This window comes from Nuphar pumila, chromosome 1 (genome assembly GCF_984573655.1).
Source record: "Nuphar pumila chromosome 1, dmNupPumi1.hap1.1, whole genome shotgun sequence".
In the NCBI taxonomy this organism is placed as follows: domain Eukaryota; kingdom Viridiplantae; phylum Streptophyta; class Magnoliopsida; order Nymphaeales; family Nymphaeaceae; genus Nuphar; species Nuphar pumila.
In genome coordinates, this window is record NC_143249.1 from 6,530,112 (window position 1) to 6,602,200 (window position 72,089).

Genomic DNA, 72,089 nt, shown 5'->3' on the forward strand with positions numbered 1-72,089 from the left:
TCAACTATGAGCGACAACCAAGCTTCTCCTTGCGCTGCCCTCAACACCCAAGGCACCCTCGAACCCAAAGGCATGCCTACACTTTTGGCTTCAACCTGTAGTCGTCACAACTTTTGAACACACTAAGTCTCATACCTTAGTGTGTCTCTAGCAACTCCAACAATGGTCCACTGCATTCCATAGTGACCTTATGTCGTGCATAATGCCTGATTTTTAAGGTATTTTCTTGGTGGTTGACGAGCTCGTAATAAGCAAACACTGCCCTCTTTATTGTCGCCGTGACCCAAAAGATCCATCCTCTTTAAACACACCTTCTGTATGCTTCTCTGTCTCGCAAAGCTTTCGAGACATGAAGAAAAACAATCATCTTTTATGCCCACAATGGAACTACACATTACTATCCTGAGATGACTACATAGATGGCCTTCTACATAGCCAAACCCACTTCTAGCAAATTAGCCTTCATGCTAACTCCACTATGAAGCATCACACTTCAGCTTCGGTGCTTCGAGCATACCTTGGCAAAGCAAAGAGAAACCTAGACAAAGGCTCTCCAATACATCCACCACTTAGGCACTCGTATGCTTCTGATCAAAATAACTCATCATCCAACATGACATTGCTGCCAAATCTACTTTGATACCAGTTGTCACAGGCTAAAATTCCAAGGCCAACTTTTGCGCCTTTCAAGCTAAGGAACGCTCGTGTGACACTAAGCCTTGTGGCCTAGTCAGCCTCACAACACATGTTTTCCTCACGTAATCTTTTTACACAACGAAACTTTAACTTAGCGAATTGTCCTTTATTTTAAGAAATCCTTTCGACATGGCTGTCACGCATCCGATAGCCACTTATGTGCATAATCATCCCATACCGGTTAGCACCTCTAACCAAAATTCCCAAACGTATCTTGCCGCTCACACAGGCAGGTGTACGTTGTCATAAGCTAAAACGTACCTATACAGCACCACCAACTTAATCAATATCAAACGCGGGTCATAAGGAGCATGGCACATCCCCAAAGCCTTTACCGATGTATGCCAAGCCCTCCAAGTATCATTGTGAGCCACCTTTTCTTAATTCCAGTCGCCCAAGCCAACAATGCATGGATGCCTTAGCCTCGCGTGCCATGGAGCGTATCGCAACTCCATGCGCACAACACCGCAAAACCTCGCCACCAAAGAGATAAGGTCTTTCGACCCCCAGCCCGAAGACCAGTTGATGATTGAACACCAAAGCGAAGAGCACCACCAAAACTCATTCACCGACACCTAGGCATTCACTCGCCTAGCCCTAAATCACCATACTCAGTTGGAACTACCTAAGGTGATTCTTGGAGGAATTAGACCTAACTCACACGCACCCCCGTGTGTCCAACCGCTACATGTGGGAAATCTCTTGCAAGCCGAGAGGTCTTTAACCAATTTTTCAAAAACAACATCCTCTTATCCGCTGACACTGCTTAACCGAACAACGCTCCACGTCTGTGCCGCCACACAATGATGCACTAACGATAATACTGATGCTTATCGCATGCCATGCTACCACCGCACATCACCGATCAAGTGAACACATACCACACATTCCTACACTTGATGCATTTTCCACTCAGTAGAGCTTCAGACTGCACCTATCGTTATTCTGAAAGATCGGCCTAGGATATTCTCTCCCACCCAAACCATTATCGTCATCGACAATGTCAGTGTAGTTAAGAACATAGTCTTCATTAATATGTTAGTTTTCCTTTGTACTTATCTTTGGTTTACTCTTTTTCTTCACCCTTCTCAACTTGTTCTGGTTTTTATTCACCATCGTCGCAATCTTTAACATGCTAAGTCGCATTCCTTAACGTGCCTTCAATCACGTCGACATCGGTCTTTTGCTTTATTAACATCGAGCATTCTCTGCTCATGAGACCTCAGTGCAGTCTCATACTCAAGCAGGTCATCCTCGCATGCACGACTAACTTGTCATCTTTATGCACATAGTTGGGGGTGCCTTCTCACCCACACAAGAGTACTTCGACCGTACATCACACACATCCATGCATTCGTTGTCGCACCTGCGCTACACTACGCTTGTGCACATGCCACACCCCTTGCATAGTCTAGTGCTGAACCTAGGCATAGGATACCCTCCGTGGCATGCACACACCTCTTCCGCACCAGGCACCACACCAAGTCTCATACCAATGGCACATTGCAAGGCTTTTCGAGACTTCTTATGCAATACCCTCCTCCACTCAAGCTATCACCATCCTCGATGATCATGCACACGCCTCTTCCGCACCAAGCACTGCACCAAGTCCTATACTAATGGCATGCTGCAAGGCTCTCTGAGACTTCGTGTGCAACACCCTTCACCACTCACATCATCGTCATGCTCGACGATCTCTTTGCTAACGATCAAGGAGTTTCCTTCAACAATGCAACCCATCTAGATGTTGTGTCGTTCCTCCCATTCAATCCCTTTTCTATTCTCGCAATCATGGGACCTCAGCATAGTCCTAATTTTCAAGCGGGTCTCCCGTGCCCACATGACTTCTTGCTGTCGCAGCTCGATTTTCACGTGTGCCCTCTTTTCACACTGTCACTTTACCCACTTGGGCACCCCCTTCGCCCCGACTTCACCACTCGACCATGTGGCCCATGCACAAACCACCAAAACAAGATGAAGCCCATTCTAGGGGTTCTCCTCACTTGACTCTCCTGGAAGCCCTCATTGCCTATTCGCTGGCTCGGTCACTTCAAGTTTTATCACTTCAGCCATACTCGACTGCACACCACCTATCCCGTTGATCATGGTCTGTGAAGAGTATGCCAGTACACACGAGCGACAACTGAGTCACTTCTTCTCGTGTTTCCCTCAACTTAGAGTGACAACCGAGGCAATCCTTCTCGCATTGTTCTCAATCATGAGTGACAACTGAGCTTCTTCTCGCGCTGCCCCCAACACAGAGCGATAACTGAGACAATCATCTTTGTGTTGTCCTCAACTACGAGCGACAATTGAGCTTCTCCTAGTGCTGCCCTCAACACCCAAGGCACCCTCGAACCCAAAGGCATGCCTACACTTTTGGCTTCAACCCGCAATCGTCGCAACTTTTGAACACACTAAGTCCCATACCTTAGCATGTCTCCAGCAACTCCAACAATGGTTCACTGCATTCCATAGCGACATTCTGTCGTGCACAAGGCCTGATTCTTAAGGTATTTTCTTGGTGGTTGGCGAGCTCGTAACAAGCAAACATTGTCCTCTTTATTACCGTCGTGACCCAAAGGATCCATCCTCTTTAAACATACTTTCTGTATGCTACTGTGTCTCGCAAAGCTTTTGAGATATGAATAAAAACAATCATCTTTTATGCCCATAATGAAACTACACATTACTGTCCTGAGCTGACTATATAGATGGCCTTCTACATAGCCAAACCCACTTTCAGTAGACCAACCTTCATGCTAACTCCACCATGAAGCATCGCACTTCAGCTTCGGTGCTTTGAGCATGCCTTGGCAACATGAAGAGAAACTCAGCCAAAGGCTCTCCAACACATCCACCACTTAGGCACTGTATGCTTCTGCTCAAAATAACTCATCATCCAATGTGGCATTGCCGCCAAATCTGCTTTGATACCAGTTGTCACTGGCTAAAATTTTAAGGCCAACTTTTGCTCCTTTCAAGCCAAGGAATGTTCATGTGGCACTAGGCCTTGCGGCCTAGTCGGCCTCACAACATGTGTTTTCCCCACGTAATCTTCTTACACAACAAAACTTTAGCTTAGCAAACATTTCTTTCTTTCAAGAAATCCTTTCGACATGGTTGTCACACATCCGATAGCCACTTACGTGCATAATTGTCCCATACTGGTTAGCACCTTCAACCCAAATGTCCAAACGTATCTTGTCACTCACACAGATAGGTGTATACTGTCATAGGCTAAAATGTACCTATACAGTACCACTGACTTAACCAACATCAAACGCGGGTTATAAGAAGCATGACACATTCCCAAAGCCTTTACTGATGCATGTCAAGCCCTCCAAGTATCATTGCGAGCCATCCTTCCTTATTTTCAGTCAGCCAAGCTAACAACGCATGGATGCCTTAGCCTTGCATGCCATGGAAACACATCACGACTCTATGCGCACAACACCGCAAAACCTCTTCACTAAAGAGATATGGTCTTTCGACTTCGAGCCCGAAGACCAATTGATGATTGAACACCATACCTCAGAGCACCACCCAAACACATTCGTCGGCGCTTAGGCGTTCACTCGCCTAGCCCCAAGTCACCATACTCGGTTGGAACCACCTAAGGTGATTCCTGTGAGAATTAGCCCTAATCCACATGCACTCTCGTGTATCCAACTACTACGTATGAAAAATCTCTTGCAAGCCGAGAGGTCCTTAACCAAATCCCCAAAGGCAACATCCTCTGATCCACTGGCACTGCTTAACCCAACAACACTCTACGTATGTGTCGCCACACAATGATGCACTAACGATGATACTGATGTCTATCGCGTGTCGTGTTACTACCGTACGTCATCGATCAAACGAACACATACCACATGTTTCTACACTCAATTCATTTTCTACTCAGTAGAGCTCCACACTTCACCTGTCTTTGTTCCGAAAGATCGGCCTGGCGAACTTGGAAGATAAAAAGGAGTACTTGTGCAGGTTGGTCCATGCCTTCACTCAAGGGCAGTTTGGTCACTCTCAAAAGCCAACTTTGAGATTTGCATACACACAAATTGCTTTTGCAGTCTATTTAAGCTCACTAGTCTTCCGGGACCATGTGCTAATTTAATACACGATCCCAAAGCCTTGGTCAAACAATGCCATGTGCAAAGCTATGGCCATTGATGTCTCGTTCACATGCGTCCATGATTTGATTAATACAACTAAGTGTCTCCCTCACTTAGAAGTCATTGGTGCCGCTTGTCTCGCACGAGTAGTTAGTGCATGTCACCATGTGTTGGGCAGTTGCAAGTTTGAATCCCAATGGTATGGTTATATAACTGGTAGGAGTCGGATTAACCTCAGTTTTCTGTAAAAAGAAAAAAGTCATTGGTTTTAAAAACCGCAAGTCGTGCACACTCATTGATTTCGAGAGCTTGTTATATTCTTTTAGAATGGTGACAATCGTGACTTGGCCCTACAAAATGAGCGGAGCCCTACTAGGTCATCTAGTTGGCAATAATTAATCTAAGTGATTAAATGAATCACTAAATGGAAGAAGCATATGAAATGACTGTGTTGAAGGAAACATGTATTTAGCTTAGTGGGAATGGGCTTTGGCTATCATACGGGCAGTCGGGGTTCGATTCCTGCAGGCGAAGGTGGTGGCTCCCTGGGCTCGAGCAGTGCACCCAGGTTTACACCCTTACAAGGTGGTTTCTCTGTCCGCATGAAAAAAAAAAAAAAACTCCAATGGGCATGAAGAAACAAATTAGAATGAGATGTAAGCAAACAATATGTGCAAGGTAAAATGTGTGCGCATTTGGCCAAGCAAACATAGACCTAGAGGAAGGTCCTTGGCAATTCAAGTCATGAAGCCCCCCTCTCTCTCTCTCTCACATGCACATATAATGCCAAGCTCAATCAGTGAACCCCACCTTGGGTGAAATGGATCTGGACCCCAAAGGCCTCTCCATTGCTTCACGAAGTTACTTGTGGGACCCACGAGACAAGCGCTAGCACTGAGAGAGCATTGAAGACACCGACAAGGCTGGCTTTTGACGTCTCAAAAAAAAAAAAGAGAGGATATTCATGAGATCCATTTGTCACCATTGCAGAGCAGGATTGTCGTTTACGCAAGCATCAGTTTCTTCCACCTTCTTTCACCCTCATACTGTTAAAGACCCTTGTTATTGTCTTCTGGACTTATGTCTTCTGCACATTTCCATAACCATAGCCACACATTCCCCATGCGCACTCAATGCTAAAGCTAAACAAAAGAAATTCCAAACCAAAATGAAAAAGCACTTTTGATGAGATTACCCACTCTGGCAAAGAAGGCTTCTGCAACAACATGCAAAGAAGCCTTCAACCATGTGCTCTCTCTCTCTCTCTCTCTCTCTCTCTCTCTCTACTTCATGAGCTTTTGCTTTAACCCCTTTTGCAATTTCTATTGAACATTGTCCTGTAGAAAACACTGGGCCAGACGACAAATGTTATCCATGTAAAAAACAGATGGTGCTCACAGCTGACGGTTATCAATAACTCCTTTATCACTCTTCTATAGAACAATGAGAGACCGGAAAAAACTCTGCGTTTTTTTCTTTGTTTTTCCTCTCTATCTCTCCTCCTAATTGGCAAAAGCATGTTCACATTTTGAAGAAAACAAAAAAATGCCAAGCGTACAAGAATGAGTTAGCAAGATGACAAGCTGCTAGGGAAGCCCCACTCAAGAAGGAATACCATGAGAACAAATAAACAAGACATGTGAGCACATATTCCCAGCCATGTCCTAGCCTTTCTCCATCAAGTTGTCAGCAACCCCCACAAAACTTAAGCCCATTTCCCATTCTTCACTCAAGTGCGTGTTTTCAGATGGTATATACCATTCTGCATTTGTTTCAGTAATTAAAGTTAAACTTGCCAATATTCATGTGGATATATAATACTGTGCACTATATGCTCACAAGGGCTCCCCGCATCTGGTAGGAGCAACTTGTTAATGTCACCAACCTAACAGATGTCACGGATTCGAAACCCACGGGGTGCGCATCCGTTACTGCAAAGCAGGAAAGATCATCAAAGGTTTTACCAGTTGAGAAGGCCTGCCAAATAGGGCTGCAAATGGATCGGATATGGTGGGATATCCAATCCTAGTCTGATTGTTATTTTTGGATTTAAATCTCTTTAAGTAAAATCCAAATGTGAATTCGGGTCTGTCCAATTGGATTATTTTTGGATTTGGGTCAGATTGGGATTAATATTTTATTTTAGATATGAAATTGATCCGATTCAAAATCCAACCTGCTTGTATTTTTTACCTGTAAATATCTTGTTTTTCTTCTTTTTTTTTTATATATATAGCATTATCACTTGTATTTTAGATTCGGATTCAACCTTATTTTATCAGATCTAATTCGGATCCAGATTTAGATTCAGATTTATTTTTACATTTTTTATTTGAATTTGGATCTATCAGGATCTGGCCCGAATTTGACCAGTTTGCACCCTACCTGCCAAGATGCAGTCAATAATATTGGGGGGTTTTCCTTTAACTTGCTTTTTTTTTTGATAATCCTAGACAACCCCTCCCCCCTTCTCACCAACCACACATTGGCTGGCCACCCGTTGATTAAACCCTTAGAGGTTCTCCCTAGCTACTTTCTTGAGTGTACACCTAGCCTCGACCTTGTGTGGCAAGGGATACCACCTTGGGTTTTGAACTTGTGACGTCCCGACACAAGTTGTCCAGTGAAGCCCTTGTAGGCAACTTGGCCAAAAAAATTACAATACAGTTAGGGGGTGGAAATCGGGTTGGGGCCGATAATGGGCCCGAATGTCTCAACTGGCTGCTGAAAGCCCCATCAGGTCGGGCTCGGCCCAGCACTATTCGGGTCAGTCCGCGACCCGTCTATTAATTAGCCCGATTGTGACCCGGAGAGAGAGAGAGAGAGAGAGAGAGAGGCAAAACCGTGACAGGGTAAGGGATGGGTGGAGGCTTGAGAGGACGAACAGATGGACTGAGGCAGCACCAAAACGACGTGGGATAGGGTAAGGGGGAAAGATGGGGTTTTGGTTAGGATAGGGTAAGCGTATTTGATTTTCCTTTTTTTCTTTCTTTTAGACCAAAAGGGCCCGACTCAGGCCAGGACTTGTGCTTGAGCCCGACCCAATTAGTTACCAGGTTGGGCCCAGCCCAACATTATTCGGGCTGGACCTTCAATGTTCTACCCGAGCCGTGCCAGGTACCGATTAGCCACCGGCAGCCTAACCAGATGTCCGCCCCTAAATACAGTGCAGTATACGTGCAATGTATTACCCATGTATGGATGTAAGGATAGCCAATCAACCAACGACTCAGCACAACAGAAAATACCTGATTTTCTTGCAGAACAAAAATTAGACCACCATAAATGACATCTATATTTTTTTCTTTGCGGTGTATGTAAATCGAGAGGGCTTAATTTACTAGAAAAACCTATGTTACGCTATTCTTACACACGAAAATAAAAAAAAAGTAGGAAAATACGATAAAAGAACAAGAAAGCAAAGCAGGAAACAAAGAGAAAAACAAGAGATTAAAGAAAAAGAGTAATTGATTTATCTCATTCAACAGTTCATCTACAAAGATCCCTCGTCTATAAATAAATGAGATTTTACATAACTCTAATTAAAGCAAATTACCCAATATGATAAACTTTTAAAAAGAAAAGATTTATCCTAAAAATGTGGATCTAATATAGTAATCCAAACACAAAAACCAAAATAGAAATCTAAAATAAAAATAGATCAAAATAATTCCTTATGGACCCAGGTCTCCTGCTTCGCTTCTGCATCATTCTTCCCATGTTGAAAAAGACTTACCCTCAAGTCTGAATCTCGCTTGTGCTTTTTTCAAATTTGTTTCACCTTATGTGTTATAGGCTCACAATTTGACACTGAATCCTTATATTGCACCACAAATTGAGTAGACCAAGCAGGATATGCTTTCAGATGATGAAAACCGGTCGATGACAGCTTGGTTGCCAGTGACTCCCTCTTATTGTGGTATGTTCGTTGATGCATCGTTGAGGTAACTCCTAATGTTAGGGTTTTCACTGCTTACCGTCATCTCATTAAGCACGATTTCATCAGATAGAACGAGAACAACATACTTGCTGCTTAATGGAGAACCCAAGATCCTTACTATAGCGTTTGGCCAGAGGACTCCAAATTGAGCTTTAAACATCTCTACAAATGATGTGATGTCTTACTTCATCTCGTCGATTTGTTATTTTACATCATGTACATCGATCTTAGCACGATCCATATGTGCTTCAATGATTCCCTTCATTTTCTTTTTGAGTTGCGCAACATCACGAACAATCGATTAGGGTGTTTCTCTGATACCAATTGATGTAAATAGAGAAGGCTCGATTTACAAGAAAAAAACTTATGTTATGCTACTCTTACGCACAAAAATCAAGAAAAGCAAAAAAATACGAGAAAAGAATAAAAAAACAAGAAACAAAGAGAAAAACAAGGGATTAAAGAAAAAAAATAATTGATTTATCTCAGTTCATGTACAAAGATCTCTCATCTATAAATAGATGAGATTTTACCAAATTTTAATTAAAGCAAATTACTCAATATGATAAACTTTTAAAAAGATAAGACTTATCCTAAAAATATGAATTTGATATAGTGATCCAAATACAAAAACCAAAATAGAAATCTAAAATGAAAATGAATTAAAATGAATCCCTATGAACCCAGGTATTCTGATTGCATGAGTGTTTGAATGCACATTGCACGAAAATTGGTTCCAGTCATCCCCTTATGTCATCCCTATTTTCATACCCCTTATTGGGATTTCATTGATGCAAGTTGTTCGGATCAAATCAGTCTCCATAGATGTGATCTACATCATTCATTTAGTGAAGATCGGCATTCAAGTCGTCGAGATCCAACCTGTGTTCAATATTTTTTGGCTATTCAAAAATCAACAGTTGACAAAACACAAAATTTTGTGATTTAAAAATCTTATTTTTCGTCCAATGGTTGACTCTTATTGAATTGACTATGCTGGATCCATCTATGAGGTCAGATTTTATCAAAACAACTTGCATCATAAGATGTAAGAGGGCCATGAAGATGGAGGGTGACATAGGGGATGAGTGAAATTAAACTCCATTGGTGTTTTCACCCCCTTGTCTGGCAGGAGCAATTAGTGCACGTCACCTTGTGTTGGAACGTTGCAAGTTTGAATCCCAATGGTATTAGTTTCTCTGACAAAAAAAAAAACTCCATTAGTGTTTTCCCACATCATAGGGAGTGTTTATCCCTAAAATCAAGGTAGAAAATGTTGGCCCAAGTGACTTTTTTTGGGTGGTGTCATGTGCACCCTTTTATTGTCCTTCCCTTTATATTTCAACCTATAAAAAGATACAGTTTTTTTTCGACAGATATTTTTTTTTATAAAAAGATACAGCTGAAATTACTAAATTTAACAACAGTTCCAAAGGTAGCAGTTGGTGTCATGAGACTGCAAATCAAATGAAATATTACTTTTCCTATCAAGATTTAAGTACTGTCATACACAAGAACATGGTGGAAGTGAGGATAATGAAAGAATGAGAATTACCGAAAACGTAAAAAGTTTTTTCCTGTAATTATAAATCTTTTATGAATAACACCCCAAAACATCCCCTACCATATTTAATTTTCCAAAATCTTCTTAACATTTCAAAATGTTAAGACAAAATGCACTTTTCCGTTATGTGACATAGATGGTTTTGCCATGGTTGGCAAAAAAAGAAGGGAGTCAGTCATAAATGCCTTTCTCGGGGTTTTCTCGGCAAAAGAAATGGTATTATAGTCATAGTCATCAATTAAAAATAATTATTTTATCAGAAAATATCGGTATATTTAAAATTTTAAAATATATAAAAATATAAGAAAAAATGAAAATATAATTAATAAAACTAAAAATATATATAAATATCTGCATCAATAATATGATAATATCACAACAAAAACATGATACTTGCAAAAGAGGTGATATTTTGAAAATATCATGCTGATCTTAGGAATATATTGGTTTTTTAAAATCTTACAATAAAATCATTTTAGGAAACGGTTGATATTTGTGACTATAATCATAGTTATAGACTTATAGATGGTTATACTCGAGATGCGTGCCAGTGCTACAGTAGTTTAAAGAAGAAATTAATGCACATCTCTTCCTGCAGTTATCGTTTGTGTCACTAATTTAAATCAGGAAATACTACTGCAGTTTCAGAGCTTGATAATAGATATTGCTATCTTTCGAGAAAATAAATAAAACAAAAAAAAGTATAGACATGATTTTTTTAAAGAAACACAAACAGAAAATAAATACCCCCCCCCCCCCCCCCCACCCCCCCCCCCCCCCCCCCCCTTTTCATATCTTTCATGTTCATGGTTTCCATTTAGGGTATCAATGGGTCAGGTTTTACCCAGATCCGATCCGTACCAATCCTTATAGGGTCCGGGTACCGTGATAAATAAGAAGACCCAATTAAGACCCGTGTCCAGACCCAAAGGTCCGATTAATACATGGACCCGGGTATAGTTTGTGAAATTTTATACCAGACCCGGGCCCAACCAGAGTTCTGATTAAGACCCACACATTTTTAATGTAAAAATGATAAAAAATATTGTTTTATCGGGTCTGGTTTGACCCAACCATAAAGTAGGATCCAAGATAGCCAGGAAAGTGTTTGAATTGGGTTGAGTTGAGCACAAATCAGAATAGACATGAACCCGATTTCAACTAGGATCCTATATAACAGGTCAGATCCATATTAGATTTATGGTGTCAAGATGTCAATTTGAATCCATATCACTCATTTGACCCCTCACCGGGTCCAACTTAATTAGATGCAATTCTTTCACATTTAAACAAATTTACCTCAAGCGGAATACTGAGAAATAGAATTTCATTTACCTGCTATCTCAGATTCTCTTGTTTGGTAATTATAGTTCCAAATCTCTTGTTTTCCCACCTACTCAAATGGGAACTGTAATTCTCAGAACAGACAGGAATAAGGTATCCGTCGTTTGAGGTAGGGGGTGTCAACGGGTCAGACCCCCGACAGAAATAGGTGCATCTAAAACGGAATGTGACTAAAGGTGTTGGTACCAGTCCACACCTGGGTCCAACTGGACCTATCATAAGAAAAATATACCTGGGTCTGATCAGGATTACATAAACCAGACCCAGCTCATACCCAGTAAAATAGTATTTTCTTGTACTTTTCACGTTGAAAAATTGCAATTCCTAGTCAGAACTCGGGTTAGATCTGGGTCTGGTATGAAATTTCAGAAACCATACCTGGTCTATATATTAATGACTATATATAGGTCTGATCCAAATTCTTAATCCAATCTCATTATTTTATACCAAACCTGGATCCTCCTGAACCTGGTACAGGTATGGATTGGGTCAACCTGACCCATTGACACTAATGAAGGTAAGGAAATAATGAGCTAAAAATCATAGGTGCAAGTTGTATTGCATAGATGTGTTTAACATGGTTTCTTTGCTAAGGATCAAGCCTTGATCGTGCTTTTCTCATGTAAAAATGTGATCTTTTGAGTTATGAAATTTTGACATAATGTGGGTTATTGATGTTTTGGACTCCTTTAAAAAATTAATTACTTGTCATAATCTCATGACTCAAAACAAGTTTCTTATTAAAATTAGAAAATTTTGAAGAAAAAAGTCATTTCTACTAATTCGTTCCTTACCTTCATTAGTGGCCAATATATATATATATATATATATGGGTAGGTGACAAAAGAAATATGCTAAAATGATATATGCTAAATATGTTTTTATGCTCTTTCGTTGTTGTTTTTGCAATTCAGACCCTATAAATGTGTTGGGCATGGTCGATTGACAAGGAATACACACCTGGATCACGTGTTTTTGATGAAAAAAATGATATTTTGAGCCTTGAAAATTTATAATGGTTTTGGAGAACCTTCTAAACCCCACCTCAGAATCGAACACTCAAAGAGCTCATCCCTTTAAAATCAAGTACATAGATCACATATGTACGGTCATAATTTAAAAATAAAATAAAAACAACCTAAAATACCCATGATACTTGCTAAACATGTTTTTATGCTCTTTTTTTATTTTTTTTTACAATTCTGACCCCATAAATGTGTTGGGCATGGTCGATTTACAAGGAATACACACCTAAATCATGTGTTTTTTATGAAAAAAATGATATTTGTAGACTTGAAAATTTACAAAAAATTTGGACGGTTGATTTTTCAAACCTTAAAAACCCACCCCTTATCATAATCGAACACTTAAAGAGCTGATCCCTATAAAATCAAGTACATAGATTGCATATGTACAATCAAAATTTAAAAATAAAATAAAAAAACCTGAAAAACACATTTAGCACCTACCCATTAGAGTAAGTGTTGATAATAAATGAAATATGCTAATTTATATGTGCTAAATGTGATTTTCTGCTCTTTCAATGTTTTTTTTTGCAGTTTCGACCTCATAAATGTGTTGGGCATAGTCGATTTATAGGGAATCCACACCTGGATCATATGTTTTCAATGAAAAAATTGATATTTGGAGCCTTGAAAATTTATAAAGATTTTAGACCGTTTATTTTTTGAACCTTGTAAAAACCCACCCATGTGTCAGAATCGAACACCTAAAGAGCTGATCCCAATAAAATCAAGTACATAGATCACATCTATACAATGAGAAAATTAAAATAAAATGAAAAAAAACTAAAATGCCTATTTAGCATGTATAATTTAACATATTTCATTTAGCACCTGCTCATTACTCTCTCTCTCTCTCTCTCTCTATATATATATATATATATATATATATAGAGAGAGAGAGAGAGAGAGAAATGGCTTGATACGTGCTAAATGGGTTTTTCTGCCCATCAGGTATATTTTTTTGCAGTTTCAACCCCATAAATGTGTTGGGCATGGTTGAGTTACGAGGAGTTCACACCTGGATCATGTGTTTTCAATGAAAAAAATGGTATTTAGAGCCTAAAAAATTTACAAAGATTTTGACTCGTTGACTTTTCGAACTTTATAAAAACTCACCCATGTGTTGGATTCAAACACTTCGTGAGTTGATCCCTATAAATTCAAGTACATAGATCACATTTATACCGTTAGAATTTAAAAATAAAATGAAAAACCTTGAAAAACTCATTTACTCGTATCATTTAGCACCTATCATTTCCCACATACCCATTACTATATATATATATATAGAGAGAGAGAGAGAGAGAGAGAGAGAGAGAGAAATGCGTCTATGAGAAATAAAATATGCTAAATAGGTTTTTCTGTTCTTCTGGTGTTTTTTTCGCAATTCCAACCCCATAAATGTGTTGGTCATAGTCGATTTATGTAGAATCTACACCTAACTCATGTGTTTTCGATGAAATATACGATACATAGAGCCTGAAAAACTTATAAAAAATTTGGACCGTTGATTTTTTGAAAGTTATAAAAACCCACCCATGTGTCAGAATTGAACACTTCAAGAACTGATTCATATAAAATCAAGTACATAAATCACGTTCGTAGGGTCAAAATTTAAAAATAAATCAAAAAAACCTGAAAAACTCATTTAGCACGTTTCATTTGGCATATTTCATTTAGCACCTACCATTACAATATATAGTAATGGGTAAGTGCTAAATGAAATATGCTAAATGAGTTTTCGAAGTTTCTTTTCATTTTATTTTTGAATTTTGGATTTTATAGGGACCAGCTCTTTAAGTGTTTGATTTGGATACATGGGTGGGTTTTTATAAAGCTCAAAAATCAATGGTCCAAAATCTTTGTAAATTTTCAAGGCAATATCATTTTTTCATCAAAAACACATGATCTAGGTGTAGATTCCTCGTAAATCGACCATGCCCAACACATTTATGGGATCGAAACTGCAAAAAAAACATGAAAAGAGCAGAAAAACCTATTTAGCATGTATCATTTAGTATATTTTATTTAATGAGTAATGAAATATGCTAAATGGGGTTTTCAACTCTTTAGATTTTTTTCGCAGTTTCAACCCCATAAATTTGTTGGGCATGGTCGATTTATAAGGAATCCAAACCTTGATCGTGTCTTTTAGATGAAAAAAATGATATTTGGAGCCTTGAAAATTTATGAAGATTTTGGACAGTTGATTTTTTGAACCTTATAAAAACTCACCCATGTGTTTGGAATCTAACACTTAAAGAGCTGATCTATATAAAATCAAGTACATAGATCATCTGTACTGTCAAAATTTAAAAATAAAACAAAAAATGCCTGAAAACCCCATTTAGCACGCATCATTTATTATATTTCACTTAGCACGTACTCATTACTATATATGAGTAATGGGTAGGTGCTAAATGAAATATGCTAAATGGTATGTACTAAATAGTTTTTTCTACAAGGAATCTACAACTAGATCATGTGATGAAAAATGATATTTGGAGTATTGAAAATTAGACCCTTGATTTTTTTTAACCTTATAAAAACCCACCCATGTGTCGGAATGGAACACTTAAAGATTTGATCCCTATAAAATCATGTTAATAGATCACATTTATACTGTCAGAATTAAAATAGAATAATAAAAAAACTTGAAAAACTCACTTAGCATGTATCATTTAGCAGTAAATGATACACCCTATATATATATATATATATATATATATATATATATATATATATATATATATATATATATATATATATATATATATATATATATATATATATATATATATATATATATATATATGGGTAGGGGCTAAATGGGTTTTCTGCTCTTTTGGTATTTTTTTCACAATTTTGACCCCATAAATGTGTTGGGCATGATCGATTAATGAGTTTTTTGGCCCTTTTTCATTTAATTTTTAAATTTTGTCTGTACAAATGTGATCTATATACTTGATTTTATAGGGATCATCTCTTGAAACGTTTGATTCCAACACATAGGTAGGTTTCTATAAAGTTCAAAAAATCAACTGTCTAAAATCTTTATAAATTTTTGAGGCTCCAAACATTATTTTTTTCATCAAAAACACATGATCCAGGTGTGGATTCTTAGTAAATCGACTATGCCCAACACATTTATGGGGCCGGAACCGCATAAAAAGCTAGCAGGTAGTTTAGCACTAAATTGGTTTAGCACAGACCCATTTTCCTATATATATATATATCATACTGACATGCTAGAGGCGTGTCATGGGTCACAAAAGTCAGCCATGTTATGACACGCCGGCATGATCATGACACATACCAAACTAATTTAATATCTTTAACTATTATTTTGTAACTTTTTAATAATATTTGAGTAAAACTATATTTTAATATATTAAAACACAAAAACTTTTGTTTTTATTGATTAAAATATTCAAAAAATGTGTTTCCAGATCTTTTTTTTGAAGAAAAAAATGGAACATAACTCGAGTCACATATCGGATCATACATAACTCTCTCTCTCTGTTGGTGTTTTGAAGAAAATTTGGGACATGCGTCTCTCTCTCTCTCTCTTTTGATAAACCAACTGCTTTGCTCCTCCTTTTCTGGCGGTAGTGATTTATAAGACTCTACTGTCTTGTCGTATTGGCCTCGTAATGCCTCTCAAATCGTATTGAGCTTTTGGATCCCATGCATTGGAATCTGATCAAGCACTAATTCAAAAGCTTAAACTTGTGCAAATGGAGTGAGCATGGACCATGAGAAGAATGTCGCCATCTATTGGAGAACAGCAACAACTTGGCTTTCATCATCGCAAGCCAGTGGCCCTTCTTCTCGATCGATCGATGATAATCTTAAAACAAATGGAGCTCTGGCTTTACTCGTGTCGTGACTAGTGATCGTCATCCATTGAGAAAACATGACCTTTGTTAGTACGTGAACGCAGGGAAGGAAAACCAATCCATCCATCTAGACGCAACGAAGCGTCTGACCAAAAGCCAACAAAAGATGGTACTGACGTGGGCTTTGATTTATCGTTTTGCATGGCTGCAACCTCCAACCTCACATAATGAGAGAGATCAGGTCATGCTGAACATGAGCGTTTTTGCTCATGTCGACATCGTGGCCGTCTGTTTGCATTTTGGATGAATGCCACGTGGTTTAATTTGTTGACTTTTTAGCTTTTTAAAATGCAAATCTGATGGCCGGCAGCTTCCTTTTACGTGGGTGATTCTTGTCCAAGTTTTTTGTTTTTAATTTCTCTTAAGATTCTCATCCGAAACTTTAAATTATTTTTCCAGTGGAGAGGAAAATTTCATTCAAAATTCTCATCCAAGGTTTTCAATTATTGCACAAGGAGGTACCACTGGAAGCAGATCAGGTCATGCTGACCAGCATGACCTGATCTGCTTCTCTCTTATTAGGGACGACCTTGGCTCTGCCACTGTAATGATGACACTGGTGTTGGGTGAGTTCTTAAATCTCTAGAACAAATCATAATCATTATCAAGCCTTCCCCGAACTATATGGGGACGATTTTTGTGAGTCTTATTTTTTTCATTTTGCCAATAGTGAGCTTTGGGTCCTATTAGTGCCAGTCCACCCCTGAACAACAAGACACTGAAAACATCATGATCTTCTTGTTTAGAAGAACAGAACCTGTTTTTTTATCTCACCACCATGTATGTCTTTATCAGAAAAATCCACAAAAGAGTTTATTTCTCCCACTTTTACTAATATATAAGCGTAAAACAAGCAAGCTTGAGCCAAACCCGGGACTCTTGCTAGAGGGATCAGCTGCATGTATCCCTTCTAAGGCGTCCACTCATGCATGTGTGTGAGAAAGAGAGCAGATAATGCCATGTTCGGATGAAATAGCAGATGATGCGATGTGATGTTGTATGTAACCAACCATCGGTTTATTCAATCCCTACTGCACATCTCGCTTGGGAACAGTGCATCCACTTGAAAACTGTGAAAGGGAAACCCCATGCACATCTCCATCGAGATGTGTGGTGAAGACTGAATATAACTAACGAATCGATTATATACAATATGACCCGAATGCTGGCTGAGCGTATGTAAATAAAATAGTTGATAGGTACCATCCTTTTTCGTAGATGTTGGGAGCTTATCTTTTCTCACTTTTATCAAACTATACTAATTGAACCGTTTGGATGACATCTAAGACTGGTAAACAAGTCGGCACCTTCCCAGAAAAACGCCAATTCCATTTCATTTCCATCTAACACCTGTCTCGAAAAGCAAAGAGATATATGCATTACAGAGCAAGTTTCCAAAACAGACAAAAGTTTGGAAAAAAGTTACTCTAAGGTTACCCACGTCCTTCACCGAAAACGGAAACCACATATCGGTAATTCCCGGGTTTACGAAAATCTGTTGCGCGCGCCAAACGAGATCTTCGGCCGTTGGGCCAAACGAATTCCTGTCTTCTTTCTCACATCGCCTTCCCACCAATCTCCTATTTCTACTCGATCTCGTCCTTCGTCTTGATTCCCCTCGACAATTGCGGAAATATCCTGAAATTCTGCACGGTTCCTGCAAAATCCGATTCGACGACTGTAAATTCCGGTTCGTTCTATGGAGAACGCGACGGATCACGAGATTTTCATGGAGAGCGAGGAGGAAGAGAACACCGAGAAGAACGGCTTGCAGGATTCCGACGACGTCGAGGCGCTGGAGGTAAGAGATGATGATGGTGAAGATGAGGGAGATGATTCGGGAAAGAAGGCTAAACCCTCGTCTCCCTTCGTGTTCTCCTCGAGACAGTGGCCGCAGAGTTACCGGTGCAGCTTCTTAGCTCCTTCTCATTCTCTTTTCCTCTTCCTCTTCCTCTTCCTCTTCCTCTTCGTGGTATTTTTGATTCGCACTTCTTCTGTTCTTCTTTTGAATCGAAAACAAGGGAAAGTTGGGCGCGGTTTTGCTTTCTAATACCTTGCTGGAAGAGATCTGGTGGGAAAATTGAATTCTGGGTAGGACAGGTCGATCGTGTTGGTTCAATCGATGCTTTCGTTCATCTTTTCTATGTATTATTATGTCACTTGCCCATTGCAGTATGCAGGACCAGTATCTTTTTTTTTTGTTGTTCCATTTTTGAAATTTTTCTGTTGGATTAGTTGATAGGCTAGATGATGGTCATGGCTATGTACAATAGTAAGATGTTGGGTTGTCAGTGTGTAGTCGCGAGTTCGAATCCTGAAGGCGACCACTTCTTGTAGAAAAGCAGGAGGTTAGGACTGAACCCAATGTGGCCCACCGAGGAGTACAGGACCGCATTCGGTATTGTTGCCCCTTTTTGTTGAGTAGCAATCATCTACTTGGGTGTAGCGGGATCGAAACCACCCTCTATCTCTAAATTAAGATGAAGTTATGCTGGAGGGGAGTTGTGGTTTCTACTTCATGTCCTGCCATTCCATATAGTCTCGACCCTCGGAAAAGAGGGTTGATTATGGCCTAAATTGTTCAATTTAGGTTCATGGCAAGCAGAAAGTAGTTTGATTGAGGTGTATGGATGATATGTCATGCACATGCAGTGGGACTGGGATAACATCAGTGTTTGGTTGGAGAGATGAATGTGGGTATGGCTAAAACGTGACAATCTCTGTGAAATTTTACGGTTTAGGATAACATTGCAGTTCTCAGACGAAGCGAGCTAATTTTGTATTACAGGAACCTTTCCGTAGTTTCTTGATAATCCCTCTAAGAGAAAGAGAGTGTTAGCATTTGTGTCCTCATGAAATTGTCCTGATGAGGTGGTATTCGTTGATTTTTCCTAAGTGGATTCACTGCACTTTTTTTTGCTTTTTTTTTTTGTTAAGCATCTGCTTGGTAGTTGGTTGCTTCAGCTGTAAGCATGTCCATATACTCCATTCACGACAGCAACGATGTAATGACTGTCGTCGTTCATACATGTTTCGGCATATAAGCAGCTTCCTGGAGTCTGTGATGTGGCACAGGAGTAGTTACATGTAGGGGTGGCAATCGGGTCGGGTTGGCGGGTTGGCGTATCAGCATACCTCAACCCGAACCCGACCCGTTTATTAAATGGGTTGGCTGTGGCAAACACGAACCCGACCCGTTTAATAAACGGGTAACCCGACACGACCGGCCAACCCATTTAATAAATGGGTTGGGTCGGGTAAACGGGTTTTCAGGTTCGCGGGTCAGGTTGGCGGGTCAGGTAGGCAGGTTGGCGGGTCGGGTTGGCAGGTAGGCAGGTTGGCGGGTCGGGTTGACGGGTCGGGTTGACGGGTCAGGTTGGTGGCTTGGCGGGTTGGCAGACGAGTTGGCGGGTCGACCCACCCGCCTAACCTGTTTATTAAACGGGTCAGGCAGGTTGGCGGGTTGGCATACCCCTAACACGAACCCGACCCATTTAATAAACGGGTTAGGCGGGTCGACCCGTTTATTAAACGGGTTCATTTTTTCCAAACCCGAACCCGCCTAAGAGGCGGGTTGGCGGGTCGTGTCAGGTTTTGCCACCCCTAGTTACATGTGAGTTAGTAGATAATGTATACAAGAAAAGGCCGCTAGAGTTTGATGGGTGCATATGAAAGTAGTTGATGCTTTTATGGTTGGAACTGCTGGAAGCCCCTCTTGGGTAGGAGTGATCTTAAGAAGACAAGTGTTTGTACCCCTATCATGAACCATGATTGAAAAAATAAAAGTTGACGGTTTTTGGATGTTTCACATTCCCTCTATTTTGTAGCAGATGAACTTGTGGAACTTCTCTTTTTTTTTTCTTGAAAGAACTTGTGGAACTTCTCAATGTGAAACTTCTCACTATTGAATACAATCAATTGAATTCTAGTTATCTGTAGAACAAAATCAAACTATTGAAATGGAACTGCATGCTAAGAATTCAGAAATATTTTGCAGCAAAAGTAGAATAACTTAAAGTGACCGAGATTGTGACGTGTACAGACATCTTTAAAATCGATACATGCTCCAAACCTAGCCCAAGCTCATGCAGAAAAGAAGCTATCATTCAAGCAGTTCTGATTTGTCTCAGTGGTGCTATCATGTACAGTTCTGTTATGTGGCATACACCATTGTGTCTCACTAATGATGTCTTATTATGTTTCTCTTAATTATTAAATGGCTGAAATGTTTGTGTCTACACTGCTCGTTTTTCAGACTTAATGAGATACTGCATCAGTTTGATCCAGACACGACAAACTTTGTTGTGTCCTGATGCCATGACAATGAATGCAAAAGCAGAACAAGAGGTCAAACTGATTCTCATGGATTTTCTTGGTGAAACAGGTATACAAAGAAATCCACAGTAAGAAAAGGGAAAATTAATAAAAAGTGCCTATAATACTAAAAAATATGGCCGATCTATGAAGGTTATGGCAGGGGGGACGAAATTTCCCTTGCACATAGAATAAACAAATTAAACAGATGCATTGTTGAATGTGATGTTTTGTAATTAACCTCCATGCTGATTCTTTAGTAATGAGTTTGAATGGAAAACCTTTTAGCTACATTTGTCTGTAGGATGCATTCGCTTAAACTATATAAAATTTCATGTTATTTGAACATCACACAATCTGCTATGTGGAGTTTATTGGTTCAATCTGTTTATGTGTTGTGGCTCTTTCAATCAGGGAATCAACTGATTCTTATACGATTGCTGCATCACCAACATTTGGCCTTCTTCAACATGCTGCTAGTCTTGGATATCCAAATTTTCATCAAAGTACGTTGAGTAGCAATGACTTGGAAGTCAAATTGCCTTTGCTATCTGAAAGCATCATTAAGAAGAAAGACTCAGAGAAAACTCTGAGTAAGTCTAGACTATTCCAGGAGTCACAACACTCTAATTTGCAGTCTTGTGGAGTAGGGCATGGTGTTCATGGATGTAGCTTCACCCAGACTATTTTTAATGGTAAATAATCTAATCTGCATTCACGCACTATTATCTTCTGCATCATGTAATACATTCAGGTGCATTAAGAAATGTAGTCATATCTGGAGCTGTATATTCAGCTAATAAAGTTTTTGGATTGCTGGCATGCTGTTGTCATTTGAAACACACTTTATGATCATGTAAAAATGTCTCTTTTTTTTTAACATTTAGTCATACTTGTGATCCAATTGATTGCTGATAAGCAGGTGTTAACGGATTGGCGGGTGTTGGACTTCTTTCTACACCATTCACAATAAAAGAAGCTGGATGGGCAAGTTTGCTGGTCTTAGTTCTTTTTGCAATTGTCTGCTGCTACACAGGCATCCTCATGAGACAGTGTTTTGAAAGCAGAGATGGCATTATAAGCTATCCAGATATTGGAGAAGCAGCATATGGAAGATGTGGGCGCATTTTCATATCTGTGAGTAATTTAAGTTCTAGTTTTCTTGGTATTGGATTTCCTTCCTTTTTTCGCCTTTTTAAGGATTTCTTAAACAATGGGTAAAGTTTGATGATTATATTCTGCTATTTTTGCTTTCGTCTTTCTTTGAGGAAGCTGAGCAACTATATGCATGGCTTTAACTACAGAATAAATTATCATGCCATGCATTCTGGGAACTTCTATCATGAAAGTTTTTGTTTCCTCTTACCCCTAGATATTCTATCATGAAAGTTTTTGTTTCCTCTTACCCCTAGATATTTGTCTATGTGAAATTAGCAAAATTTAAAAGAATAATCATGCAAATAAATTCAAAATGAACAGTCAAGTTCACAAAACAAAATAGATGAATTTGGGAGAAGGTGTTGACCTTGTTTGATACAGGCTTGACTATGTCTATGGATTGTTGTAGTGTGTCCAATGCCATGTTGTGTCTTGTCAACATGGGTCACACATGCTAAGTAAAGCATCTGTTTGGCAAAGGTTGAACATTCTGTCTCAATTACACTCCCAAATTATGCATATAATTCAAATAATAGGGACGTCCTTTTTTGTTTAGTATGCTTATCTCATGATGCGTTTACTTGTATACAAGATCCAATATTTTCTTGTATCAGGAGAATGGATCTTCGTCTCTTGGATTGTATGAATTTTGTTGAGAAACTTAGGCCATGTTTTGTTAAAAAAATATATCGATCTTCTTACTAATGTATGTTGCTTTCCATACAGATTGCGTTGTACATGGAGCTTTATGTAAGTACGCTATAGGTTGTTATATGCCTTTTCTGGTTGGCTACTTTTACAATATTTATGTTTTGTTGATGACAATCACATGTATGGTCCATACTTGTAATTCTTTCTCTTTTCCTTTTTTTGTAATTTCATAATGCAGTCATGCTGTGTAGAGTTTATTATTTTGGAAGGTGACAATCTGACAAGGCTATTTCCTGGTACTTCGCTTGATTGGGCTGGGATTCATGCTGACTCCGTGCACTTTTTTGGAATTTTAACTGGTCTAATCGTTCTTCCAACAGTTTGGTTTAGAGATCTTAGAATTATATCTTACCTTTCAGGTGCTGTACTGACTTTTCTTGATGGTCCCACTATTTTTATTCTTATCAACATTGAAAAGGTTCAAAGTTTTAACAGCTTTCTAAATCTTTTCTGGGCAATCCACATGCATGATGCAGCTGGAGGTATTCTTGCAACCATTTTAATATTCCTTTCAGTGTTTGTCGTGGGTGCAACTGATGGTATAGGATTTCATCAGACCAGTCCATTTATTAATTGGAGTGGTCTCCCTTTAGCAATTGGTGTATATGGGTTTTGCTATTCTGGGCATGCAGTTTTCCCAAATATCTATCAATCAATGGCTGATAAAACAAAATTCAACAAGGCATTGATCATTTGGTAGGTAACATATGTTTTGTTACCAGCACACACTTATAGTGCTTTGCACACAAACTTCTCTTGAAATGGCTTATTATTCTACAGCTTCCTCTTGTGCACTGCAATATATGGTGCTGTTGCAACAATTGGATATCTCATGTTTGGCCAAAGAACACTATCTCAAATAACTTTGAACTTGCCAAAGCATTCTTCTGCTTCAAAAGTTGCATTGTGGACAACGGTAAGCACATTGCTTGATTGCTTTACCATGCTTTTTCCAGAAGTGCCATATGTAGATCTTAGCAACTGATCATGTAAAACTGATTTATTTTTATGCTCTATTATTTCTTGTTTCCTTTTTTCTCTTAGGTGATCAATCCTTTTACCAAGTATCCTTTTAGTGGAAAGTGTATATTGTGAAGATGAAATGGAATTCTTTCTTCTTCTTGCCTTTGGTGCAAAATTTTAGAATTTGGATCTTTTTTTTTGTAAGTCACTTGACACCAAACAGATATGCATTGCTTCTTAATCCATTGGCGAGGAGCTTAGAGGATTTGCTTCCAGTGGGGACTCGGGATGAGTTGCTGTTTCCCATTGCCATACGGACAGGGCTAGTTGTTTCAACTATTTGTGTTGCATTTCTTCTACCCTTCTTTGGTATGTATGACAGGTGATGTTCCATGTGCTAATACTGCTCTAGTAAAGTCAAAACATAGCACTGGCAATTTATGCCTAATAGTACTCAAAAGTTGACTTGTAGCTTGCATTTTCTAAACATGTGTGAATGGGAGATCAATCCGGATCAAACCCCTTAGATATATTTCCTCCGGTGAAAGAAGGAAATTACATTAACCTTACTTATTTCAGGGGGTCTGACGGGAAAAAGATTCTATGACTAGAAATTCATTGATTTTCAAACCGATCCATGATTTATGTCTAGGTTTGATCAATGATAGGATATGCTAACACTGTGCATACCATGTGCAATATGTGACCTGAGGCATAAGTGTGTCCATCCCCAAAAAAGTTAGCATATAGTTACATGGGAAATTTATAAACAGATGGGGAAAGAATTATTTATCTTTTCAAGGAAAAGGTAAGAAGTCCTCCATAAAGTGTTACATTCTTGGGAACTACTAATTTCTCTGGGGCCTTTGGGTCAGAATTAAGTTCACTCGGGCCTTCAGGTCAGGACCCTGGGCTATTAAATTATGATATGATACTTGTGCTATCTCTGGATGGCATGGAGCAACAAAGGTTTGTTTAGTCTATTGAACATGAGCAGGAATTGATGCCCCTAAAATTTCTAGAAAGGTGGGGTCGATCTTATGGAACACAATAAAAAGGTTAATTCTCTTCATTATGCAGAACCTCCATATTTAGTTTATTTTGTCTAAACTAGACCGTTCCACGCTTTTTGAAATCCAGAGCAATTCGATACATATGATACGAGAGAAAGTTTCATGAGAACTTCATTCTATGTCCATCCAAAAGAAAAAGCCATACATGTTTCTCCAATAGCTAAAGCAGTTATATAAGAATTTCTGGTTCTTGATTTTTTCCTGTATCAATAACATCCTTTAAGTTGGTCGAATATAATATTGGTGTATAAATTCATGTCAGCAATATATCATTCTGGCTACTATATGTTCCGTGATCTAAGCTAATGACTTTCTTTTCACTGGGTTGCACATGCAGGTCTAGTGATGGCCTTGATCGGCTCTCTCCTCGGTATACTTGTGGTATGATGAAGCTGTCAACGTGATACTAATAATTCTAAAAATAGACTTTTAGGTCCTTTAATGCCTTGCATATTTTTCTTGGTTTTTTATCACCACTGGCTGGTCACCCCGGCCTTCATCTGATAATGAATGTTTGTGGCAGGCGGTCATCTTACCTCCTGTCTGTTTCTTGATGATCGCAAAGAAGGCTACAACTGTTCAGGTTCTCTACAGCATGCAGCATCTCACACTCACACACACACACATAGGCATGCATGCATGAACACATGCACACAAACACGCAATGCATGCACAGACTAATCTGCAAAGTTATGAATTCTTCTCTTTTGTCATTTACTGTATTTGTTTTGTTTGTTTCTTGACAATCAGGTTGTTTTTAGTATTATGATCATTGGACTAGGCACAGTCAGTGCAGCCTTTGGCACCTACTCATCAGTGTCTGGTATCCTGCACAGCTATTGATTCTTTTCTCTGCAACATTCCCCTCCCCAACCCATACCCTACCACCTGGAAAGGAAATGGCCTTTTATCCAAGGGAAACCAAATTTTATATACTGTTTGATCCTGCTGGATTGCTTATTTATTCATAATCCATGAACGGCCAATTTACTTAATGCGTGGCACAATCATGTTCAACAAACTCGGGCAATTTAAGTACTTAACACAAGCCAGTTCCTGGCCATCATCTTGGCTAGGCTCTACATCCTGATGATGCTGGTTCTGAAATTGTTCATTTATTGTCATTGTGTTTCCTTTGATTGGTCCAAAAGGGACGGTATGTGGGATGCACTCTTGTTGTCTAAGTGCTTCTCATCGAACTTTGGCAATTCAACCTGGTGTCATCTATGGCTCATGTTTTACTTGCTTGATATTCTGTCAATCAAATCCCCCAAGGTCTTCTAAGAATTGGTTCAGGTCTTCCCTGATTGACTTTGACTCATGGACCTGGTAGGTCAGGTTGAGCTGCTAGATTGACAAATGCCACTATGAAGAAATGTGGACCTAAAGGCCAAGCTCAGCTTGGTAAGGCTGAGTTTTTAAATCTGCAAAAGACTTAGGAGGCTGCTTGGACCAACAAGGCTTGGGTTCAGAGTTCTTATCCCCCCTTTTCCATGGGTAAAGGTAGACAAGCTAATAAAACTCTGTTTGATGCCTCTGGTTGTTTTGGTCGCCTAAGCTCAGTTATGGGCCCGCTCAATAAATTTTGGTTCGTTGGTTCAAGGTAGCATATATTGATTAGCTTGTTGGTCGTATGAGTTCTCAGTATGGCTGGGTATCAGGGTGGGCGGCCTGTGGCCTGGGCTAGTATTTTGGACCTCGCCCATCTGTGGGCCACAAGCTGGTTGAACCTGCATGCAGCCTGTCAACTGCCCAGTCAGCCCAGTCCAAAACGGACTTGGCAGAGCTTTGCCTGGCAGCTTTCTGTTATACAAGGGCGGTGCCTGACCTGCCTGAGCCTGGGTTCAGAGTCCCAGCCTAGCTCATCAAGCATGTTTGATCAGGCTGTGGCCTGTTGATGGGCAAGCCCGGCCGGGTCAAATTAAAGTGGGCCGTGTCAGACCACAAAGTTGCCTGCCTACTGCCATGATTTTAAGACTCCTTGAAGACTCAACTTGTGCTCATGCCGAGTCAGGTCAAGTCTCTTGACTCAGTGGTATGTTTCAGTGCCTGTTTTGAACCAGTATCAAGCAAGCTGGCTTATTCTTTTTTGAGATATCTAGACCTGTCTGGGTATCATGTGATTCTAGGTATCATCAACCAACTTCTGCCTGAGGGGTAAGAGAGAACTCCTGAGCTTGTAAAACTATATCACAGCGACATGTGTCCCGTGTTTAGAGCACACATCACATGAGACACACTATCATGTATGCCCAACACTTGATTTTATCATTAAAAATATATATTTTTGTATATTAAAACTGTTAAAAACGTTAAAATTTTAAAAGATGTGTCTTTATGTCTTTCCGTAAAAGCAAAATATTGGCTAAGCCCTCATTGATTCCAAATCCTCTAGTTGAAACTAATAGTTGAATGTTGTTTTGACCATATGGATGTGTTCAGTTTTTCGACATACAGATATGATTTTTAAGGGTAAAAAATTCAATACATTGTAAGCCATTGATTTTTTAACATCTACAAAATCCGGAATGCATGTCAGAAAAACACTAACTAAAGTTGATTTTTACTAAACCAAACATGTAGATCACATATAAAATGAAGGGGTTTGGAATGTTATTCGTATCTTTCAGTTACGGTTTTTTGGAAGGATTGAGAATACGTTGGAGATTTCCTTCCGTTGTTTTATTTTTGTTTTTTGGGAAGGTACTACCCTAATATAGAAAGGGATAGTTGCCCATCGTCTCTTTAAATGTACCCCATCTCTTCTTCTGTAATAGATATGAAAAAAGAGGAAAAGAGTGCAGAGGGTTTTGTTGTGGACGTAGGCTAACAGCCGAACCACATTACATAGTCGTGTTCTTCTCTTCTGTGCTTCTTTTCTGTGTGTTTGTGTTTGAATATTTGGTATCAGAGCTACGAAGATATCTTGCTGCCATCATTGTGGAGCTGTTTATTGTTTAGATCTGATTGCAGACGTTTCTGCCAATCCCCTTTGTTCTGTTTTATGCCTACCAGCGCCCAGATTTGATAGCTTTCGCTGATCGTCTGTTGCTACCGTGTGCTAATCCATCTTCCAGCTTGTTGGTGTGGCGTATCTTTATCTATGAACGAGAGAAGGCTGGCTGTCATTTTTTCGGTGTTTCTTCTCTCATTATCATAGTGGTAAGTCTGTGCGCTGACTCACATCCTAGATCTGTTTTTTATCGTTCCGATAGCTGATCGAATGATCAAAGCAGAAATTAGTCACTACAGTTTGGCAAGCTTGTGCTGTTAAGTTCAGTTTTTTTGGGGGAGTCCTGTTCAAGTAGTGCTGTTTTTTTTCGTTATTGGTTGTTTTTGGCATAGCCGTTTTTCATATGGCAGAATCTTCACGACTCACGGGTGTAGCGTCTGAACCCGCTTCGCTGCATCTTAATGGCGAGCTCAGATCTAGCTACTCGGAGTCTGGCCACTTCCTTCGCATTACCACGTCGATGTTCTCAGGAAACAACTATATTAGCTGGGCGAAATCGGTGAAACTCTTTTTGAGTGGCAAATCAAAGGTGGGATATATCACAGGTAAAATAAGTAAATCTGATGTATCTGATCCGACCTATGAAAAATGGGAATCAGAAAATGACACAGTTATGGGTTGGCTTCTAAATTCCATGGAACCCGAAATTGCAAAGAGTTTTTTATTTATGGATACAGCAAAAGACGTGTGGGACGCTGTAAATGAAATATATGGCGAGAGAAATAATCTTGCTCGAGTGTATGAGCTGCAGATGGAGATTGCAAAATTCACCAGAGAAAACAAATCTTTTAACACATATATCGGTACACTGAGAGGAATGTGGGACGAACTTCTTCAATATAGGCCACTATCTGGGGATGTTGGGATTAATCAGAAACGATTTGAAGAAGACAAAGTCTTTAAAGTTCTGGCCGGCCTTGGTCCCGACTACGAACAATTTCGTAGTCAAATTCTAATGACTACTGCCCTGCCATCTTTCAATATGGTATGCTCTATGATTCAACAAGAGGAGACTAGAAGAAAAGTTATGAACCCACCGTCTCAAAAAAACAAAGAGGAGCAGCCTGAACAAATGGCCCTTCAAGTGAGCGATAAGAAGGTAACTGATAATCATACTGGTTTTCTTTCTAATCATGATCGTCAAAAATTCAGATCTAGATTTAAGTGTACTTATTGCAAAAAGACCGGTCACACAAAAGAAAGATGTTGGGATCTTGTTGGCAAACCGACTCATGAGAAAGACCAAGGAAAAAATACTGGATCAAATCGTGAGGCTGCAAATTTTGTCACCAGAGAAGAATTAGCTCATTTTTTCCAGCAAATGGGTAAAACAAATTTAGTGTCATCCACTCCCATTAACTCTGGGTGCTCTGACGACAAAGGTAAGAATCCTAGTGCTTATGTCTCTTACACCTCTGAAATTGAGTGGGTCATTGATTCTGGGGCCTCCGATCATATGCTAAGCAAGGATATACCTATCGATCAGCATACACATGTGAAACCTGTGTATACGGTCGATGGGTCTATCATAATGGCAAAAGGGTCACAAAATTGAAACTTCTCAATAAGTCTGATAATTCTGAAGTTTTGGTCATTCCTAATTTGGCTATTAATCTTATGTCTGTTAGTAAGATCACTAAGTCTCATAACTGTTTGGCCATTTTTTCTCCTAAGGATGTCGTGTTTCAGGACCAGACGACGAAGAAGGAGATTGGTAGAGGCGTCGAACGAAGTGGATTATATTATCTTAACTCATCTGGAAAAGCCTTGTTTAGTCATGGGCATTCCCCGAATAACTTTAATGTATGGCATTCTCGCCTTGGTCATGCTCCTCATAGTATTCTAAAACTTTTGATTCCTGACTTACCTTTTGAAAATATCTCTTGTGATGCTTGTGAGTGTGCCAAGGCTACTCGGTTACCTTTCCCTAAGTTAGCTACTAGAAGCAATGTTTTGTTTAACTTGGTTCAATCTGATGTGTGGGGACCCGCGCCTGTCGAGTCTGTGTTTGAATTTAAATATTATGTTACCTTTATTGAAGATAAATCTCGTGTCACTTGAGTGTATTTTCTTAAACAAAAAAGTGAAGTGACTAAAGTCTTCAAAATGTTTTACAATATGGTGGTTACACAATATAATGCCAGGATTAAGCATCTTAGATCTGATAATGGGGGAGAATATGTCAATGAAGAATTAAAATCCTTCTTGGATGAGAAAGGCATAATTCCCCAAAACACTTGTGCTGGGACCCCCCAACAAAATGGGGTTGCGGAGCGGAAAAATCGTCACTTACTTAATGTTGCTCGGTCCATCATGTTTCATATGAACGTTCCTCCTGTTTTTGGTCTGATGCTATATCTGTTGCTTGCTACATTATTAATCGCATTCTTAGCTCCAGTTTAAGCAATCAAATCCCCATGGAATTACTTCGGAAGAAAGAGATTTTCATAAAGCATTTAAAAGTGTTTGGGTGTAAGTGCTATGTTCATATTCAAGAAAGATTCAGGAACAAACTTGAAAGTAGAGCAGTCAAGTGTATGTTTGTTGGATATTCTGTCTCAAAAAGGGGTTTTAAATGCTTTGATCCGATAAATAAGAGATTATATATATCTCGAGATGTCAAGTTTTTTGAAAATGAGCCATTCTTTATTGATCCTTCCTATGATAGTCGACATCACAAAGAAAGAGATAAGCAAGAGCCCAACATCGTCTTTCCCATATCTCACAATTCTGAATTGGTATGTGAAGATATTCAGGAAAGTACAAGTCCCAATGGTGTTGTTGAGCACAGTGAGAGTGGTTTTGATGAGCCCGGTGAGAGTGGTTCATCTAATGTGCAAATTCAAGAGAGTGTAAGACGGTCTGAACGTGTATCTAAACCGCCAGTCAGATTGAGAGACTATTATTATTACTGCTCAGATCAGACGCCCAGAAAGCATTCTATAGAAAATCTGTTTGATTTGACAAGACTGTCTAAGACTTACCTTGCTTTTTTGGCTAACACTTATACACATCAAGAACCCACGTCTTTCAAAGAAGCTACACAAGATTACAAATGAAAATCTGATATGAAGGATGAATTAGAAGCATTGCTAAAGAATAATACCTGGACCATGGTGAATTTACCAAAAGAGAAGACGACAGTGGGGTGCAAATGGGTCTACAAGATCAAATATAACAGTGATGGAACTATTGAAAGGTATAAAGCTCGGTTAGTGGCAAAAGGATATACTCAAAAAGAAGGAATTGACTTTACTGACACTTTCGCACCAGTTGCAAAAATGAACTCCGTCCGAATTCTTCTCTCAGTTGTTGCCAATAAAAATTGGGGAGTATTTCAACTTGATGTGAAAAACGCATTTCTTCATGGTGATTTGGACGAGGAAGTGTATATGGATCCTCCATTGGGATATGACCATGAACCAGGCAAGGTATGCAGACTTAAAAAATCCATATATGGGTTGAAGCAATCCCCACGAGCCTGGTTCTCAAAGCTAAGTTCTGTTGTTACTGATATTGGATTTCAACGTAGCACTGTTGACTACACTATGTTTATCTCTTGTATGCCTCAAGGTATTGTTATCCTCTTAGTCTATGTAGATGACATTATTATGACAGGTAACAATGAACAGATGATGCAGAAGGTAAAAATCATTCTTCACACTAAATTTGAAATCAAAGACCTCGGGAAACTTCGATACTTCTTGGAAATTGAAGTTGCTCACTCTGACAAGGGTATCTTTCTATGCCAAAGGAAATATATCCTAGATCTTCTAAAAGACACAGGGATGATAGGAAGCAAGGAGGTGGATACTCCCCTTGAAGCCAATACCAAACTGAGAATAGATGATGGAAAAATAGTAAGTGAGGTTGAAAGCTTTCAAAGGTTAGTTGGAAAATTGATTTACTTGACTATTACTCGACCTGACATATCTTATGCAGTCAGTGTAATAAGTCAATTTATGCATAAGCCAAGATCTACACATGTTGAAGCAGCTCACCGTATTTTGAGATATTTGAAAGGAAGTCCAGGCAGAGGTATTATTATGAAAAGGAATCGGGACTTCAGTGTACTAGGATATTGCGATGCAGATTGAGCAGGAGATCCAAATGATCGAAGGTCTACTACTGGTTTTTGTACGTTTGTTGGTGGAAACCTAGTTATCTGGAAAAGTAAGAAACAAAGTGTAGTGGCTAGATCCAGTGCTGAAGCCGAATATCGTGCCATGGCCACGTGCTCGTGTGAGCTTGTTTGGATTAAATCTCTTCTTCATGATATGCGAATTGATGTGAACGAACCGATGGAGCTAAAGTGTGATAATATGGCAGCTATTTATATTGGAGCAAATCCTGTTTTTCATGAGAGAACAAAGCACATTGAAGTCGATTGTCACTTCGTGAGAGAAAAAATTCAAAACAAAGCCATCCGCACATCTCATGTTGAAAGCAACGAACAATTGGCTGACATTCTTACAAAACCTTTGCATCGAGATAAACACATTGATATGTATAGCAAGTTGGGGCAAACTAGCATTTGCGCACCAACTTGAGGGGGAGATTGTTATCTGTATCTTTCAGTTACTGTTTTTTGGAAGGATTGAGAATACGTTGGAGATTTCCTTCCGTTGTTTTATTTTTGTTTTTTGGGAAGGTACTACCCTAATATAGAAAGGGATAGTTGCCCATCGTCTCTTTAAATGTACCCCATCTCTTCTTCTGTAATAGATATGAAAAAAGAGGAAAAGAATGCAAAGGGTTTTGTTGTGGACGTAGGCTAACAGCCGAACCACATTACATAGTCGTGTTCTTCTCTTCTGTGCTTCTTTTCTGTGTGTTTGTGTTTGAATATGGAACCCAAAAAGATAGCAAACAGTATCCCTTTCATTAAAAAAGAAAACATATTTTTTGTATCCATCTAGCTATACCTGTAGTTGTAAACCAATTCCCTTTCATGAACTTGGCCCTTCATTTGTTGAAGCCTACTAAGGGCATTTATGTCATTCCACACTCCATTGGTCAGCTTTTTGATGCCCCACTTTAGCCTTCAGGGTCTCTTATGTCTCTTGTTTAAAGGTGGCAGTTGCATTGACAGTGATGAAAAAGCAAACAGTGGCAACAACCATCAGATTTAAATGCATGCAGACAATGTAGAATAAAGGTTGAGGGGGAAAAAGCAGCTCCCCAAGTGTACTTTAAATGTTTATCATAGAGTGTAAGATCAGTGATTAGTCCAATGAGGCTTTTTAAAAGAAGTAAAGACTAAAGACAAAGGGGGGGGGGGGGGTTAGGTTGTGGGGATGGGGGCCTGGTGGGTGGTATTGGTTGAAAGAGGACAAAAAAAAGGTATGATTGATTTTGAGCAACCTGCTCCAACTTCTACTTTTATTATTTATGAACGTTATGGGGAGGAGGGAGAATTCTGTCTGACTTGAAGTTTGCAAAAGGCTCCCTTTTCTGCACCCTCCCTTTCTGTCATTTCTTCTGTGCTCCACCCATCTGTTTTGCTGCCTTTCCTTTTTTTACACATTTCCATTCTGCATTTTTCATTTCCCTTGAAGGGCGTTCAGAGTCAGTGTGCAGTGGCATTCCTTCGCCTCCTTCCTCCCCCCCGCACAAAGCCCTCAGAGTGCGTGGCTGAAGCCATTAAAAGTACACTAAAATCACATTTTACCTGATCCTCCCTCCTCCTCATTGAGAAATCCCAGTGGCTATGGCTTGTAAACGAGCCGAACGGGCCGATCTTGAGCTGTTCAGGCTCGGCTCGCTAAAGCAACACCCAGCTCGAGCTTGTTACGAGCCAAGCCGAGCTTGGTGAGCCTACTATCGTTAACCTGCACAGTCCACAAATATCAGCAGAACAGAAAATTTTAACTCAAGGAGGTGCGTGTGAGCTGGGATTTAAATCTGAATGGGGAGTTCAGTTTTGAAAACAGCATGTGTTGCAACAAAAAATCAGATTACGCAGGCCAACATATGCGTCTATGCTGCTGCAGTTCGAAACTACATGGAAATACATGGTTAGGTGCATACGTGTGCAGTTCAAACGTGAAGAAAACAGAAGGCAGGTGTATGTAACTGCAGCTAGACAAAACAGAAGAAGAAGAAGAAGAGGACAGAATCAGCTGGCAGTCGGCCTGAGTGCAGCAGCACACACACACACACACAAGTGGCATCCGGCTGGGGTCGGCATGAGTGCAACACATACAACAGCGTGTGGGCAGCACTCACGCACTCATCAGCTGTCCCAGGACAGAGCTCCAACAGGACCGTATATGCACAACTACAACTTGAATTTAAAATCAATTGTAAAGCAATTCAAACTGCTGAAATAAAATCTAACTGCAGTTATGAGAATCAAGTAACTGAAGCTGTTCATGCATGCATGCATGCCTAGTATTTTAAGCTTGATAATATATAATATCTATAAAATACATATAATAAATATATAATATACATATATAATATATAATATAGAATTATATAATATGTAGAACGAGTCTTGCCATGTTAGTGCTCATCTCATTTACTAAATGTTGTTGATCTCTAAAGACTTATAAAAACATGCATACGCGCCGTAATTGGACAATCTAAGAGCTGATTCTCTCTAAAAAAACATGTAAATCACATTTCTAAGATTATTTTTCATGAATAGCAAAAAAAAAAAGGTACAAATAACTGTAGGAAATATTATCCCATATATCTCCACCATCAACGATGTTAACTTTTAAGAACTAGTTTTTAAATCAGTTGGAGATACAGTGCCAAAACCTATGGACATTTGTAATTAAAGAATGTAACGCATCATGTGATATCTGATGAACCTACCCCATCATTTAATAAAGCAAACTGTTCTTTACTTATGGATAAATATCCCGCGAATCAAGGAAGCTTTGATTGTAGGACGACCCGTTAGTATTAAGGAGTATAGAATCCTTATTCAAAATGCCCAAGGCAGAGGAATCCTTCAAAAAGACAATAAAACTTGAGCTATTTTATTTAGAGGAATTCATCTATTTGGTGGTCATCATTTGGCCTATGTACTATACCCCTGTTAACCACTTATGTATACCAAACAATAGCCTAACTCTTCATATTTAATTCAAATGGGACACCTGTCTAGACGGGGTTGTTTGACTTTAACCGATAGTACAACAGCCCTGATTGCATTGATTAATGTATTAGGCATTATATTATATATAAAAAAATGATCTTACTGTCCTTCTAAAATAGCTTGTTTTCAAAAATACCTTACCCTGTTCAAAATTACGGGTTTTAATTTTTTTTTAAGATATCTTTACTTTTTTTGCACAAGTGAATCTATTGATGTTTGCAGGATAGATAAGTACATCTCAATAACAAGAAGATTCAATTGAAAATTTTGCAAATATAATAAAATTCATATAAAAAATTGTGAACTTAGCTAAGTTGAATCTCAGCAAGAGATTCACATCTAAAATGCATAGGTCGTCTGATATTCACAAGATTGATGCAAACCTTCTAAATTTTAAAAGTTCAAGATCAATAGGTTCATTCCATACATTTGCAGACGTCTTCAATTTATCGCATACTACATGTGAACCTCTTTTAACTAAAAACTTGCATAAAATCATGATGTTTGAAAATGAATATCGTGACCTTTGCATGAGGGGATCCAGGTAATAAATGCAATAAAGCATTTTTCTTATGGTTTCACATCTCTCGTGAGGAAGCACTTTCCCTCTTGAGTGTTTCTTTCAATAAGAGAGAGTGACTTTTCTTAGGTATGGTGCATGAAATGCTCTTTTAAAATGGAAAGCAGGTATATACCTGCTGAGAAAATTGTTCAATTGAGACCTAAGGTTGTTTGTTTATTTATAAAGTGCTATATATTTTCTTTAAAAACTTTTACAATAAAATATTTGCTGTAAGTTGTATGTTAAATTATACATATTTTATCTTGAGGTATGTGACAAGTATGTACCATTCTTAGAATTATAAAGATGAACTTTCCGTCTACTCCATTCATATTAAAATGATAAAATGGATCATGTCAACAGGACAAAAACAAGCTTTTTCCATCCATACCACCATATTCTATGATGAAGATATTACTTTAAACAAGCCTAAGAATGACAATAATACGTCACCACTAAAAAATTGCTCAAATTATGGATTAAAATAACTAAAACTGATTACAATATGCCACAACCAATGTAATATTATAATGGTAAAACACTTTGCACCATTCACCTCTACTACAAGCGGTGTGGTTCTCAAGCATCACATCACTAAAAGGGATTGGTTTATCCGAGTAACAATCGTTTTGTTCATGGTTTGATATCCCACAAGTTAACGAGAAAGTCACTTTTGGACTTGATTTTTTGGGTTGTAAAATGAATTGGATTTGGATTGATTCAGGTATCATGCTACTTAGCACTAGGGGTGTCAATGGGCCAGGTTTGACCCAAAACCGACCCGTACCAAACTCTATAGGGTCAAGGTTTAGTGCTAAAGAAAGAGGTCCGATTAATATCTGGAGCCATGTATGGTTTGTGAAATTTCATACCAGACCGCAGTTCTGATTAAGATCCACAACTTTTCATTGTAAAAAAGATACATAAATATATATATATATATATATATATATATATATATATATATATATATATATATATATATATATATATATATATATATATATATATATATATATATATATATATAATTTTGCCTAGTATCATCCGGCTCTGGCTCATGCAATCTTTATAGAACTCGGGTATGGATTATTTTATAGTGGGTGGAATTGGACTCGGGCCTAAACCCCATACCAGCACCTCAAATCAGATTCGAGACAAGTCCCACTTGGCTCTGATCCAGATCTGACCCATTGACTACCCTACTTATCAATGCTATGGCAGTGATCAGAGTTTGGTAACAAAAGAAGGGGTCCGATGCTGTTCTGATAAACCCCTTCAGAGTCCGCTAAGAATACAGAGAGTTTATGAAATTTTACACCAAATCTGGGTCTGACTTGAGTTCCGATTAAGACCCCCAAATTTTCAATGAAAAAAATATAGAATTTATACCGGTTATGGACCTGTCTAGTTTCTGTAATCCTTATTGGACCTGGGTATGGTTTTTCTTATGGCATATATCTGGTTAAATAGAACAATGTGAATGATTTTTGTATGCATAAAAAAAGAAAAAAGAGGAATTGGGTTCGCTTGCAGTTGAGTGTTGAATGATCCATCTCTGATCATTACAATATGAACCTTCTTAAAAAATAAAAATAAAATATTCTAAAGGTTTTATTTTACAATGCCTATAACAAAGTATATACCCTGCAACACAACAAGTGCCAAAAATAACAAGTTTCATTTTCTACATGACATTATTGCATGAATTATCGAATAAGCCCTCCAGTTTCCAACTATATGCACCAACAACCCCTTATTAAAATTAATATCTCAAAATGCCTCACATCAACATCACCATTATCGCTCCTTGTCTTATATGGGGGCGCCCGTTCCCTTATACACAGGAAGAAGCCAGGGACATCTATGTCATTCTTCTTTATGAGAGGGACGATCCCGTAAATTTTTAACCCAAGGAAGCATACGCTGGACCATGCGTCATACGTATCGCCATTAGAACTAGCCACGTCGGAAAAGACGTCAAGCTGACCAATAGACTCTCACCAGCATAGTCCGTCCATGAATAGCTAAAAAACAACGGAGATTTCGTGTCGTCAAGATGCCGTCAAAGTATCTGACGGTAACGGTCTCACCGTTAACGGTTGCCCGCGTCAGGCCGGATGACCGGAACCTCGCTTGGCAGCCAATTTCCAGCAGCCGGACGCCCGGAAACAGCCTCTCTGCCAGAGACTTCCAGCCGGATCACGGCGCCGGCATGCACCTCAAAACCACTCTCCAATTCCCGGAAAACCGGGCCCAGCACCCTGTCCGCCCACCCCTCCAACTCATCGAGCCCGCCCAAGCCGGGCCCAAACCAAACCGCGCCGAGCAACTGCTCCAGCACCTCCTCGTCCACCTCGAACGCTCCCTTCCCGACCTGGCTGGAGAATTTGGTGCTCAGAGAACTCACGATCCTCTTCGACATTGCATCGAAGTCGACCTGCTTGAACATGATCGCCTCATCGACCCGGCCCGCCAAGTCCATCATGGCGGACGGTGGTGACTTGTGCCAGGTTTTGACTTTAAGGTCGCCGCCGGAGTAGCGGGAGCCATGGGAAATGTCGACAACATCGTTGTCGTCCGCTGATAGGTTGAGGTCAATCGCCAGCACCGGCTTACGCAATGTAGGTCCCCGGCCTTCTTCCGTTTCTAGCCAGGCCGGCCGGCGCTTGTTTCTTGTTGTGGCTGGGCTGCAGCTGCTGCCAATTGTGAGCTGCAGTGGCCGGACGCAGGCAGCTGCAGCTGCCAATTTCTCTTCTCTGAACCTGCTGGATATCGGAGTCTTGCTGCTGAGACTCTCTGGCATCCATTCTGCAGTCAGGATGAAGATCACGCTGCTGAGGCCCACCTCCCGGCCATGCGAATCCTGTAATTTCCCCTTCTCCATTGTCCGGATCAAGTTGCCATGGATCAGAGAATCAGCTTGATCAACATCCTCCAGCACCACAACAGAGAATGGATTCTGTCTGACAGCATCGGCTATCCGATCAAGGACAGTTTTTCCTCGTAACCTCGTGCCGGGTTCACCGTCTTTATCCTCGCACTGGTGACCATTATCAGACTGTCCCAGCCGAATGCATATAGGCCTGGTTCCGAACACCAATTCAGACAACCCGGCTGCCATCTTCTTCTTCCCAACCTTGTCTGGGCCGAGGAACAGCAGCCAAGTATCGCCCTTCAACACCAAACCTCTCCGTTTTCCATCACCAGACCGGCAATTGGTGACCACTGAGGCTACCATTGTTGCAGCTTCTGTCTGCCAATCCACCTTCTGGGTAAGACCTTTGAAGAGTCGCTTAAATGAATCTGCGTCCACACCACAGGAAACTTTCTCGCTGTATTGATCGGAAAGTGGCTGTGCGGGCATACAACCAGTTAAATCTTTGAGCCTGTCTTTGTTAGTGCCTGGGACCGTGTTTTTGAGCGAGGATATTTTCAGACGGCCAAGTACCAGGTCTGTTCTTATTGGACTTGCTGGTGGTGATCTTGCCGGTTCTGATGACAGGGTGGTGTTAGTGGCATCCAACTGCAGAGTGTTGCTTCTGTTCAGCTGCAATTGTTGTCTCCATACTGAATTGACATGATAGCCATTGCCAAAGATGTTACCATTGCCGGAAATCTGAGAATCGATCGCAGGGGAGGATGTCAGAGAAGGCCTCTCAACCCCAACAACTGAATGATATCCAGGATGCAGGCAACTGCATGTTTCATTCCATTTCTTTTGCAATTCTTCTGATTTCTGCCTCCATAACTGTTCTTGGTTTTCTTTAGTCTGCACCAGAAGAAGAAAGAGAGGACTGTTAGGATGAGATTTCTTATGGAAATTTAAAGATCATGGAATGCTCAGTCCAGAACCTCTAATCTTATTACCGGAGGGTGATCGGCCACTTTGATGGTTGCCGGTTTTCCAAGCTGCAACCACTGTGGTAATCGTTGCTGACGTTGTTCCTCTGGTTTAGCATCTGATGAGGACTTCTCAAACTCATTAGCCACAAGTTTGGCTAGGTCCTTCTCATACTTGTCCATGCAAGAAGGGCAGCAGGTCATCTTTCGAGCCGAAGCCGAATTGCCATTTTCGACCAACCTTCTTGATGAGAGGGGGTTCCCGTGAATGCTCTTAAGAGGAGAAAGGGATTCCACCGAGCTGCTGAGAATACCATTGCCACTAACTCTGCAATTTTCCATGATCACATCAAGTAGAGGAAAAAAAAATCATGAAGAAAAATCCTTAAGAGTAGAAAAATATGAAACCATAAACGTCACTGAATGAAATAAAATAGCAAAAGAAATACATGACTATATACATTAATTGAACCGAGATAAAACTGCAACAAGGAGGGAAGAGAGGACCTTTACACACAAAGCACATGAGAAACAAAGGTAAGAACGACCATGAATAACAAATAGAACCATTGCAAGCTCAAAACTACAAGAAAAACTAATAATTTCCATAAGAGAAATCCATATAATAGATTAAAAAAGGACCTGCTTGAATCTTAATAACATCCAGGAGAAGGAAAACAAGAAAGTTTCATAACTGACAGAACTCGATATAAAGATGAAAGAAGATGCACAAGAGATACCAGATTCTTGGCTGAATTCATTAGAAGTGAATAACCACAAGAAATGAGATTACAGAAACGAGAGAGAGAGAGAGAGAGAGAGAGAGAGAGAACACCTTGGGAACAATCCAGGAAGAGGAGACCTTGCCGCAATAGGCACGGCTTGCACATCCCAGTCATTCTCCATAGAGGGGTGGTAAACCTGGCACCTCAGATAAGTCTCACAAGTAGCAGTCCCCATCAACCACACCTTCTTGCCACCCTCTCCATGGCTGTCCAACAGCTTAGCCATCTCTGAAACAACCTCCTGGACCGGCCCCGACGCTGAAACCCCGAATGCGCCGCCTCCTGGCTGCTCGACGAGCCACCGGAGATCGCCCAGATTCAGGATCACGTCGCCCTGGCCGCTCATCCTGCTCTCAATCAGGACCCCCAACTCCTTGATCTTCAAACCGATCCTCCCCTTCTCCTCGCTCCTCGCCATACACATAGCGGACAGCTCCTTCTCCACAGAGACAATCTGCACGCCTCTCAGTCCCTCCCCCAATTCCCTCCTTTCAATCTTCTGCAGAAGCTCCTTCATCACTGCCTCCGGCTCGTGATCTCCCACGAGTACCGGATTCCGCTTCTTCGCCTTCAGCAAGACGTCGACCACTTTCTTCACCTCCTCCACCCTCTGCCCACCAACCGGCCGGTCCCCTGCAACCGAAGCAGAGACCTGTAACCGAGGATTGAGGTACAAATTGCGCGCCAGAATCGGCCGCTGGGATAAGCCGGAGGAAGCGGCTGCCAACTGTGAATTGGAGGAAGAATGGGAGATGGTCTGCTCGATGGTGGCCTTGACGGCGGGGCTGGAGAAGCTGGCCTCCCTCATCACCCTGCTAACGCTAGGATCGTCGAGAATGGAGATCACCAACTGCTCCAATTCGACCTTAACAGCGAGGAGGGGCTGCTGCTGTTGCTCGGGGCAACCCCTCCGCTGGTGGGCCTGCGACCGTTTGAGTGCGGCCATGAGAGCGTTCGAAATGGGCGGCTCGGCGACGTGGGACAGGGCCGATCCCGACGCCGGGAGGCGCTCGAGGGCGACGCTGAAGCAGAGCTCGAGGGCGCGGCATTGAAGAGGGTGGGAGGAATTGGGGTGGGAGCGGATGCAGGCCTGTCTGAGGAACCCATTGGGTGAGGAGAGGAGCGTTGCCGCAACGTGAAGAGGGGTGGTCTGGCCGTGCCCACGACGACCTGCATCTGCGATCGAATGGTTCAGGATGCTCGCCGCCTCGGGGGTGAGCGTCTGCTGAATCGTGCTCAAACCTGTACGCATGGTCGGGGTTGATGGGCAGAAGACGGTATCAGATCTCTATATCCCACGAACTACAAAAGAAGAAGAAAGATAGAACCCCACCCTGGTTTTCACATAATCATACTTGAAATTCTTCAAATCTAAGAGAAGTTTCAGTGACATCCTCATATGTAGAAACCTGAATCCTCTTCTACTTCATCTTCATCTTCATCTTCATCTTCATCTTCATCTTCATCTTCATCTTCTTCCAAATACCACCTTTTTCTCAGTCACGATATAACACCAAAAGCAAAGCAGAGCAACTCCCCCACTCTGGACCTCCTTTTATCCTTTTCTATTTATTTTCTTCCCTTTTTTTTATTCGCGTGAACCAAGAAGACTTCAAACTAAAAGTCGACGGCCGCTCACTATCTCTTTCTCCGGGTAATCCTTCACAGTCCAATCGCCTTTTAACGAAACAAAGACGTCGAAGAGAGAGAGAGAGAGAGCAAACGAAGGTCTGCCAAAGCTTATTAAAACAACCACTCAAGTTGGTCCTCAAATATTCACCGCCCTTTTCTCTGGGTGAAAAAAAAATTGAGACGCATGGAAAACAAAAAAACTAGAAATTAATACCTCAATTGAGAGTGAGAGCCCTTCTTTCTTTTACTCTCTTTTATATTTTTTTCTTAACTTTTTCTTTTTTCAAAAAAAAAATTTGAAAAATAGAAAAAAATTTGCTGACCGACCGTTTACTGCGTCTTTCCTCCTTTTTCCCTCAATTCACACCGACTTTTTTCTTTTATTAAAAAAGTCCAATTAAATTCCAAGAATCCCACCACGTCTCCCTCTGTCTGCTTAATTTTCAGACGCAACAGTGCCCATGAGAAAAGCCACTGCACGGATTACCTTTCCCTAAAATACCATTGGGTCTGTTTGAGTGTCACGGAAGAGGCCGTGCACCTTCTTGGGTACGGAAACACTTTCTGCTGAAAAAGGGATCCCGTCTATTTTGGGCTCTCTTTCCTCACGGAAAGAGAGTCCTTTGTTTGTTTAGTCACAGTAGGTCATGCAGAAAAGCACGCCCATCGATGCTTTCTAGCAGAAAGCACTTAATTTTCGTGACAAACAAATGGGCCATTTGTCTCCCTCGTTCAAGGAAGCAGATCAGGTCATGCTGAACATGAGCGTTTTTGCTCATGCCCACATCGTAGCCGTCTGTTTGCATTTTGGATGAATGCCACTTGGTTTTGTTTACTTTTTAGCTTTTTTTAAAATACAAATCGGATGGCAACGATGTGGGCGTGAGCAAAAACGCTCATGTTCAGCATGACTGATCTGGACAAATTAGTTTTTTTCTTTGCAATATATATATATATATATATATATATATATATATATATATATATATATATAGATAGTTAGAGAGAGAGAGAGAGAGAGAGACTAAATATGAGCATTTCTAACCATTTGGATGTGAGTGTGCTTGGCCTCATTGAATAGTATGATGAAAAATGTGATTTTTGAATACTTGAATAGTTACCAAGAGTATGAGCCATTGATTTTAAAGCTTAAAAAAAATCTTGTTTATGCATCCAAATTGAATTATTCAAGAGCGTGTTCTCATAAAACAAAGCATGTACATCACATTTATAAAATTATGGTTCACACATTAGTTCTCATATATATATATATATATATATATATATATATATATGGGGATTGTGTTGTCCCTTTTTTGCTAGGGGGCAAGTGTCAAAGAGTTGGCTTTAGTTCTACCCAGTGGAACCAGATTTGGCTTCGATTTTTGGGTATGGTATCGGGTCCGGACTTGAGTTTAATCAGACTCAGCATGAGAGAATTCATACCCTAACCGGATAAGAACGACATGAACCAGACCCGGATCATACATGGTAAAACAATATTTTTTTATCATTTTACATTGAAAAATTGAGGATCATAATCGAAACTCAGGTTGGGCCCAGGTCTGGTATAAAAAATCACAAACTATACTCCAGTCCATGTATTAATCAGACCTTTGAGTTCAGATCTGGGTCTTAATCAGGTCTACTTATTTATCACAATTATATAGGGTTTGGTTAGGGTCTGACCCGTTGACACCCAAAATTAGGACCCTCCAAAAACTATAGTTTCAGGTATTTGATGTTAGATTTGAACCATTAGATATGTTTATCATTGCTTATATATTTAAGAATCAAGCTTTGTTTTAAATTGATTTGACGTAAAAAATTTGAATACTTTTTTATCAATTTTTAGTACAATATCAGCCATTGATTTGTTTACCTCTTCAAAATACACATGCATATAAAGATGCTTAATTATAAACATGTTTTTTATTGAATAAACAATAATAAACATATTTAACGGTTCAGATGTAGAAAACACCTAAAACTAATTAAAAAAGGTAATGAAAAAAGAGATAAGCACAATCCCCATTCTCGCTCTCTATATATAAGCAACAAATATCATTGAGAAATTCAATTTCTGAAAAATAAACTTAACAAAAATTTACCATATTAAACAAGATACAATCAAAATATCAACTCTTGAAAAAAATGTGTTATAAACGCATGCTGTTTTCAGTTTTGCCTTATTCATAAGGCATTAAATACTGGCTTTAATTTTGCCTTACCTTTATCAGTTTTGAAAAAGGAAGAAGTACTAAGGGTGTGTTTGCATGTCGCAGAACGATGCTCCCCGCCACAATCCACACGAAGTGTCCTTATGAATCGAACCCCCCCATTGTCCCCCAGGTAGGAAATGTTATCGTGCGTTTCTGGAGGGGGGATTGCATTGATTTTTGCCCCCGTTTGCCTATTGTTTTTTAGCTCACCGCGGGCCTACCATGAGTAAATAGGTGTTTTGGGGTTGTTTTTTACAAATTTGACCCCATGTTCGATTTTGCTAGGATTATATTTTTCAATAAAAACATGATTTTTTAAGTATTGAATACTTTTAAAAATTATAGATCATCAAATTTTAAATCTTATAGAAACCTACTGTGTGTCAGGACGATCCAAAAATTGATTCCTATAAAATCACATATGTAGATCACATCTATATGGTTATATTAAAAAAAAAAAAAACCTTCCAAAGCCCGAAAGACCAGCAATAGGCTATAAAATTATTAGGCAGCTACCACCTAATATATATATATATATATATATATATACTTGTTTTTTAGACAAATAGGAATGGCAGTGGATTGGGGGAAAACGGGGCTCTATCCCGCCTCGCCCATTTAAACCAAGAATAAAGGACATGAAACGGGGATGGAGGTTAAAATCAAAACCCGTGTGGAGACAAAGGTGGTGATGGACTTACACTTTTCCTGCCCTACCCAGCCCCATCCCCGATAGTAAAATAACTAAAATACCTTTAAGGATGCTAGTGGAGCGGGGAGAAACGAAGCCCCACCCCGCTTTGCTGTGTTTGGACTGAGGATGGAGGACATGAAACGGGGACAAAGGTTAAAATCAAAACCGGTGCAGGGATTGATGGCAGAATTTTGAGATGGGGTGGGGGTGGAGACCTTGTCCCCCCGCATTCACCCCGGTCCACTACCATCCCTAGAGAGAAAGCTGGGGTTAGGCGAGACCTTTACCTGTTTATTAAAAACCTGATATCAAGTAGAGCCCTATTCAGCATAGTAGTAGAAAACCGAATTCGTCCCCATTGCTCGAGAGAATCCAGTAGAGACCTTCAAGGGTAGTCCCATTTGCCAAACATGTTACAGGTTTGTTAGATCAACCCATATATAACTTGTGACTTTATACATGCAGAGATTTTCTTGAAAAATTTTCAAGAAAAACTCACTTTTTGAAAGTATCCCAAGATATTTCCTTGTCCGGATACAAGAATGAGATTTGTGTATATATGGGTTAATTTAACATTAAACTAATTGTATTATTCAACCTTACTAAATGACTAAAATAACAGTAAAAATGATATTTTTTAAAATGTAAAGTTACTTTTTAAGGTAAAAAAGGTAACTTATATATATATATATATATATGTGTGTGTGTGTGTGTGAAAATTCTGTTTTATAATTTTTTAATTTTTTTTATTGTTTTCATGAAAGTAGTCGTATAGATGTGTTTTACAAGTTTAGTGGCAATCAGCTTTTAGATCACCTGATTGCGACGGGTAGGTCGGTTTTTATAAAGCTTCAAAAATTTACAGCTTAAATACTTTCTGGCTTCATAAAATAGTGGTTTTCTTTTCATAAAACACATGATAAAAAATATATGCATTGAAATGCAGGAATCACGTTGTAATGCTCATAAATGAGCTTGAGTTCAAAGGAACCACCTATGCATGTGGCATATAGTTATATAATACTGTAAGGCACGAAAAACATACTTGTATAATGCTCATATGTTTGTTTGGATTCAAAGGAACCAATGAGATGCAATATTGCACATGTATATGATATGTAATTATACTGTAAGGCATGAAAAATATAATGCTCGTGAATGAGCTTGGGTTTATAAGTATCAATCAGTATTTTGAACATGTTAAATCCATCCCTAACTCGAACTTAAGGCAAATAAAATCTGATGAATATCGGAATCTGATTACATGTAAAAATTGGATTTGACAAACTTTTCTTGATTCCAATTTGAATCCAATTCTTTAGCCAATATATGAATTGCTGAATCTGCCATTGGCTACATTCATTTACATCTTTAAAGCCCAGTACGGAGTAGTGGTGCCAATGGGTCGCGTTTGGTTCGGACCTAAGTCGAATCAGACCTGGCCTTGATTTTTGGGTATAGTATCAAGTCTGGACTCAGGTCTAATCGGACCCATCATAAGATAAATCATACCCGAACTCAATAAGAACTACATGAACCAGACCCAGGCCATACTCAGTAAAAATAAGATTTTTTATCATTTTTTACATTGAAAATTTGTAGGTCTTAATCGGAACTCGGGTGGGGCCCAGGTCTAGTATAAAATTTCACAAACTATACCCAGCTCCATGTATTAATAGGACCTTCGGGTCTTAATCAGATTTTCTTATTTATCACCATACCCGGACTCTATAGGGTTTGGTACGGGTCAGGGTAAACCCTACCCGTTGGCACCCCAAGTATTGAGGAATAGACATACAGGTACGTAAGAGTCAGTAACTGAAGTAATCATAATTTAACCACAAGTTTGTTATACAGTAAAATTTAGAGAAAATTCTGACCAGTGCTCGGCTCTCCCGGTAAGAGTTACTCATGAACGGTACCAAGCTGACGGGATGTCACCAACTCAAAACCCTTAGCGGGCATCCCTTGTTGTAAGACAAAATCTAAGTTAGGAATGTGAACGGTTTGGATCCTGAACAGCCAAATATATAAGGATCGAAATCGGATCTGAAACAGCCAAAAATTGCAGAAACCCCATCGAGGATGTGACCCATTTGCATCCCTAATCTAAATGCACTCCTTGGTAGGCAAAGAGAACCTGAGGTTTTGGCACCAATGAATGCAGTAAGCAACGAGTTTTTTTTTTCTAATCATTCAAAAAAAGAAATTCCATATTTAGAGACCCATCTTTTGCCTGATATCTCACCAAGCAGCTCCATGTTCTGAAAAGACGTTTGAATCCCCATTTGTCCCTATCGAAATTACAATGGGTTGGACCAAGTCACCAGACCTAAAATCCAACCCGTTGTTTAAAATTAACATATTGAGAAATTGTTGGACTGGGTTCATTAGGCACAACAGGCCAAATTAGACCAAAAAGATCCAAGAACCCTCGATCATTTTTGTGCCTATGAATTCACTTGCATCAGCACGGTTGCTTTGGACATTTTTCAAAGCCAAAGATCCAAGAACCCTCGATCTCAAATATGATCTATGCAGCCATTTTTTTTTATTGTAAGAGAATATTATCATAACCCAATCCTCCACAAAACCGGGTGTTAGTCCTAGCTATTAGTCAGGAGACAGTAGTCAAGCTTTCAGAGTGATGGTAGTTCCCGCTACTTCGTATATAAATTATCAAAATGGCAAAACCCCTCTAGCATGAAACCGGACCCATACTAGATCCGACTTCAAGCAACGAGTCTGAAGCATTCAAATGCCTCCATGGGACTTCAGTTTTTATTCCTTTTGTTGCATCAGCCAAAAGAAAGAAATTACAATATCTCAAATTATCCTACTCTTGGATAACCCTGGATTGTCCCACAACATTCACACTATAGATAACACGGAGAGTAGGGGTGGCAATCGGGTCGGGTTGGTGGGTCAGCATACCTCAACCCAAACCCGACCCGTTTATTAAACGGGTCGGCTATGGCAAACATGAACCCGACCCGTTTATTAAACGGGTAACCCGACATGACCCGCCAACCCCCTTAATAAACTGGTTGGGTCGGGTAAACGGGTTGGCAGGTTAGCGGGTCAGGTTGGCGGGTTGGTGGGTTGACCCACCCGCCTAACCCGTTTATTAAACGGGTCAGCCGGGTTGGCATACCCCTAACATGAACCCGACCCGTTTAATAAATGGGTTATGTGGGTCGGCCCGTTTATTAAACGGGTTCATTTTTGCCCAACCCGAACCCGCCTAAGAGGTGGGTTGGCGAGTCGTGTCAGGTTTTGCCACCCCTAACGGAGAGACACTTTATCATTTCCTAGACAAACCGCACATTAGCAGGCATCTGATTGGTAAATTAAATCTTTTAAGTTTACTTTGCCTTGTGGGAAGTACACCCCCGCTTTAGGGATGGCAGTGGACCGGGGGAAAGAGGGGCCCCGCCCTGCCTCGCCCCGTTTGGACCGGGGATGGAGGGTATGAAACGGGGATGGAGACGGGGATGAAGGTTAAAATCCATCCCCGTTCGGGGATGGACGTACCCTTTTCCCCGCCCCGCCCCGTCCCTGCCATGATCCCCGCCTCATCCCCTTGAACCGGGGATGGAGGACATGAAACGGGGATGAAGGCGGGGGTGGAGGTTAATTTTCATCCCGGCCGGGGATGGAGGTTCTAATCTTGTCCCCCCCCCCCCCCACTGTCATCCCTACCCCGCTTCGACCGTGTGACAAGAGACACCCCTTGTGGGTTTCAAACAGTGATCGTCCCACGTCAAGTAACAAATCATAGTTGCCCCTAGCCAAGAAGGCAGAGAGCAATGTTGTCAGTATCGGTATCGTCCCTAATTATTGGGCCACTGATTCAGCTCTATTCGAGCCCGATACAGATACTCAAGTGAATCGTTCTGTATCAGCCAAAAGTGTATATATATATATATATATAATGTGTCAATCATAACGGATACATGTTAAAATCATTAAAATAATAATAAAAATTTAAGTATTTTTTGCATTTATTTAAAAATAGCCTATTCAGGGGTGAAGTGTATCGATATTCTGCTGATACGATGAGTATCCGCCGATACTGATAACATTGAGGCAGCCCTTGTGGTGATTATAACTCCTTATCTTTAAAAAAAATGCCGTTTACCTCCCTAGCTTCCAAGGATTATGCCTTTAAGCTGAGATTGGTGATTTTTCTTCATTTTGGTGATTTGAAATCTTCATTACGTGTGGAAAAGTATGTAAGGCTACAAATGATGCAATTGTTTGTGCAAGCATGAAGAATGAAGAGGGAGGTCATCTCTCTCTCTCTCATAGTGCAATTTGGTTTGACCTAGCAAGCTAGCCAACTCTGTATGCTGAACATGATCGAGCAGATGAAATATATATGGCTTGCTTAGTTCACATTATCTAGCAGTCATGGATAATGTTGATTTATCCAAACATGGCAGTTCCTGGGCACTTTTTTAGTAGCCATACTTTTAAACCAATTCAGTTAAACAACGGTGAGCTCAACACTGAATCTATGACACAAGCTAATACTTAAAATTCTTAGTAGAAATTGAAAGAAGCAACTGCTTAGAGTTATTTGTTAATTGGTTGTCAGTGATCATACCAACTAACCTCCCAGAGTCCAAAAGTAGTATGATTGTACTGTGGTCCATGAGAATATCTTAGTGAACAAGAAAAGTATGCACAAAGGCCATTAATTAGTAGGGTCCATGAATTATTTTGTTGATCCCAAGTTGACAGAAAGCAATGAGACATAGGGGCCCTTAAACTTTTTCTTATTGCTGTCATCAAGGTCAATTTTTGGATCATCCAAAACAATCAAAGAGGGGGAGATCTTAGAATCATAAAAGGCCCTTTTTGATTTGCACCAAAAGTCCACAATGCCATTTTTTATTTTAGTATAAAAAATATAGAAAATTGATTCTCCCCAAAGCAAAAGATTTTAGGTATGAGGTGCATCAATCGAGGAAGACATACCCTCATACAAAAAGCATATATTATCAGAAGGAAGTTCTTAAAAAGTGGAACCAGATAGGTATCACCAACTACAGAAAACCAAATGATGTACCCAATGTGAGCATATTGGAAGCTTAAAGAGGAAAAGTTTAGATGAGTATCTGGAAACTAGGATACTTTTTAGTTTCTCTCTTTTCCCTTCAAACAGTTCCCGTAGGCAGAAAAGTTGAGAAGACTAAAAAGGGGCATACTCCAGCCTAACCATTCATGCCATGGAGGATTCTGAAGCATATAATCCCAACATCATGTCTCATTTAAAGCATGTGATGTAACTGGCCAAAAAAATTAAGTCATTTTTTTTAATTAGCAAAATAAAAAGTTATTGTAAGTTTTTTTTGAAAACCATACTAAGGGAATTTAAATCAGAGAGCACAGTATCGAACACGTGATGCAAAACAATTCTATTTATTGATTTACAAGTTCACTCTACAAAATTGGTTGAATTACAAATATTCTTTTACAAAAATTTTAGTCAAATAATATATGTCCACATAGTGAACATAAGTAAGACGCTGAACCAAATTGGACTCCCACTAAGTCCACAACTCAATACGAGTCCAACACTCGATTTCCTACAGGATCTGACTTGACTCAACCTTTAACTTAAGAGGAAAATAGCAACACATGCACAACATGATGCATACATATATGTTAATTTCTTTCTCCATTTAAATTATTCTTTTGCTTTCTACAAAATACACACACATAATTGTTTAAGTTTCGATAGAATTATTGTTTCTATGAGACTACCACGGCCTCGGGTCACTATAGGCTTACCAGTCTATGTAGGGGTGTATTTTCAAACATGGATATTTTACATCTTTTATTAACCCCAAGAGAACTCGGTTACATCAGCACTAAAGTCCAAAACCCTTTGTCAAGGTGTTCATTTCTCCAGACAAAGTCATAGTTTACTATCACTAGTATACGTAGCTAGACCTCATACACAAATGAGACTTTATTCTTTAAGCTACCATGGTTGATGATTGATTCATCCTAGTGACAAGGGCATGGTCCACAACAATAAGCCACTATCAACTCAACACATCCCACGGGGTTGGTGCAAACTCGCTCGTAAGATGAGTACAAAGTCACTAAAGGTGACAGGTTACCCAATCTTTCGGGGCGTAACCAATAGTTCTGTGTAACTTGTTTCATATTTAATTAAAGTTCATTTTTTTACTTTAGTTCACTGCGCACCTTCTAGGTACATAGGGCCTTGCCCAACAAGCTACACCAAGTTTTTTAACTTATGTGATTAATTTTTTTTCTTTCGAATTATTGCAAATCACTTCGTTGCACCCATGGGGTCACTTACCTACCCCAAAACCTCATATTCATCTAAGGTTTTACTGCATCCTACAATAGGCTCTTGAGAAAATCATTTTTAAAGATTCATACTATAAGAAAAGTTGAAAAACTTCATAAATCTCAAGTTTATGAATCTCAAAATAACATGTCACTTACTAAGGCCCACCTATCCAAAGATTAACCAAATTCTAAGAGGAGCAAAATCACAAAATTTTTTAAACTAACTTCAATTATCATTCAAACATGCGAGATGTGTTTGTTATTCAATTAATGCCACAACCTTCGAGCCTTCAATTCAATTAACATCCGCCAAGATATCAACGTTTAAATTTTTACATTTCCTACAACATGCTATATGTAACAATATCTTTTTTTTTTCAAGAATCACCACACACGACACTATGACACTATGTATTCATACAACCAAATTCTTTTCAATAATACATAATAAACTAAGTATATTTACCACAATTTTTAAAGAATCAAAACCTACAGGGAATTATGCATTCCCATAACAGAACTTTCAAAAACCGAACACTCAGGGAACTAAGCATTCCCATCACCGAATTTTAAAAAATCAACACGTATAGAGAACTCATTATCTAAATAATACAAAAAATCGAGAAAAATGCGAGATTTCAAATGTGAAGCCTTTTTTCTCTTTTAAGCTTCTCATGCTTAGTTTTTAAAAATTTGTTAGTCATAAAGTTGTAAAATTAATTGCAAGTTATCATGTGTTAAATACAAAAGATTTACTGCGATTTTCTATCAATTACCAATTATGCAAAGATGTTGACCATTCCTGAAATATTGATATCTCCTTGTCCTACTTAATGATGTACCACTAGAGATACATGTTTGATGAAATAATAGTTCATACAAGTGCTATAAAAAGGTAAATTACCGTCTGACATCTTTGGTCTTTAATTGAGGGGGTCCTTGGTGCAATGGTAAAGTGCTTGGTGTGGAAAATAGAGCACAGATCCCATCATACAACATATTGTGGGATCTATCATATGTGTATCCTAATGATCCAACCTACGGCTAAGATTTGTCCACATTCTCTCCCTCAGTGTAGACTAAAACTAGCTATCTAGATGCATTGGTTGGATAGCTAGGACCAGACATATGTTGTATGGCATCACATGTTGTAGGTAGGGATGGCAGTGGACCGGGGGAAAGCGGGGCCCCGCCTCGCCCCGTTTGGACCGGGGATAAAGGGTATGAAACAGGGATGGAGGCGGGGACGAAGGTTAAAATCCATCCCCGTTCGGGGATGGAGGCGGGGATGGACGTACCCTTTTCCCCGCCCCACCCCGTCCCCGTCCCCGTCACGATCCCCGCCTCATCCCGTCCCTGCCACTTTTCCCCGCCTCATCCCCACCCCGCCCCGCCTCATCCCCGTTTGAACCGGGGATGGAGGACATGAAACGGGGATGAAGGCGGGGATGGAGGTTTCAATCTTGAGGCAGGGGCGGGGGTGGAGACCTTGTCCCCCGCCCCGCCCCACTGCCATCCCTAGTTGTAGGGTAAGATCCTTTCTCTTGGAAATACGGGTTTGAGTCCTAAGTGCAGTCACTTCACACCTGACAGAGAGTTAAGACTGTCTCTAGTCTGCCCTTCCCTTGCATCCAAGCGTACAGGATGATGGGTAACTATCTTCTGCTGTTAGGAGAGGACTCAACAGTTAGTTAGTAACCCCTTGGTTTAGGGTTTTATTTTTTTCCTTTGTAGTAGGGTGGATAAGTATGGACTTGTGATTAGAGTGTTCAACCCTTTCCAATTAATTGCCAGCTTATCAAAGTATCGTGAGGTTGGAAAAAATTTGGACATCACAAAGATATGTCATTATTATTCACAAGCACTAAAACAACATTGGATGCCCCAACACAAGCTTGATTTTTCTCTCAGTCAAATCTTGCCAATGAATTCCTTTGTGATCTCAAGAAGTTGTATCTTGTCTATAATGGCAATTTTCCCTAAAATAATAAAATTGATCAATGTCAAGGAAAAAGACTTTTTTTTTTTAAGTGGGGCTTATAATTTCTTCTGCATTTTTTTTGGTAGCATTCCAACATTTAGTCGTCCATGCTTTCTACTTGTTCTTTTAAATGGAGACAAGATGGAAAACCCATAAAGCCAATTTGGTGGGGACATGACCATTATAATAAACTTGGAGAGAGAGAGAGAGAGTACTACTGTGGTCCATAACCAAGATATCATATGGTGTTATACTCTTGTTTCCATGGATACCCCAAATATATTTTTTTTTAGTGGTCCATAACCAAGATATCATATGGTGTTATACTCTTGTTTCCATGGATACCCCAAATATAATTTTTTTTAGAGAAAAGAAAAAACGATTCATTAATTCATGAAGAAAATAGTCAATCATTACAAAGGATCAGTTGGGAATACAGGTGATCGAGAGATCGACCTGTAGAGTTTGAAAAAGAGAAAGACAACATCTAAAAATCAGCTTGAGCCAGTTAAGGTGGCATAACCCCATTTCCTCCTACCCTGGGGGTGTCAACGGGTCGGGTCTGGCTCAGACCCAGGTGGAACCAGACTTGGACCAGATTTTTTAGTACGGTATCTGTCCGGACCTGGGTCTAATCGGGTCTACTATAAGAGAAATTATACCCAAATCCGATAAGAATTATTCAAGTCCTCATCCAGCTGCTGGCAACAGCAAATTCACGCATGACAGCAAAATCCTTATGTTGCCGTGTTGTAAATATGTAAAATTGTGGTAAAAATGTTAATCCTATCTCCTTGAGATAGCATATCATTTCCTATTTTTGCTCCATAAAAAAAAAAATGGCAATTCCTTCCTGCTTAACTTAAGAGATTTGCAAGTAGTAATTTATAATTCTGAATTATCATCCTCAATGAAAATACATGGAGAAGTTTTCATCCATTTCCTCTATCGTAGTTGTGCATTCAACTAATTAAAACAATCAAAACATGCTTAAGAGTAATGACATTTTTTAAACCTACGGTTAAAGTTTAGTTTAAATAACCTTTTTTTTTTAAGAAGAAGAAGAAGAAGAAGAAGAAAGCTGGGGTTATACAACTCATACCGTTGGGTGTCGAACTTGCAACATCCCAACACAAGGAGATATGTGCACTAACTGCTCCCACCAAGCAAGTGGAACCCAAGTTGGTAGTTTAAATAAGCTTTGTTATAGTAGAAGACAAAAGGTTTAACTGATTTTTTAAAAAGTGAAAAGGTACCGTTTACAAATTTGAATTTGAAAATTAAAAACAATTTTTATTTTTTTTATAAAAAAGTCATTACTTGCAGTGTTTTAATCATTTCAATTAGTTGAATACAAATATGACCGTTATAATAGCTTTTGTCCAAATAGCTGCAACTAGGAAAAAAATAAGTAAATAATTCTTGATATATATGACTCCTAGATAAAGTATATGGCCAGAACCTATAGAAGTGATGCCCGTTAAAAAAAGCGTTGCATTTAATGTTGTAAGAATACAATTAAAAATTCCCTTCGACTAGCAACATTTGGGCCTGGATATTAATTTCCAGCTCGTGGTTTGTATTCGTCGAAGAGGTAAGGTTTGAAAAGCATGGTCTTTGGATTCAACCAAGCACTCGTTTTCATATTAAATTTCGGATGATGACATCCGCTTCTGTCTCAATGTGGTATGAATGTTTCCTCACCAAATATCCTGCTCAATCTGCCAAGAATGGCATAAATTCTCGGTCAAAGACATTCAAGGACCTTGACACCAAACAAGGGTTTTGACTTTATGGTTAGTCAACATGAGATAGGCATGGGCTTTGACCCCATCACTTGATAATTATGCTTCCCAATGATCTACAAATTAAGCCAGCTTAAATCTTGCTGCAAGGGAAGATCCTCATGGATTTGGATCACTGGTTGTCCCATGTCTGATGTCAAATCATGGTCGCACCTAGCTAGGAAGGTGAAACCCTTGGTTGCAAAACTTTTTTTTTTTGGATTAGTTATAGCTCGAAGAAACTGCATCTGGCATGAAGACCTGATCGCACTGGCTCGGCCTGTCATACCTAGGGTGTCATCGTGTTGGCAGTGTAAAACTTTGAGGCTGGACCCCCCGCACCCAGGGCCTATGCTGGGCATCAGCTTGCACAGAAAAGAGACCTAATTACCCCACTATGCCAACCACCCTTGGGGCTGGTTTTGGCTGTTGTTGGGGGACCAAAAAGAGAGGAAAAAGTTGGATATAAATGTTTACACGTAAACATCATTAGGAGAGGGTAGTTTAATGGAACAATTAAGGCACCATATGGGTCTAGGCAATGTAGTAGTTGGAAAGATGGATTGGTGTCTATGTTATTTAAGGCAAAATACTTTTTAGGGGTCACAAACATCAATCATCAACAACAGAGGGAGGTGTATCTTATCTGTGGTGCTCCATTCCTTGAAAGGGATAAACAACCAATACAGATAATTTTCGGTTGCTAAGATGGGGAGGAGCATGCTAGTGCTCGAGAGCACGCACGTACACACGTCTTTATATTATATTAATGTTTTCTTAGAGCTGGTTACAACTGAGTGGTGCCACCGTCGCCCTGTATCTCATCACCGATAATATTACTATAAAAGATTTAAATTTATGTTATATATATATATATATATATATATATATATATATATATATATATATATATATATATATAATCTACAATCATGGATGATCGAGAGTTTCGGTTCTCTAATGCTTGAGCATCTCAACGATTGGACTTCATATATTTATTCTTTATAATTTATTTAGTAAGAAATATGTTTTAGACAGACTTTATGACATACAGGCATGTTTTTTCGAAACCTAAAAAATTCATGACTTACAACACATTTAAAACTTTACCATACAAAGTACTGTTGGGTAGTTGATTTTTAGTGCTTTGAAAAAAGCATCTAAACATCAAAAAAATCATAATCTAAAATATGTTACTCACTAAACGAATGACAAAAATCCAATAGGTAAAGTCCGTTCAATGAAAAACTCAATCGTTAGAGAAGAACCACCGTCAATTATCATTGATTGCAGATTTTAAATCTTTCTTTGGTTGGATGGTCCTCTTTCGTGTGTGTGTGTGTGTCTATATCTATATATATTGTGTTATTGAGGGCATGAAATTATATGGAGCTATTGAGTAGAAAACCATAGGTTTTAGATTTCTTTTATCCATTAAATCCTATGGATGTCATTTACAAGTTTTGTTTAGTGAAAATTGTGTATTGAATCGTATGATTGTGACACATAAGCAAGTTTTTTAAAGGCTTCAAAAATTAACTGTCCACAATTTACTAAAATTTTATGAATCAAAAATTCATATTTTTTTTTGGATCGATCCAAGGTTTGGTCCTTAGCAAACAAACCATCTTCAATACATTTACATGGTCAGGTTGAGTCGGTAAAGCTTAAACCTATGATTTTCAGTTTTTTGCCTTTAATAACACCAAAGATTAACCACACACACACACACACACACACACACACACACACACATATATATATATATATATATATATATATATATATATATATATATATATATATATATATATATATATATATATATATATATATATATATATATATATATATAAAATCTTGCCCTGTAGATATGAGTATGATTTGCATTGTTTAGTAAACCTCTTGCTTCATCCAATTATGTTATGTGAGTTCTTTGAGTGTTTCAAAAATCAAAGATTCACATGCAAAAAAAAATGCGATTGAAAAAATCATATTTTGATGTAGAGAACCACTTCATCCAAAGTGGAATTCTTAATGAACGCACCATAGTAAACACATCCATAGGGTCGGATTGCTCAGACAAAACTCTACACTTTTTGCTAGATAGTACCGTACATATGAATGTTCCAAACTAATCCGTAGAGAGAGAGAGAGAGAGAGAGAGAGAGAGAGAGAGAGGGCTTATATCCCTGTCAGAAGAGGGTATCTGCATTTACACCGAGCATCGCAGTGACATGAAATGCATGTGCATTGCATAACTTTGGCTAGATAAGGACGACATTATATAAGTCGCCGAGTAACAACCAAGAAAATAACATATATTATCATCCCTTTAATCTGCCAATGAAAACAAAGAAAGTGCAATGATCGCCGAATTTTTTAAAGTATGTGATTTTAGTCGTTATTTACTGGAAAAAACGTTATTTTTAAATCATTGCTTTTTAAGAAAACATCACACTTTGATTGTGATATTAATGAAAAAAAAAACACTTTTTGCAATATTTTTGTTATTCATATTTTTACTTATATATTTACAAATATTTTCTCAAGATTTTCTTGAGAAAAATTAGAATTTCATAATGGCGTGAGATTTTTCCTTGCCGATATTTTCCCAGAGAACAAGTTTTGGGGCTATTGTTTTCAATTGATCTTTAAATTGTGCGTCGTTCATGGATTAATGTGAACTTTCTCAAAATGTTCGCAGTATCAATGCCATCAACAGCGCAAATCATATTGGCTTGAATCGATTGATTGGAATCGAATCGGCATAAAACCAATTTTTTTTACAAGGGCAAATCCACGCCGATCTCTCTTTTTTTTTAATAATCAAAAATTTGTTTTAATCATTCTATTTAGGAGCCTGGCCCCATGAATTGTTTGGAATTACTTGATTTCTGTATTTTTCTTTTCCAGATATTTTTTAGGATTTTCTCATTTTTATTTTTTTGCAATTTTAAAATTTTAATTTTCAAAATATCACTACAAGAAAAATGTTAATTAGCGACGAAAATTTATGCCGGAAATAATCTATCGTAAATTTGAGACGGATTAACTAGAGAAAACTAGTCGTCCCTTAAATCAAAATTAGTTGCGGAATTAGCGACAGACAAATTCTGTCCCAAAATCCATGGCTAAGTAACGACGAATAAATTCAATCTCAAACTTCATCGCTAATTAACGACGGATTAGTGACAGAAAAATTATGTCTCAAACTCCATCGCAACTTAGCGATGGATGAGCGACAAAAAATTTTCGGCGCTAAATAGCGATGAATTTTGAGACAGAATATGTATGTCGCTAAGCCGTCACTACTTTTCGATGTAAAATGACCCATCTAGGGCACAAAATTGTCTTCATGTTCTCTCTCTCCTCTTCCGCCGATCCACCGCACTTTCTCCTCCCTCGCTCGATCCCCCTCTGTTATCTCCCATCCTTCGAGCAGACGCCGACGACCGAAGCCGCCAGCCACCCCTCTGAACACCACCATTGTCTCCTTCTTCCCTGCTGCCACCGACGACCACTGACCATCGACCACCCCCTCTTCGATCGTCGCCATATCCTCTTCTTCCCTCAACGACCCCGTCGGTGATCCATCGCCTGTTCCACCGGCTCCGGCAACTCGACCGAAGTCCACCAGTGACCACGCTGGTGAGCTCACCTCCTGTACCCACGCGCTTCCCCCCTGTCCCTCTTTCCATCCTGTCGACAAGGGGCCCCGCCCCCTGTCGCTGGTACTTTTCGACAGGGGGCTCCGCCCCCCTGCCCTTGTTTAAGCAACAGTGGTAGGGGGGTCTGCCCTCCCGTCATTGTGTTTGCTCAACCGACAGGCGGCCCGCCCCCTGTCGTTGGTACTTTCCGACAGGGGGCTCCGCCCCTCTGCCCTTGTTTAAGCAATAGCAGCAGGGGGATCTGCCCCTCCTGCCTTTGTGTTTGCTCGGTCGGCAGGGAACCCCGCCCCCCTACCGCTGGTACTTTTCGGTAGGGGGCACCACCCCCTACCTTTGTTTAAGCAACAACAGTAGGGGGGTCCACCCCCACTGCCATTCTGTTTGCTCGGTCGACAGGGGGACTCACCCCCTTGCCGCTGGTACTTTCGGCAGGGGGCTTCGGCCTCCTGCCCTTATTTAAGCAACAACGACAAAGGGATCCACCCCCCTGCCTTTATGTTTGCTCAGTCGGCAAAGGGCCCCGCACCCCTGCCATTGGTACTTTCCGATAGGGGCTCCGCCCCTCTGCCTTTGTGTTTGCTCTCCCGACAGGGGGCCCCGCCTGTGTCTTTATCTTTGATAGGCAACCTGTTTTCTTCTGCTTCTCCCTGTATCTTTGTCTTTGGTCGACATGAGTAATGTGCATTGCAGGTGCGTAGCAGAGTAAATTGCGTGATGATTAATGCTAAGTATCGCATGCGTCTTAAAATGTCAGGCAAAAAGAAATAAGAAAAATGCAAATACAAAAGCATGCAAATCGAGTAAATACTTGTGGTGAGTAAGTGATGCAAGCACATCGCATGTTATTTACTTTCTTAGATTCAACACTTTCCTGCTCACGCACTCACTTAGTTGTGGATATCTAGGATTGTTTTACTGGTGTTTTGATATCATATTGAGCATGATTTGAATGTATGTGAATAAAAGCGCTCTTATTTTTGTAGTTCAAAGACCATGCTAGTCATGGTTGTAGTTAGCGGGACATTAAAGTGTGTTTGTTACAGGTACATATTTGACACCGTTGTGATATTAATGATTGAATGTATTGCAATGTTTGACATGATTATTCATGCTTGCATGAAGTTATTTTCGATTTGATTATGCATTCTATGTAAAATTATATCATGAAAACATACTTAAAATGAATGTATCGTGTTTGTGAATATGATTTCATCTTTCTAAATATCCTTGTGATGTATGTAAATATGATGTGATGGTGTTACACACAAAATTATTGAATTATCAATGCATGCATAATAGTGAGTGTGTGAGTAGGAAAATGTTGCATCCAAAAAAGTAAATAACATATGATGCGCTTGCATTACTTACTCACCACGGGAATTTACCTGATTTGTATGCTTTTGCATTTGCATTTTTCTTATTTCTTTTTGCATGACATTTTAAGCCGCATGTGATGCTTAGCATTAAGCACAACGCATTTTGCTCTGCTATGCACTTTCAATGACAAAGACGGCCAGCCAAAAATAAAGACACAGACAGACGACTTCACCCCGCTCTGCCTGACGAAAGGGGAACACGATTGGGGTAGAGCCCCCTCCCTCTGTCGGCAGAAGAACCACTTAGGTTAAGGCTTCGCTCTCCCTGCCCAACAAGAAAAGACATCAGCAGGGAGGCAGATCCCTTGTCGACCAAAGAAACAAAGTGGATAGGGGGCGGAGGGACTCCGCCCCTTGCCAGCTGAAAGAACCAAGGATAGGGAGCTTTGCCCCCTGCCAACCGAATGAAAACTAAGAAGGAACGGGTGAGGGGCTGAGCCCCTCCCTTGTAACTCAAGCAATAGGGAGGGGGTCTCGGCCCCTCCCTTACAAAGAATGACAAATGAGAGGGGGTTGAGCCCCTCCCTCAAAACCCAAGAAAAAGAAAATAGAGAGAACAGGGAGGGAGGCTCGACCCCTCCCTTACTAAGAAGGAGAAATGGGAGGGGGTTGAGCCCCTCCTTCAAAACCCAAGAAAAAGAAGACAGGGAGGGAATTTGACCCCTTCCTGGCGAAAAAAGAAACGAGTGGGGCAAGGACCTTGCCCCCGCATGACGGAAACACCTAGGCAGTAGAGGCAAAGCCCCTACCGGCCAGAAGGAACGAGACAGGGGCCCAAAGCCCCTGTTGAAAACTTTGTCATAGGCGGCAGGGGGTGTCTCTCCTGTCGATCTGTCGAAAAAATTGGCAAGGGCTTTAGCCCCTGCTGGCCGGCCATGGTTTGCCAAAAAAGAAGAACGACATTGAAAAAGAAAGAGAAGGAGAAGAAGAAGAAGACACGGGAAAAAGAGAGAGGGTGGGCAAGAGGGATAGCACCGACGTCAGGTGCAAGCGACAGGCGAGGTGAGTGACGGATCGACTATGAGAGTCGAGAGAGGGAAAGGGTTCAGGGTCTGATTGAAGAGGGGGTGGCCAACGGTCGGTGGTCGTTGGTGGCACCAGGGAAGGAGGAGACGGTGGTGGTGTTTAGAAGGGTGGCCAGTGGCTTCACTATGTGTGATAATGGTGATGGCGTACATAGACTTCACTGAGTGACTTCACAATGTTGTCTTTTATGGCCCTCGTCGGAGTAGCAGAGATGGAGCATCGAAAGCTGGAAGGCTTGATCCTGAGAGCGAGGAGGGAAGGGGTGGAGAAGGAGAGGGAGGAGATCTCTGACGTGCAGATGGTGGTGGTCACGACGGCATCGCAACTCTGGCTGATTGGAAAACAGGGAAGAAAGGAGGATGTTGCTTCGATGAGGTCGTAGATGGGGAAAGGCAATATCAAAGAGGGAGGAGGTGGCGCCGCAAACAGGGCTCTTGACGGCGGCACACGATGGCGAGAGAGATGGAGTGAGGGAAGGAGGAGGAGGTGAAGGAGAGAACTTAGGCAGCGTGCGGCGGCTGCGTGCGAGAGATGAAATAGAAAGGAAAAGAAAGGGGCTCACATTAGGGTTTTACAAGAAACATAGCGACGGATTAGCGATGAAAACATTCTGTCTCAAACTCTATCACAAATTAGTGATGGCGTAGCGACAAAAAAATTATGTCGCTCATCTGTCGTAAAGTTGCGACGGAGTTTGAGACAGAATGTTTTCGTTGCTAATTAGCGATGGATTTTGAGACAAAAAAATTTCATCGCTAAATCTTCAACTAATTCTAATTTTAGGGATGGCTAGTTTTCTCTAGCTAATCCGTCGCAAATTTGCGATGAATTATTTTCGTCACAAATTTTCGTCACTAATTAACATTTTTCTTGTAGTGAACTACGCTCTTCGAGTGGCAATGACTCGACGTCCCCAATCATCAAAGTTAGGGGATAGAGTTATCAATTATTATCTTTTGTGGTAGACCCCACAACTTCTACAGAAGTTTGGATGTATGCTTTGTTTATTTGTCTCTGAAGAATTCTCTCTCAGTCTCTAAAATTGTCCTCTTTAAATCGAACTTAACTAACCATTCGGTTACCAATTCACATGGAATAATAAACCCCTGAATGGTCTCAATTGTTTCTATTATTTTATCCTATGAGTACCCACAGGTAGATAATTATCAAAACAAAATTATAATGTTCACTCTGCTTTTTCAAACTAGAAACAATACATCGCTTATACCAATTCATGGTTTTTTCATTTATGTATGATCCAACATTTTGTAATATGATAATGCAGATATTAGTTATGTTCTCTTGCTTATATTATTGTACCTACCGTGCTTTTATGAGTCTGACTTATTTTATAATATATAGATGACGATTAAATGGATGCTTTAGAAGATGATACAATAATGCGATGATATCAATAATTCATTCTCTTTGTTGTTCGCTCCTGAGCACATCTTGACATTCTATACAAGGACTTTTGTATAACATTGTTTTTATATAAAACCTTGTTTTGAATCTTCATAATTTTAATGGATGTATGAAAATGCGAGCTTAAATCCAAGACATTTGGAGACCCAATTCATTTGTTGAAAATTTTGCGTTCAGGATTCGCCGACTTGTTCTTTTCAAACTATTATTTTTGTTGAACTATCATTTTAATTTTGAAAAATGATTGACTATTAAAATTTCAAAATTTTCTTAAATTTTTAAAAGTTATGAATTCTGAGGTGTTACATGTGTAACCTTCAAACACAGGCTTTTTGCTTTCATAACATAAGCAAAGCTTGGATGTGCACAAAGATATATGAGGATCCATTGCATTGCATGGCGATCCAATGTTATTTTCTTGGGTTTGACATAAACCTGCTCACTACACAAGTTGTATATGTAATATTTGGTATTGTGCAAGCCATCACATACAACAAACTAACAACTATCGAAGCATATGGAATACCATTCATCTCTACTTTTTTTTTCAAAAGGCTTTGCTTTTTAGTTTAAAATAAGCAACAAGTGGGATAGTCACCGGTTTGGCATTCTTCATGTTGAACCTTCCAAGCACCCGTTCAGTGTATAGCTTTCTTGTGATGTCCAGTCTTTTTTGCTTTCATGTTGTCACTGTTTAAGGGTCGACCTATATGGTAAAGGGCTTCTTGAAGTAAGTAGTACCCACAGAATAGTTTAATAAGTGGATGAGAATGAGGAACCAAGTCAAAAATACTAATCAACTTGCATTTGTTTCAAGAAACTCTAAAGGGGTCATTGTTCTTCCTCATTCACGAAGGAGAAAGAAAGCTAAAAGGTTGTGAATATGCACCTTTCAAATATCAATGCCGTAAGTACAAAGCCTTGGCCATTCCCCCTTGTAAATGCAGCAGAGTTCACTGAACATTGAACATGACATAAAATGGTCAAGGGAAGCCAACAACAAAACCAAACACATCATTGATCATAAAATGGAGTGCCGGGTGTGATCGAAAAGCAACCAGTCACGTGCCATCTTTGATTGCCTTTTCTTCCACTCCACCTTTTCTCCTTTGTTCTTCCCTCACTTGTCATCCTGCACACGAAGCTAGGAAAAATGGTGCTTAGAACCCAAAAGATTATCTTGTGAGTAAATTTTCTTTAAAACTAAAGATAATATAACTATAAAGTAGTATTGTTAAAAATTAAAAAAAAAAACTTATAAAAAGTTTCCCTAACTTAATCTGCTATTTACAAAGAAAATACCTAATATTTCACTTATTTAGATTTTGCTGCCTCCTGTTTATAATTTATGTTTTTAGAAACATGCTTAATCCTAAAATCATTCAGTTGGCGTTTGTTCAAAGCGAAATTGCTTCAGTGTTTAGACTAGTTTAGCGCGTAGTTTAGCACCTAGATCAGAGGGGTCTCCTCAAGTTTGAGATTCGAGGATCGCAAGCCCATGCCTTCTCCATCGGACTTTAAATCCATGGCCCCCTCTCTTTTATCTCACAAAAGTGAAGATCTCATATCAAGGTAGCCACGGATCTAAGGTCTAATATTTGCAAAACAAAAGATTTTAGTGTGACATCGGTGTGCATCTACCCAAGGTTGTTAAATGCGATGAGGCGAAGCGAGGCGTTGAGCCTGAGCTTCGCCTCTGAGGGATACACCTCAGGTACTGAGGCGTACGCCTCTCACAACGTGAGACTCTCAAGCAAGGTTGTAAATGCGATGAGGCGAAGCGAGGCGTTGAGCCTGCGCTTCGCCTCTAGTACTGAGGCGTACGCCTCTCACAACACTGCATCTACCACCTCTAAGTTGAAGATATCCATATCGGGCCTGTATCGTTTGGCCAACGATTCAGATGAATCGGCCTATACCGATACTCAAGTGAATCATTCTGATTCGGCCTAAAAATAATTAAAAATATTACCTGTCAATCAGAATGTGACACATGTTAAATCTATTAAAATAATATTAAAAAGCAATTTTAAGTCTTTTTTATATTTATTAAAAAATACCCGATTCACATTCACGGGTACATATGTATCGGCTGATACGCACCAATACTGACAAAATTGGTTCAAACGCATCAGTGGGGAAAATTATAAGAAGACATAACATGAGCTATTTTATAAAAAAAAACAAAGATGGCATTTTATACCTCGGATAGGTATGTGAAATGCATTCAGATGAAGTAGGTCGGTAAATGTAATAATCCAACTGTTAGGCTGGTTTTTGTAAACGTGTATGAGGGAGGGGTCCTTTGTAAAGTACCCTGGGAATTGTGATTCATCCATTTTGTCTCCATGTATAAAAGAGACGGGGAAAGGAATGATTTTGAAATCACATCCTTTTCAAAACACACATGTAAGGGTGGCAAAATCCGACCCGACCCGCCAACCCACTTTTTAGCCGTATTAGGGTTTGGCTTAAACGGGTTTGTGTTGTAAATGTGTCAACCCGCCTAACCCATTTATTAAACGGCTCATGTTCGTGTTAGGGGTATGCCAACCCGCCAACCCGTTTAATAAACTGGTAGGTCGGTCAACCCGTTTAATTATTTATGTTTATCTGGATGATTATAAGACAACTTGGTGGATATGTTTGTAGTATGGCTGTAACTTGTAAGACAATTATGTTGATGTTGTCTCTATGTTTATGACTTTATGTTAAAGTTTTATCTTGATGTTTTATGTTAATGTTGGTAGTACAATTCCATATTGAGATTTGCCTAAAAAAAGTATAGTATGTATTTTTTTTTTGTGTTTCTAATTGTGTTATTCGGGTTAGGCAGGTTATTCGGCTTACTCGAGTCGGTTATCGTGTCTATGTTATCGGGTCATGTTGGGTTACCCGTTTAATAAATGGGTCGTGTTCATGTTTGTCACATCTGACCCGTTTAATAAATGGGTCATGTTCGTGTTGAGGTATTTTGACTCACCAACCCGTTAACCCAACCCACCAACCCACTGACCCGACCCGATTGTCACCCCTACACATAGGGGTGGCAAAATCTGACCCGACCCGTGAACCTGCTTCTTAGCTGGGTTAGGGTTTGGCTTAAACGGGTTCATGTCGTAAACAGGTCGACCCGCCTAACCCATTTATTAAACGAGCCATGTTTGTGTTAGGGGTATGCCAACCCGCCAACCTGTTTGACCCGTTTAATAAATGGGTTAGGCGGGCAGTTTAAGCCGTTTACACGAACCCGTCAACCCGCAACCCATTTTTGTGTTTCTAATTGTGTTATTCTGGACGATCTATTAAGAATATATGAGACTTTATCTAGAATTTTCAAAAAAAATCAGCACCAAAACAAAAATTATTTCTTTTAAATAAATGCTTAAAAGTAAAAATAAAAAGGAAACCCTAATCGGGTTCCCCTTTTCGTTTCTATGAGAAAAATGAGAGAGAGGGAGAAGAGCAGTCGGAGCTGCGGGTGATCTCCGGTGAACGAGATGGACCAAACCCTCTCCAGCTCAGAGGAGCAACGATGTTGAGGATGTCCTTCTCAGTCGTTGCCTCTCACGGCTCCTTCTCGACAAAGCAATGACAAAGACAGTGAGGGTTTCTCACCTCCTGCAGTGGCTTACTTTCGGCAACGTGGGTAGCCCTGCAGTTAGACAGGTTATTCGGGTTACTCGGGTCAGTTATCATGTTTATGTTATTGGGTCGACCCATTTAATAAATGGGTCACCATATCATGTAATCTTGTCATGTCGACCCGACCCATTTATTAAATGGGTTAACTGTGTCGGGTTACCCGTTTAATAAATGGGTCGTGTTCGTGTTTACCACATTCGACCCGTTTAATAAACGGGTCATGTTGGTGTTGAGGTATTCTGACCCGCCAACTCGACCTTATTGTCACCCCTACCTGCACACATGCCCCTTTAACTCCTCTATGAAATCAAGCTTTTCAGATTCAAAAGAATCTAAAACCAAACCCCTCCAACTTTTCACCCCTCACGTTCCCTACCTTTTAGAGACATAAATATTTGACAGCGCTACCCTATAGGATCGCAACCATAATATTAAATATTTCTTATATTCTTAAAAATATTCATGGTGACAATAATACCCTCGCATGATACTTTTTGATAAAGGCATAGATGCATTATTAATAAGGGAAAATTCTATTCACGGGCCAACCTTGTGCCCCTAATTTCAAATATGGGTCACACCTTTCTGAAATTTCAAACTTAGCCAAATTCCTACTGACAACTGTCAAACAAAGGCCAGCATTTTAATATTGTCCTTTAACTCAAATCCTAAGTCAAATTACAAGAGTGACCTTCAAAGTTCACATTGTTTACTTTTTTTATGAGGATAAGTAAATACTTTTTCAGTTTTCAAAGGACATTTCAAGAAAACAAAAAGGACTCACGTTTTACAATGTGATGGGTGTTGACCTGAGGTTCCTATTTGACAGTTTCCAGAAAAAGTTTGAACCATATTTGAAATTCAAAAAAGGTGAGCCCTATATTTGGAATTAGAGCAAAAGGTTGAACCCTAAATGAAATTTTCCATAATAATAATAATAATAAAAGTGTGCTTTTTTTTTTTAATCATAAGATTAAGCTCAATTAACTATAAATAATTTTAAATCAGCAATTGTAAGTAAAACTGTCATTATTCACTGTTGTTAGCAGTGCAGCGATCTGCTTTTTTTGGTTTGAGGGGATCTCGGTTTGTCACTTGATATGGGGGGTAACCATTGTTCGAAACCCATAGGGGACACTCTTTGCCGCATGGTAAGAAAAAGAAAAATTGTTGCTAGCAGATATGCGTGCCAAGGTTATGACTCAACCAGATATTTCTTTATTTTTAATATCGTGCTACTGCAACAAACATGGATTGATCATGAAATCCGTCAATGGGCACATCTCAAATTAGTTTTTTAGACAAATGATGTTATGAATTTTCACATTGGGCTAGCCAAAGCTCAAACAAATAGGCAAACTTGCATATTTGAATGACATGTTATAGGAGTCTTGCCCAAGGCTCTGCCTTAAAAATAACCTGACCCATCGTCCTAGCCCAATAGATTCTCAATTTTGCAAGTCCAACCAAAGTTGAGTTGGTAAGTTAGAATCCCAACTTGGTGGTGTGCTAATTTGAGTATCCCTGGATGACAAAAAGAAACAGCTTAATTGACATGCAAACAGTAATTTCAAGTAACTATGTTACCTACTAGTTAACAAACTGTCTGCTAAACAGCAAAAACTGGGTCTTTAAAGAAAAAAAATCTTCAAAAGGTCGTGTTTGATGAAAGTATGTTTGCGCATATCTATTTTGTGCCCACACCAAAAAGTTCTAGAGTGATTAGGGTGTTTAAAATTAATCTTTTAAGCCACCAAGATCTAAACAGATTACCACACTCAGCAGCTGACATCCTCGACTGGTCTCTATAAGACGTCTCTCATTCTAGCTTTAACTTTAATCAACTCTATTAATCTTTTGGCAACTCTCATTTTGGTCAAGTATCGTTTCTTCCTAAAATCGAACCAGAGACGTGCAGGTTGCTCTAATAACAAATGTTAGGTGCTTAGTCAATCTACCAAAAAGTTTTAAAGTGATTAAGAATCAGATACCTAAAGTCATGCTCTTAAACTATCGAAATCCTCACAATTTGAAATTACTTTTACTTAAAGCACTAATCAATTAGTTTAAAATTTTTGTAAAGATCATTAAAGGACAAAAACCAAAAAGGTTTTCGATGATCAACGTTCTTAATTTCACTTCTACAAAATGACTTTCATTTAAAGCAATGAATCAATTAATATAGGCCCTCTAGGGATTTGTTAAAGGTCATTGAGGGACAAATGTAGGGGTTTCTTGGTAGTTTAGATGCCCCATTTAAAATTAAAAAACAAGCAAGAGGCATGTGACATACAAAAGAGTGAAATGATGCTTTCTTTCAACTTTATTGCCTTGGCAACTTTATTATTCCCACGGCCAAAGGCATCCTTTTGGAAGCATCCACAAACACGCCACCTCAAACCTTTCTGCTTCGTAGCCTTTTTTTTATGACTTCTCTTATTTTATTGCCTTTATGACTCACTGTCCCTCACCTTTTCACAATTTTTTGTTTGGTTCCCGTTTTTGTATTGTTTTTTTTTGTTCTCCCCCACCCCAAGTAAAACTACTTTTCCAGAATGCTTGAAAAGACAGATTACCTAAATCAATCTGACTTTTTTGATTTATTTATTTCTGATTTTAAATTACAAAAGTGGACCTGGTTCAGTGAGATATCAAAAAGATCTGTGTGGTTTGTTTACTTTTACCTTTGCAAAGAGAGTGATCTTGTCCCCTATCAAACAGCTGCCATTCGGTGGTTCATGTTATTACAAATTTGCATTGTTTACAATTTTTGTTTTTTTTTTTTATTTTAACGAACATTTTAATATAACAGAGAAAAAAGCACACATTAATTGACCACTGATTAATAAAACTCTTCAAATTCTCTATGCTGGTGCTGGCTAAAGAATAGCCTTAGCTTTGACCTTATGGCAAGAAATGCCCTAGATAAATTTTGGACTCATAATATCTCCTCAACTTAGTAAGTTTCATAAGTTGCTCCTACCAAATAAGAGAAAGCCTTATAGGCCTCTATCTTAACATTTTGTTTGCATATTAATGATGGATAAAAGCAAACACATTGGAGTCTAATTAAGTTTGGAGTAATTTGCAGAAAGTATACATTTTGATAATTAGCTGCCTGCTTTATAATTTCCACCTCAAACTCGAAGACATTTTTGGTCTTAAAATCATTGTGGTTATTCTTTATCTAGCAATAAATAACCATACAATGAGTTGTCCAACAGAAAAAAAAGGCAAATAAATCATTTTATAGGCTAAAGTAGGCAGTTGAATGTAATAAGCCAAATGTAGACACTTTTTTCTAAAAGGATGATAATATAGGTGGCTTGTTGTAATGTAGACACTTTATAAATGCAAATACGCAAGCTATAATATCTGTGAAAGATGACCAAGTCCTTAAGCTCCTATACTTCCACAGTTTTGCCTCCAACACAGAGTGATCTTTGGTGAGGCAGACCCCTACCAGTTATACAGCTATACCATTGGGTTTTGAAACTCCCCAGGTGACGTACAGTAGCTGCCGTTGGTGAGGTGATATGGGGTTTTGCTCCAACTAACTGATTGAAAAAGGTTGTTTTTCTCTGATTATCTTTTAAAAAACAAGTATGCATAATATCGCAATCTGTAGGTGTAGGTTGGTTTGGGACGTCTTCAGGTTCAGATTGAAGATTTTCATTCGTGTGTGATGACTCTTGGTAGGATTTTTCTGGTTTGAAGTGGACTCACTAATGATTTCCCTTGAGACACTATGAGGACCAAGAGAGCGTAATATGGGCACAACTTGGTCTGGTTTTGGTGGAAAGCTATATTGGGTGAGACGTTGGATATATTTAGGAAAGAAATTTTTTCTCATCAAATATGACATGTGATGTGAAAAATTTTCATGTGTTGACAGTGATACTCAAGTTGATTTGCAGCATATCCTATGAAAGCACATTGGTCTCATCTAATATCAAGCTTGTGTCTCCAGTATGGTCTAAGACAGGGATCCAAACACCTTTAAAATCTCATCATCGGCTTGATTTTGAAAAGAACTTTGATGGGGCTTTGAAAATTTACACGTGTAGAAGGCAATCGATTTATCAAGAAAACAACCGTGTTAAATGCATATGTTCAAAATTTGGTGGGAATTCCTTCTTGCGCCATTAGGGTCAAGCCCATATCAGCTATGTGTTGATGTTTTTTTTTCGTTGTTCTATTCTGCTCATGTGTGTGCGGGCATGAGATCTGATGCCCTATACCACATTCTAAAAAATATGGATAAACCTTGATACTCTCCTAACCAGTCAGATTGGAGAAATTTGATTTTCCGACCCACAACGTTGCAACGTTTGTTTTGAATGACATAAAGGACACTCATCACGCCTGACTTTTGCTTCAACACATAAATCCAGGTGTGCTTTGAAACTGCACCCACAAATGAAACGTAGAATCTAAAACCTTTAATACTGCTGAACAGGGTCGGCCCCCACACATCAAAATAAATTAAGTTTTAAGGGGTTGGTCACAGATCTGAAACTGTGATCAAATGGAATATTTTCTGGCATGCCACACACTATTTTCTAAATCATTTTCGCCATAAGGCAAACCATACCCTTTTACCACACGAACAATCTTTAATACTGGGTGTCCAAGTCTTTGGTGCCACATATGTACATTGGAAGCTTGTAAAGTCCGCCTTCATTCAACCCTTGAATTAGCACCTTCCCCGAGTGATGATCCGTCACAGAACAGTGAGATGGGTGAAATTCAAGCATGACATCATTATCTTTTGTGAATTTGTGCATAGATAGCAGGTTCCATGTGATTTCAGGTACATGCAAGATATCTTTAAGCAAAAACTTTGAATTAGAATGATAAAACTAAAGAGGAACCAGTGTGTTTAATGGACAAACTTGCACCGTTTCCAACTTTGACTGCATCTGGACCTTGAAAGTTTGTGTGAATAGATAAATTGTTCAATTTGTTCATGACGTGGTTTGTAGCCCCGCAGTCAGGGTACCAGTTGTCATCCCGAACCGATGGTGCAGTGGGTATGCTTGAGGTGAACTTCGCTTATCCTGGATTAAGTATGACATCTTGTAGCATTGTCTGGCCAAATGACCAGGTTTCTCACAAATCTGATCCTCTGACAGCAAATCATCCACTACCTTTTCCTCTTTGCTTGTTATTAGCCCTCTTAATTGAATCGATTTCAATTTCCAAATCCATAATTAGACCATTGTGTTTTTTTTTAGTGAAAGATCCATTGTGTTATTTTGCAGCAAAGTTCACAATAGAATCTATAGACTTGCTATCATTCTCTCCGGAGTCCATCAATTCAGTTTTTTGAGTGAGTAATAGTCCATGTAACTCACCAAGAGTCACCGGCTCCGAATGAGTAGCTATAGACATCTTAAATGACTAATATTCATTCGGGAGGGCCTTGAGGATCTGCAGGATCATATCCTCCTCCGAAATAGACCTTGACGTAATGGCCAATTGATGGACAAGAGCTTTTGCCTCTTGAAAGTATCCATCGATGGATCCGGTTTCTTTTTTCAGGTCTTGATATTGACTCGAGTTGCATGATTCGTGAAAGCGAATGAGCAGCATAGGACTGCTTAAGTATGTTTCACACATCATAAGAAGAATTTAGCCCTACTATTCGATGATGAAATTATCCAACTAAATAAAAGTTGGTCATATCGTTTCCAAACGACATAGCCGGATTTCAACTCTTGACCATAATCATTATACATAGGGGGACACGGATTGAAACTGTCAACACATCCAAGGAGATCATAAGTGTTCAGGTTCGGTAGGAGTTGGGATTCCTACAGCAGCAAATTCTCTGTTAGTTTGACTGATAAGAAATGATTCAGCATGATGGGTTGAAGAGGAGGTGAGAGATTGCATGTCTGATGTTGGCGGATGTGTTTGATTTGAATTCGATGATGATCATGAGGTAGACATCTTCAATCTGCTGATGGCATGACTCTGATACCGTATAAGATATAAGAGCAAATATACACAAACAAAGACATTAAACGCGAACAAAAGCACAGGAACACAGAAAACACAATGTACGTAGTTCAATGAATGCACCTATATCTATGGCTTAGTTCACTCTACTAAATAACGATGGATTACATGATATCTGATAGAGATCTCTCCACAACTAAATTTCCTTGTGTAAGACAAC

At 39.5% G+C, this 72,089-nt stretch overlaps 2 protein-coding genes across 6 annotated transcripts; one reads left to right on the forward strand and one right to left on the reverse strand.

Annotated features, from left to right (window-relative positions):
• The first annotated feature begins 17,975 nt into the window (after nucleotides 1-17,975).
• On the forward strand, nucleotides 17,976-25,865 carry LOC149847818 (amino acid transporter AVT1A-like). Of its 5 annotated transcripts, XM_090002181.1 has the most exons (12): nucleotides 17,996-18,488; nucleotides 21,312-21,592; nucleotides 21,820-22,034; nucleotides 22,782-22,805; nucleotides 22,945-23,125; nucleotides 23,243-23,462; nucleotides 23,547-23,682; nucleotides 23,811-23,830; nucleotides 23,953-24,098; nucleotides 25,140-25,183; nucleotides 25,326-25,385; nucleotides 25,553-25,865. In XM_090002181.1, the coding sequence occupies exons 1-12, from the start codon at nucleotides 18,283-18,285 to the stop codon at nucleotides 25,643-25,645; spliced, it is 1,626 nt and encodes a 541-aa protein (XP_089858307.1). In that variant the 5' UTR covers nucleotides 17,996-18,282; the 3' UTR covers nucleotides 25,646-25,865. The 5 variants fall into 5 exon arrangements, with proteins under 5 accessions (XP_089858387.1, XP_089858286.1, XP_089858312.1 ...); XM_090002186.1 differs by lacking the exon at nucleotides 23,811-23,830 and having other exon boundaries at nucleotides 17,983-18,488; nucleotides 23,864-24,111; XM_090002088.1 differs by lacking the exon at nucleotides 23,811-23,830 and having other exon boundaries at nucleotides 17,991-18,488; nucleotides 23,864-24,098.
• An 11,189-nt stretch (nucleotides 25,866-37,054) lies between these two features.
• On the reverse strand, nucleotides 37,055-41,830 carry LOC149847819 (protein SUPPRESSOR OF MAX2 1-like). The gene is made up of 3 exons (XM_090002385.1): nucleotides 40,167-41,830; nucleotides 39,359-39,659; nucleotides 37,055-39,260 (listed from the first exon to the last, which is right to left on the reverse strand). The coding sequence occupies exons 1-3, from the start codon at nucleotides 41,366-41,368 to the stop codon at nucleotides 37,584-37,586; spliced, it is 3,180 nt and encodes a 1,059-aa protein (XP_089858511.1). The 5' UTR covers nucleotides 41,369-41,830; the 3' UTR covers nucleotides 37,055-37,583.
• Between the last annotated feature and the right edge of the window lie 30,259 nt (nucleotides 41,831-72,089).

Excerpts from the sequence above, each read along its gene's own strand:
- LOC149847819 (XM_090002385.1), bottom strand. The coding sequence starts at position 41,368 with ATGCGTACAGGTTTGAGCACGATTCAGCAGACGCTCACCCCCGAGGCG. Across the intron at positions 39,660-40,166 it reads CTTCCTGGATTGTTCCCAAG|AGTTAGTGGCAATGGTATTC; the intron begins GTGTTCTCTCTC and ends GGAAAATTGCAG. Across the intron at positions 39,261-39,358 it reads AAGTGGCCGATCACCCTCCG|ACTAAAGAAAACCAAGAACA; the intron begins GTAATAAGATTA and ends CTTCTGGTGCAG.
- LOC149847818 (XM_090002088.1), top strand. The coding sequence starts at position 18,283 with ATGGAGAACGCGACGGATCACGAGATTTTCATGGAGAGCGAGGAGGAA. Across the intron at positions 18,489-21,311 it reads CAGTGGCCGCAGAGTTACCG|GGAATCAACTGATTCTTATA; the intron begins GTGCAGCTTCTT and ends TCTTTCAATCAG. Across the intron at positions 24,099-25,139 it reads ATTTCTTCTACCCTTCTTTG|GTCTAGTGATGGCCTTGATC; the intron begins GTATGTATGACA and ends TTGCACATGCAG.